This window comes from Bufo bufo, chromosome 5 (assembly GCF_905171765.1).
Source record: "Bufo bufo chromosome 5, aBufBuf1.1, whole genome shotgun sequence".
Lineage (NCBI taxonomy): Eukaryota > Metazoa > Chordata > Amphibia > Anura > Bufonidae > Bufo > Bufo bufo.
This window is the reverse complement of record NC_053393.1, coordinates 450056605-450128693: the sequence shown is the minus strand read 5'-3', so window position 1 is coordinate 450128693 and position 72089 is coordinate 450056605. Positions and strand designations below refer to the sequence as shown.

The window sequence follows — 72089 nt, the reverse complement described above, 5'->3', positions numbered from 1 at the left end:
AGACTTTGTGAGAAAAAAATTAAAAATATCAATTTCCGCTAACTTGTGCCAAAAAAAAAAAAATTCTATGAACTCGCCATGCCCCTCATTGAATACCTTGGGGTGTCTTCTTTCCAAAATGGGGTCACATGTGGGGTATTTATACTGCCCTGGCATTCTAGGGGCCCCAAAGCGTGAGAAGAAGTCTGGTATCCAAATGTCTAAAAATGCCCTCCTAAAAGGAATTTGGGCACCTTTGCGCATCTAGGCTGCAAAAAAGTGTCACACATCTGGTATCGCCGTACTCAGGAGAAGTTGGGGAATGTGTTTTGGGGTGTCATTTTACATATACCCATGCTGGGTGAGAGAAATATCTTGGTCAAATGCCAACTTTGTATAAAAAAATGGGAAAAGTTGTCTTTTGCCAAGATATTTCTCTCACCCAGCAAGGGTATATGTAAAATGACACCCCAAAACACATTCCCCAACTTCTCCTGAATACGGCGATACCACATGTGTGACACTTTTTTGCAGCCTAGGTGGGCAAAGGGGCCCATATTCCAAAGAGCACCTTTAGGATTTCACAGGTCATTTACCTACTTACCACACATTAGGGCCCCTGGAAAATGCCAGGGCAGTATAACTACCCCACAAGTGACCCCATTTTGGAAAGAAGACACCCCAAGGTATTCCGTGAGGGGCATGGCGAGTTCCTAGAATTTTTTATTTTTTGTCACAAGTTAGTGGAAAATGCTGATTTTTTTTTTTTTTTTTTCCATACAAAGTCTCATATTCCACTAACTTGTGACAAAAAATAAAAACTTCCATGAACTCACTATGCCCATCAGCGAATACCTTGGGGTCTCTTCTTTCCAAAATGGGGTCACTTGTGGGGTAGTTATACTGCCCTGGCATTCTAGGGGCCCAAATGTGTGGTAAGGAGTTTGAAATCAAATTCTGTAAAAAATGACCTGTGAAATCCGAAAGGTGCTCTTTGGAATATGGGCCCCTTTGCCCACCTAGGCTGCAAAAAAGTGTCACACATCTGGTATTGCCGTACTCAGGAGAAGGTGGGGAATGTGTTTTGGGGTGTCATTTTACATATACCCATGCTGGGTGAGAGAAATATCTTGGCAAAAGACAACTTTTCCCATTTTTTTATACAAAGTTGGCATTTGACCAAGATATTTCTCTCACCCAGCATGGGTATATGTAAAAAGACACCCCAAAACACATTCCTCAACTTCTCCTGAATACAGAGATACCAGATGTGTGACACTTTTTTGCAGCCTAGGTGGGCAAAGGGGCCCATATTCCAAAGAGCACCTTTCGGATTTCACAGGTCATTTTTTACAGAATTTGATTTCAAACTCCTTACCACACATTTGGGCCCCTAGAATGCCAGGGCAGTATAACTACCCCACAAGTGACCCCATTTTGGAAAGAAGAGACCCCAAGGTATTTCGTGATGGGCATAGTGAGTTCATAGAAGTTTTTATTTTTTGTCACAAGTTAGTGGAATATGAGACTTTGTAAGAAAAAAAAAAAAAGAAAAAAAAATCATCATTTTCCGCTAACTTGTGACAAAAAATAAAAAGTTCTATGAACTCACTATGCCCATCAGCGAATACCTTAGGGTGTGTACTTTCCGAAATGGGGTCATTTGTGGGGTGTTTGTACTGTCTGGCCATTGTAGAACCTCAGGAAACATGACAGGTGCTCAGAAAGTCAGAGCTGCTTCAAAAAGCGGAAATTCACATTTTTGTACCATAGTTTGTAAACGCTATAACTTTTACCCAAACCATTTTTTTTTTACCCAAACATTTTTTTTTTATCAAAGACATGTAGAACAATAAATTTAGAGCAAAATTTATATATGGATCTCGTTTTTTTTGCAAAATTTTACAACTGAAAGTGAAAAATGTCATTTTTTTGCAAAAAAATCGTTAAATTTCGATTAATAACAAAAAAAGTAAAAATGTCAGCAGCAATGAAATACCACCAAATGAAAGCTCTATTAGTGAGAAGAAAAGGAGGTAAAATTCATTTGGGTGGTAAGTTGCATGACCGAGCAATAAACGGTGAAAGTAGTGTAGGTCAGAAGTGTAAAAAGTGGCCTGGTCTTTCAGGGTGTTTAAGCACTGGGGGCTGAAGTGGTTAAGGGTACTTTCACACTAGAGTTTTTGTTTTCCGGTATTGAGTTCCGTCAATATGTGCGTTTCTGAAGCATATCTGTACCAAGATCCACAATTTCTAATTGTGGATTTGGTGCGGGTTTTGTTGCAGATTTCACCCTTCTATTGAAAAGGATGAAAACTGCATCTAAAACCAGAAACATAATTGACATGCTGCGGATTTAGAAATCTGCATGGCAGTTCAATTTCCAAACAGAAAAAATCTGCAATGTGTAATCTCATACACTTTGCTGGTACTATAATACTTTGTAGTTTTTCTGCATGGGAATCTGCACTGAAAAAACGGACGTAATATGTGCAGATGGCCTTTTAGTTGCTGCATCTGTTGCACTTTGTCAAGACCCAGTTTTCCTGTATTTCTCTTTTGTAACTCTTTTCTTTTTTACACCTGTGCATATCTTGCTAAATTCTAACATTTTACATTTTAGTTGCTACAGAGGAATTATGGGGGAGATTTATCAAACTGGTGTAAAGTAGAACTGGCGTAGTTGCCCATAGCAACCAATCAGATTCCACCTTTAATTTTCCAAAGGAGCTCTGGAAAATGTAAGATGGAATCTGATTGGTTGCTATGGGCAACTGAGTCAGTTCTATTTTACACCAGTTTGATAAATGACCCCATATTTGTGTTGTTTTGGATCTATATTTGCTATTTTGGAGGTACTTTATATCATGATGTGTAAATGTAACCATTAGTTGTTACATTTTGTTTCTGTATATCATTCTTAGGGCTCATACACACGACCGTCAGGGCTCAGTGCCAGTAATGCGGACCGTAAACGGTCGGTCCGCAATATAGGGGCACTGGCCGTGTGCACTGTGTGGTGTGGACCTATTAACTTGAATGAGTCCGCAATCCACAAGATACAACCAAAGATAGGACTTCACCTATCTTTTGCAGAGTGGAGGCACGGATCGGAAGCTTTTGGGTCCATGCCTTTGCACCGCAAAACGATAAAACAAGTTCTGTCATTGGATATATGTTGCGGATCATGGACCCGTTCAAGTCAATGGGTCCGCATTTGCAAATGGAGAGCACACAGCCAGCAAAGAGCAGTCCGCAGCACGGGCACTGGGCCATTAGGCTTGTGTGCATGAGCCCTTATAAATGAAGGTCATAAAGAGTGAAAACTTTGTGAAATAATATTGAGAGTGATGGATTTTCTTACTGTAAGATCATTCTATCTTCATTCAGCAGGACCTGCGCGGACGTCACCACGCTCACCACGTACAAAGGTCTGTATTGAGAATGCAATTATTTTCCCTTATAATCATGTTATAAGGGAAAATTATACAGTGAATTTACTTTAATGGGGTCCAGGGTTGCTCATCCCTATCATCTCCTAGCAACCATGCGTGAAAATCGCACCGCATCCGTACTTGCTTGCGATTTTGACGCAGCCCCATTCATTTATATGGGGCCTGCGTTGCATGAAAAACAGAATATAGAACATGCTGCGATTTTCACGCAACGCACAAGTGATGCGTGAAAATCACTGGTCATCTGCACAGCCCCATTGAAGTGAATGGGTCCGGATTCAGTGCAGGTGCAATGCCTTCACCTCACGCAATGCACCCGCGTGGAAAACTCACCCGTTTTTCAGTTTTCTAATTGTCCTAACATTTATATTCAATAACCTTTCTATACTGTTTTGTCATGTAAACTCATTTACATAAACATGGGCATATGGGAAAGACATGCAAACTAGCAGAATCTGCCTTGTTTTTCAGCTGAAACGCTATTTGCATGTCTTTCCCATATGCCCATGTTTATGCAAATGAGTTTACATGACAAAACAGTATAGAATGGTTATTGAATGTTAGGACAAATGACAATTAGAAAACTGAAAAATGTTATGCAGCCCTCCTAAGCAGTGAGAGAAGAGTTAGCTGGCATCCAAAAAAAAAAAAAAGTGCGTCTTATTGGGTGAATACTTTCCATAGTGGAAGCACTCGTTAGTACCGGAGGACCGGGAAGCGGTGAAGACTTTGTACTCAGCGCTTCCTGGTCCTCGGCTGTCGGCTTTGAAGGCTGCGCACAGCGTGACTGCGCTCTGTGACCTCATGCTGTGCGCAGCCTTCACAGCATAGCCGGAAGACAGAGCGCGTTGGAGGAGAGGAGCGGTGGCATCCAGGAGCAGGAGAGGTAAGTGGTTTATTTATTTTATTAAACATGAGGCGCTGGGGGCAATATAAGAGGCAATGGGGGCAATATGAGAGGCAATGGGGGCAACATGAGAGGCAATAGCGGGGCTACATAGGGTTGATATGAGGCAATAGGGGATGCTGGGGGCCAATATGAGAAGCAGTGGGGGCTGCTCGGGGTTGATATGTCTGATTGGGGGTCATTCACATGACTTGTTGGGGTCTTAACATCGGGGGTCTGATTGGGGCTGTTAGAGGTCTGATCTGAGGTGTAATGGAAAATATTTTTTTTAATTGTCCTCCTCTAAAACCTAGGTGCGTCTTATGGGCCGGTGCGTCTTATATGGCGATAAATACGGTAGGTATGGATGATAGATAGCATAATAAGGATTTAAAGTAGCAATATACAATAAGTGAAAAAAGATTATAGGTTTATCTAGTGATAATTTTTTTTTAGAATATTCACTATTATGAAGATATAGCAATATTTTCTAAATCTTCGCAAATTCTCGAGGTGCCGATATTCCGCTCAACACTAGTGATATCCACTTATATTTGGTTAAAGGGGTTTGGAAACAACCCGATCTGCACTTATTTATTTCTACCATTTAACCCTTAGGATACCAGCGCCGTACATGTACGGCGCAGAAATGCAGGACAGAAATCCCAGCGTAGTATAGGTTTGGCGCGCTGATCGGGTGCGTGCAGGAGCTGCACTCGCCCGATCAGATGCAGGGGTCTGGCTGTCACTGATAGCCGGACCCCTGCTATATGCTCCGGCATCGGTGAAAACACTGATACCGGCACATTAACCCTTTCATGGCTGCGGTCATCGCTGACCGCGGCACGTGCGGTCTCCTCATGGGTGCCGGTGTCCATGGGGTCCGCGCGCTGCTAGGATGGGAACCCCATGGCAGGGAAGGCAGCCCGATGCCTTCCTTAGGCATCGTGGCTGCCTTCCGGGAGAGCCTGGGAGATCCAGCCCCCTGAATCTCACAGGAAAGCAGGCTCTAAGCGTATTACAGTGGTAATACACTTACAGCCAATGCATTACAATACAGAAGTATTTTAATGCATTGTAAAGGGGATCAGACCCCCAAAAGTTGAAGTCCCAGAGTAGGACAAAAAAGGAAATTAAAAAAAAAGATACAAAAATTACGTCTGTATCGACCGGCTCTTTAAAAATATCACATGACCTAACCCCTTAGGTGAACATCGTCAAAAAAAAAAAAAAAACTGTGCTAAAAAAGAACATTTTTTGTCACCTTACATCACTAAAAGTGCAACACCAAGCGATCAAAAAGGCGTATGCCCCCCAAAATAGTACCAATCTGACTGACACCAAATCCCGCAAAAAATTAGCCCCTACCTAGGACAATTGCCCAAAAAATAAAAAAAACTATGGCTCTCAGACTATGGAGACACTAAAACATGATTTTTTTTTTGTTTAAAAAATTATATCATTGTGTAAAACTTACATAAACCAAAAAAAAGTATACATATTAGGTATTGCCACGTCCGTAATGACCTGCTCTATAAAAACATCACATGACCTAACCCCTCATGTAAACACCGTAATTTTTAAAAAATAAACACTGTGTCAAAAAAGCCATTTTTTGTCACCTTACATCACAAAAAGTGTAATACCAAGCGATCAAAAAGTCATACGCACCACAAAATAGTACCAATCAAACCATCATCTCATCCCGCAAAAAATGAGACCCTACCTAAGACAATCGCCCAAAAAATTAAAAAAACTATGGCTCTCAGAATATGGAGACACTGAAACATAATTTTTTTAAATTAAAAAATGCTGTTATTGTGTAAAATAATATATTTATATTATTGTTAATATAATATAAATAAATAAAAGTATATATATATTAGGTATCGCCGCATCCGTAAGAACCGGCTGTATAAAAATATCACATGAACTAACCCCTCAGGTGAACAGCATAAAAAAAAAAAAAAACGGTGTTGAAAAAGTCATTTTTTGTCATCTTACATAACAAAAAGTACAATAGCAAACGATCAAAAAGTCATATGCACCCAAAAATAGCAATTAAAGTCACCTCATCCCGCAATAAATGAGACCCTACCTAAGACAATCGCCCAAAAAATTTAAAAAACTATGGCTCTCAGAATATGGAGACACTGAAACATAATTTTTTTAAGAGAAAAAATGCTGTTATTGTGTAAAATAATATATTTATATTATTGTTAATATAATATAAATAAATAAAAGTATATATATATTAGGTATTGCCGCATCCGTAAGAACCGGCTGTATAAAAATATCACATGAACTAACCCCTCAGGTGAACACCATAAAAAAAAAAAAAAAAACGGTGTTGAAAAAGTCATTTTTTGTCATCTTACATAACAAAAAGTGCAATAGCAAACGATCAAAAAGTCATATGCACCCAAAAATAGTAGCAATTAAAGTCACCTCATCCCGCAAAAAATGAGCCCCTACATAAGACAGTCGCCCCAAAAAATAAAAAAATAAACTATGGCTTTCAGAATATGGAGACACAAAAAAATCTTTTTTTTTTTTTAAATGCTTTATTATATAAAACTGAAACAAACAACAAAAAAGTAGTCATATTTGGTGTTGTCACATCCATAACAACCTGCTCTATAAAAAATAGCACATGATCTAACCTGTCAGAGGAATACTGTAAATTACAAAAAATAAAAACGGTGCCAAAACAGCTATTTTTTTGTTACCTTGCCTCACAAAAAGTGTAATATAGAGCAACTAAAAATCATATGTACCCTAAAATAGTACCAACAAAACTGCCACCGTAGTTTCCAAAATGCGGTCATTTTTTTGGAGTTTGTACTCTAGGGGTGCATCAGGGGGTCTTCAAATGTGACATGGCAGCTTAAAATTATCCCAGTGAAATCTGCTTTCCAAAAACCATATGGAATTCCTGTCCTTCTGCGCAATGCCGTCTGCCCATACAGCAGTTTAGGACCACATATGGGGTGTTTCTGTAAACTACAGAATCAGGGCAATAAATATTGAGTTTTGTTTGGCTGTTAACCCTTGCTTTGTTAGTGAAAAAAAATTGATTAACCGCCTCACGTCCGCCCATAGGATATAAACGTCCTATGGGTGGACGTCTATTTCTGACAGCACGTTTTAAAACGTCCTGTCAGAAATCGCAGCTGCACGCTAATCGTGCAGCTGCTGATCGGGTTGCCCGCTGTCAGTGACAGCAGGGCAACCCTAAGACAAGGCAGGGACAGTGCCCAGGTGTCCCTGCCTTCACGATCGCTGCAGACACAGCGCTCACCGAGCGCTGTGTCTGCAGAGCAGGAAGCGCTGTGCGCTTCCTGTTCCGGCCCGGCGGTCATGTGACCGCCGTGACCGGAGTGTGCAGGAGCTGTGTGAGGTCTCTCAGAGACCTCGATCAGCCCTGCTGTGAGGCTGTACAGCGCAGGATTGCTGCTGTACAGCCTCTCTAGGGGTGCATTTGTCCTGTAACTGGGGCTACTATGTCAGCCCCAGTTACAGGAGAAATCAACAGTGTAAAAAAAAAAAAAAGTGAAGTAAATGTCCCCCAGAGGTCTTGTATGACCTTATGGGGGACGAAAAGTGTAAAATAAAATAAAAATAAAATAAAGGGTTAAAAAAATAAAATAAAAAAAAGTTTCACATGTAAAAAAAAAAAAAAATCCCAAGTAAGGAATAAAAAAAAATATTAAAAATAGAAAAAATAAAATAGACATATTTAGTATTGCCGCGTCCGTAAAAACTAGCTCTATAAAAATATCACATGACCTAACCCCTCGGGTGAACACCGTAAAAAAAAATAAAAAAAACTGTGTCAAAACAAGCAATTTTTGTCACCTTGCATCACAAAAGATGCAACACCAAGTGATCAAAAACGAGTATGTCCCACAAAATGGTACCAATAAAACCGTCACCTCATCCCGCAAAAAATGAGCCCCTACATAAGAAAATCTCTCAAAAAATAAAAAAACTATAGCTCTTAGAACATGGAGACACTAAAACATCATTTTTTTGGTTTCAAAAATGCTATTATTGTGTTAAAGTGAAACAAATAAAAAAAAGTATACATATTAGGTATTGCCGCGTCCGTAAAAACCAGCTCTATAAAAATATCACATGACCTAACCCCTCGGGTGAACACTGTAAAAAAAAAAAAAAAAAAACTGTGTCAAAACAAGCAATTTTTGTCACCTTGCATCACAAAAGGTGCAACACCAAGTGATCAAAAACGCGTATGTCCCACAAAATGGTACCAATAAAACCGTCACCTCATCCCGCAAAAAATGAGCCCCTACATAAGAAAATCTCTCAAAAAATAAAAAAACTATAGCTCTTAGAACATGGAGACACTAAAACATCATTTTTTTGGTTTCAAAAATGCTATTATTGTGTTAAAGTGAAACAAATAAAAAAAAGTATACATATTAGGTATTGCCGCGTCCGTAAAAACCAGCTCTATAAAAATATCACATGACCTAACCCCTCGGGTGAACACTGTAAAAAAAAAAAAAAAAAAAACTGTGTCAAAACAAGCAATTTTTGTCACCTTGCATCACAAAAGGTGCAACACCAAGTGATCAAAAACGCGTATGTCCCACAAAATGGTACCAATAAAACCGTCACCTCATCCCGCAAAAAATGAGCCCCTACATAAGAAAATCTCTCAAAAAATAAAAAAACTATAGCTCTTAGAACATGGAGACACTAAAACATCATTTTTTTGGTTTCAAAAATGCTATTATTGTGTTAAAGTGAAACAAATAAAAAAAAGTATACATATTAGGTATTGCCGCGTCCGTAAAAACCAGCTCTATAAAAATATCACATGACCTAACCCCTCGGGTGAACACTGTAAAAAAAAAAAAAACTGTGTCAAAACAAGCAATTTTTGTCACCTTGCATCACAAAAGGTGCAACACCAAGTGATCAAAAACGCGTATGTCCCACAAAATGGTACCAATAAAACCGTCACCTCATCCCGCAAAAAATGAGCCCCTACATAAGAAAATCTCTCAAAAAATAAAAAAACTATAGCTCTCAGAACATGGACACATTAAAACATAATTTTTTGGTTTCAAAAATGCTATTATTGTGTAAAACTTTAATAAATGAGAAAAAGTATACATATTAGGTATCGCCACGTCCGTAACAATCTGCTCTATAAAAATGTCACTTGACTGAACCCCTCAGGTGAACGCTGTAAAAATAAATAAATAGAAACTGTGCTAAAACAACCAATTTTTTGGTCACCTTGCCCCATAAAGTGTTATAATGAATGATCAAAAAATCATATGTACCCAAAAATAGTACTAATAAAACTGGCACCTTATCCCCTAGTTTCCAAAATGGGGTCACTTCTTGGGAGTTTCTACTGTAAGGGTGCATCAGGGGGCTTCAAATGGGACATGGCATCTAAAAACCATGTGGAGTTCCTTTCCTTCTGCGCCCTGCCGTGTGCCCATACAGCAGTTTACGACCACATGTGGGGTGTTTCTGTAAACCGCAGAATCTGGGTAATAAATATTGAGTTTTGTTTGGCTGTTAACCATCGATGTGTTAAAGAAAAAAATTGATTAAAATGGAAAATCTGCCAAAAAAGTGAAATTTAAAAATTTGATCTCCATTTTCCTTTAATTCTTGTGGAACGCCTAAAGGGTTAACAAAGTTTGTAAAATCGGTTTTGAATACCTTGAGGGGTGTAGTTTCTACAATGGGGTCATTTATGGGGGTATCCACTATGTAAGCCCCACAAAGTGACTTCAGACCTGAACTGGTCCTTATAAAGTGGGTTTTGGCAATTTTCTTAAAAATTTGAAGAATTGCTTCTAAACTTCTAAGCCTTCTAACGTCCTAAAAAAATAAAATGACATTTCCAAAATGATGCCAACATAAAGTAGACATATGGGGAATGTTAAATAATAAATATTTTATGAGGTATCACTTTCTGTTTTAAAAGCAGAGAAATTGAAATTTAGAAAATTGTGAATTTTTCAAATTTTTGGGTAAATTTGGGATTTTTTCATAAATAAAGGTGAAATATTTTGACTCAAATTTATGACTATCATGAAGTACAATGTGTCACGAGAAAACAATCTCTGAATGACTTGGATAAATAAAGGCGTTCCAAAGTTATTACCACATAAAGTGAGATATGTCAGTTTTGCAAAATTTGGCCTGGTCAGGAAGGGGGCAAAGGGCCCAGATGGGAAGTGGTTAAAATGGAAAATCTGCCAAAAAAGTGAAATTCTGAAATTTCCTTTACATTTTCTATAAATTTTTGTGGAACACCTAAAGGGTTGACAAATTTTGTAAAACCAGTTTTTAAAACCTTGAGGCGTGTATTTTATAAAATGTGGTCACTTTTTTGGAGTTTCTACTCTAGGGTTGCATCAGGGAGTCTTTAACCACCTCAGCCCCCAGTGCTTAAACACCCTGAAAGACCAGGCCACTTTTTACACTTCTGACCTACACTACTTTCACCGTTTATTGCTCGGTCATGCAACTTACCACCCAAATGAATTTTACCTCCTTTTCTTCTCACTAATAGAGCTTTCATTTGGTGGTATTTCATTGCTGCTGACATTTTTACTTTTTTTGTTATTAATCGAAATTTAACGATTTTTTTGCAAAAAAATGACATTTTTCACTTTCAGTTGTAAAATTTTGCAAAAAAAACGAGATCCATATAGAAATTTTGCTCTAAATTTATAGTTCTACATGTCTTTGATAAAAAAAAAATGTTTGGGTAAAAAAAAAATGGTTTGGGTAAAAGTTATAGCGTTTACAAACTATGGTACAAAAATGTGAATTTCCGCTTTTTGAAGCAGCTCTGACTTTCTGAGCACCTGTCATGTTTCCTGAGGTCCTACAATGCCCAGACAGTACAAACACCCCACAAATGACCCCATTTCGGAAAGCACACACCCTAAGGTATTCGCTGATGGGCATAGTGAGTTCATAGAACTTTTTATTTTTTGTCACAAGTTAGCGGAAAATGATGATTTTTTTTTTTTTTTTTTTTTCTTACAAAGTCTCATATTCCACTAACTTGTGACAAAAAATAAAAACTTCTATGAACTCACTATGCCCATCACGAAATACCTTGGGGTCTCTTCTTTCCAAAATGGGGTCACTTGTGGGGTAGTTATACTGCCCTGGCATTCTAGGGGCCCAAATGTGTGGTAAGGAGTTTGAAATCAAATTCTGTAAAAAATGACGAGTGAAATCCGAAAGGTGCTCTTTGGAATATGGGCCCCTTTGCCCACCTAGGCTGCAAAAAAGTGTCACACATCTGGTATCTCTGTATTCAGGAGAAGTTGAGGAATGTGTTTTGGGGTGTCTTTTTACATATACCCATGCTGGGTGAGATAAATATCTTGGTCAAATGCCAACTTTGTATAAAAAAATGGGAAAAGTTGTCTTTTGCCAAGATATTTCTCTCACCCAGCATGGGTATCTGTAAAAAGACACCCCAAAACACATTCCCCACCTTCTCCTGAGTACGGCAATACCAGATGTGTGACACTTTTTTGCAGCCTAGGTGGGCAAAGGGGCCCATATTCCAAAGAGTACCTTTCGGATTTCACAGGTCATTTTTTACTGAATTTGATTTCAAACTCCTTACCACACATTTGGGCCCCTAGAATGCCAGGGCAGTATAACTACCCCACAAGTGACCCCATTTTGGAAAGAAGACACCCCAAGGTATTTCGTGAGGGGCATGGCAAGTTCCTAGAATTTTTTATTTTTTGTCACAAGTTAGTGGAAAATGATGATTTTTTTTTTTTTTTCATACAAAGTCTCATATTCCACTAACTTGTGACAAAAAATAAAAACTTCCATGAACTCACTATGCCCATCAGCGAATACCTTGGGGTCTCTTCTTTCCAAAATGGGGTCACTTGTGGGGTAGTTATACTGCCCTGGCATTCTAGGGACCCAAATGTGTGGTAAGGAGTTTGAAATCAAATTCTGTAAAAAATGACGAGTGAAATCCGAAAGGTGCTCTTTGGAATATGGGCCCCTTTGCCCACCTAGGCTGCAAAAAAGTGTCACACATCTGGTATCTCTGTATTCAGGAGAAGTTGAGGAATGTGTTTTGGGGTGTCTTTTTACATATACCCATGCTGGGTGAGAGAAATATCTTGGTCAAATGCCAACTTTGTATAAAAAAATGGGAAAAGTTGTCTTTTGCCAAGATATTTCTCTCACCCAGCAGGGGTATATGTAAAATGACACCCCAAAACACATTCCCCACCTTCTCCTGAGTACGGAGATACCAGATGTGTGACACTTTTTTGCAGCCTAGGTGGGCAAAGGGGCCCATATTCCAAAGAGCACCTTTCGGATTTCACAGGTCATTTATTACAGAATTTGATTTCAAACTCCTTACCACACATTTGGGCCACTAGAATGCCAGGGCAGTATAACTACCCCACAAGTGACCCCATTTTGGAAAGAAGACACCCCAAGGTATTCGCTGATGGGCATAGTGAGTTCATGGAAGTTTTTATTTTTTGTCACAAGTTAGTGGAATATGAGACTTTGTATGAAAAAAAAATAAAAAATAAAAATCTGCATTTTCCACTAACTTGTGACAAAAAATAAAAAATTCTAGGAACTTGCCATGCCCCTCACGGAATACCTTGGGGTGTCTTCTTTCCAAAATGGGGTCACTTGTGGGGTAGTTATACTATTTTCCAGGGGCCCTAATGTGTGGTAAGTAGGTAAATGACCTGTGAAATCCTAAAGGTGCTCTTTGGAATATGGGCCCCTTTGCCCACCTAGGCTGCAAAAAAGTGTCACACATGTGGTATCGCCGTATTCAGGAGAAGTTGGGGAATGTGTTTTGGGGTGTCATTTTACATATACCCTTGCTGGGTGAGAGAAATATCTTGGCAAAAGACAACTTTTCCCATTTTTTTATACAAAGTTGGCATTTGACCAAGATATTTCTCTCACCCAGCATGGGTATATGTAAAATGACACCCCAAAACACATTCCCCAACTTCTCCTGAGTATGGCGATACCAGATGTGTGACACTTTTTTGCAGCCTAGATGCGCAAAGGTGCCCAAATTCCTTTTAGGAGGGCATTTTTAGACATTTGGATACCAGACTTCTTCTCACGCTTTGGGGCCCCTAGAATGCCAGGGCAGTATAAATACCCCACATGTGACCCCATTTTGGAAAGAAGACACCCCAAGGTATTCAATGAGGGGCATGGCGAGTTCATAGAAAAAAAAATTTTTGGGCACAAGTTAGCGGAAATTGATATTTTTAATTTTTTTCTCACAAAGTCTCCCGTTCCGCTAACTTGGGACAAAAATTTCAATCTTTCATGGACTCAATATGCCCCTCACGGAATACCTGGGGGTGTCTTCTTTCCGAAATGGGGTCACATGTGGGGTATTTATACTGCCCTGGCATTCTAGGGGCCCTAAAGCGTGAGAAGAAGTCTGGAATATAAATGTCTAAAAAATTTTACGCATTTGGATTCCGTGAGGGGTATGGTGAGTTCATGTGAGATTTTATTTTTTGACACAAGTTAGTGGAATATGAGACTTTGTAAGAAAAAAAAATAATAATTCCGCTAACTTGGGCCAAAAAAATGTCTGAATGGAGCCTTACAGAGGGTGATCAATGACAGGGGGGTGATCAATGACAGGGGGGTGATCAATGACGGGGGGGTGATCAATGACAGGGGGGGTGATCAATGACAGGGGGGTGATCAGGGAGTCTATATGGGATGATAACCACAGTCATTGATCATGCCCCTGTAAGGCTTCATTTAGACGTCCGGATGCGTTTTGCGGATCCGATCCATCTATCAGTGGATCCGTAAAAATCATGCGGACGTCTGAATGGAGCTTTACAGGGGGGTAATCAATGACAGGGGTGTAATCAATGACAGGGGGGTGATCAGGGAGTCTATATGGGGTGATCACCACAGTCATTGATCATGCCCCTGTAAGGCTTCATTCAGACGTCCGGATGCGTTTTGCGGATCCGATCCATCTATCAGTGGATCCGTAAAAATCATGCGGACGTCTGAATGGAGCTTTACAGGGGGGTAATCAATGACAGGGGTGTAATCAATGACAGGGGGGTGATCAGGGAGTCTATATGGGGTGATCACCACAGTCATTGATCACGCCCCTGTAAGGCTTCATTCAGACGTCCGGATGCGTTTTGCGGATCCGATCCATCTATCAGTGGATTCGTAAAAATCATGCGGACGTCTGAATGGAGCTTTACAGGGGGGTAATCAATGACAGGGGTGTAATCAATGACAGGGGGGTGATCAGGGAGTCTATATGGGGTGATCACCACAGTCATTGATCACGCCCCTGTAAGGCTTCATTCAGACGTCCGGATGCGTTTTGCGGATCCGATCCATCTATCAGTGGATCCGTAAAAATCATGCGGACGTCTGAATGGAGCTTTACAGGGGGGTAATCAATGACAGGGGGGTGATCAGGGAGTCTATATGGGGTGATCACCACAGTCATTGATCACGCCCCTGTAAGGCTTCATTCAGACGTCCGGATGCGTTTTGCGGATCCGATCCATCTATCAGTGCATCCGTAAAAATCATGCGGACATCTGAATGGAGCTTTACAGGAGGTTGATCAATGACAGGGGTGTAATCAATGACAGGGGGGTGATCAGGGAGTCTATATGGGGTGATAACCACAGTCATTGATCACGCCCCTGTAAGGCTTCATTCAGACGTCCGGATGCGTTTTGCGGATCGGATCCATCTATCAGTGCATCCGTAAAAATCATGCGGACATCTGAATGGAGCTTTACAGGGGGGTGATCAGGGAGTCTATATGGGGTGATCACCACAGTCATTGATCATGCCCCTGTAAGGCTTCATTCAGACGTCCGGATGCGTTTTGCGGATCGGATCCATCTATCAGTGCATCCGTAAAAATCATGCGGACATCTGAATGGAGCTTTACAGGGGGGTGATCAGGGAGTCTATATGGGGTGATCACCACAGTCATTGATCATGCCCCTGTAAGGCTTCATTCAGACGTCCGGATGCGTTTTGCGGATCGGATCCATCTATCAGTGCATCCGTAAAAATCATGCGGACATCTGAATGGAGCTTTACAGGGGGGTGATCAGGGAGTCTATATGGGGTGATCACCACAGTCATTGATCATGCCCCTGTAAGGCTTCATTCAGACGTCCGGATGCGTTTTGCGGATCCGATCCATCTATCAGTGCATCCGTAAAAATCATGCGGACATCTGAATGGAGCTTTACAGGGGTGTGATCAATGACAGGGGTGTAATCAATGACAGGGGGGTGATCAGGGAGTCTATATGGGGTGATCACCACAGTCATTGATCATGCCCCTGTTAGGCTTCATTCAGACGTCCGGATGCGTTTTGCGGATCGGATCCATCTATCAGTGCATCCGTAAAAATCATGCGGACATCTGAATGGAGCTTTACAGGGGGGTGATCAGGGAGTCTATATGGGGTGATCACCACAGTCATTGATCATGCCCCTGTAAGGCTTCATTCAGACGTCCGGATGCGTTTTGCGGATCCGATCCATCTATCAGTGGATCCGTAAAAATCATGCGGACGTCTGAATGGAGCTTTACAGGGGGGTAATCAATGACAGGGGTGTAATCAATGACAGGGGGGTGATCAGGGAGTCTATATGGGGTGATAACCACAGTCATTGATCACGCCCCTGTAAGGCTTCATTCAGACGTCCGGATGCGTTTTGCGGATCCGATCCATCTATCAGTGGATCCGTAAAAATCATGCGGACGTCTGAATGGAGCTTTACAGGGGGTTGATCAATGACAGGGGGGTAATCAATGACAGGGGGGTGATCAGGGAGTCTATATGGGGTGATCAGGGGTGATCAGGGGCTAATAAGGGGTTAATAAGTGACGGGGGGGGGTGTAGTGTAGTGGTGCTTGGTGGGACTTTACTGAGCTACCTGTGTCCTCTGGTGGTCGATCCAAACAAAGGGGACCACCAGAGGACCAGGTAGCAGGTATATTAGACGCTGTTATCAAAACAGCGTCTAATATACCTGTTAGGGTTAAAAAAAAAACACATCTCCAGCCTGCCAGCGAACGATCGCCGCTGGCAGGCTGGAGATCAACTCTCTTACCTTCCGTTCCTGTGAGCGCGCGCGCCTGTGTGCGCGCGTTCACAGGAAATCTCGCGTCTCGCGAGATGACGCATATATGCGTGACTGTGCGCAGGACTGCCACCTCCGGAACGCGATCCTGCGTTAGGCGGTCCGGAGGTGGTTAAATGTGACATGGCAGCTTAAAATTATCTCAGTGAATTCTGCTTTCCAAAAACCATATGGTGTTCCTTTCCTTCTGCGCAATGCCGTGTGCCCGTAAAACAGTTTAAGACCACATATGGGGTGTTTCTGTAAACTACAGAATCAGGGTAATAAATATTGAGTTTTGTTTGGCTGTTAACCCTTGCTTTGTTAGTGGAAAAAATTTATTAAAATGGAAAATCTGCCATAAAAGTGGAACACCTGAAGGGTTAACGAAGTTTGTAAAATCTGTCTTGAATACCTTGAGGGGTGTAGTTTCTAAAATGGGGTAATTTTTGGGTGGTTTCTATTATGTAAGCCTCACAAAGTGACTTCAGACCTGAACTGGTCCTTAAAAAGTGGGTTTTGGAAATTTTCAAAAAAATTTCAAGATTTGCTTCTAAACTTCTAAGCCTTCTAACACCCCCAAAAAATAAAATGGCATTCACAAAATTATCCAAACATGAAGTAGACATATGGGGAATGTAAAGTAGTAACTATTTTTGGAGTTAGTACTATCTATTATAAGAGTAGAGAAATTGAAATTTGCAAATATTTTTGGTAAATTTGGTATTTTTTATAAATAAAAATTTAATTTTTTTTACTCAATTTTACCACTGCCATGAAGTACAATATGCGACGAGAAAACTATCTCAGAATGGCCTGGATAAGTAAAAGTGTTTTAAAGTTATTACCACATAAAGTGAAACATGTCAGATTTGCAAAAATCGGCCTGGGATTTAACCACCTCAGCCCCAAGTGCTTAAACACCCTGAAAGACCAGACCACTTTTTACACTTCTGACCTACACTACTTTCACCGTTTATTGCTCGGTCATGCAACTTACCACCCAAATGAATTTTACCTCCTTTTCTTCTCACTAATAGAGCTTTCATTTGGTGGTATTTCATTGCTGCTGACATTTTTACTTTTTTTGTTATTAATCGAAATTTAACGATTTTTTTGCAAAAAAATGACATTTTTCACTTTCAGGTGTAAAATTTTGCAAAAAAAACGAGATCCATATAGAAATTTTGCTCTAAATTTATTGTTCTACATGTCTTTGATAAAAAAAAAATGTTTGGGTAAAAAAAAAATGGTTTGGGTAAAAGTTATAGCGTTTACAAACTATGGTACAAAAATGTGAATTTCCGCTTTTTGCAGCAGCTCTGACTTTCTGAGCACCTGTCATGTTTCCTGAGGTTCTACAATGCCCAGACAGTACAAACACCCCACAAATGACCCCATTTCGGAAAGTACACACCCTAAGGTATTCGCTGATGGGCATAGTGAGTTCATAGAACTTTTTATTTTTTGTCACAAGTTAGCGGAAAATGATGATTTTTTTTCTTTTTTTTTTTTTTCTTACAAAGTCTCATATTCCACTAACTTGTGACAAAAAATAACAAGTTCTATGAACTCACTATGCCCATCACGAAATACCTTGGGGTCTCTTCTTTCCAAAATGGGGTCACTTGTGGGGTAGTTATACTGCCCTGGCATTCTAGGGGCCCAAATGTGTGGTAAGGAGTTTGAAATCAAATTCTGTAAAAAATGACCTGTGAAATCCGAAAGGTGCTCTTTGGAATATGGGCCCCTTTGCCCACCTAGGCTGCAAAAAAGTGTCACACATCTGGTATCTCTGTATTCAGGAGAAGTTGAGGAATGTGTTTTGGGGTGTCTTTTTACATATACCCATGCTGGGTGAGATAAATATCTTGGTCAAATGCCAACTTTGTATAAAAAAATGGGAAAAGTTGTCTTTTGCCAAGATATTTCTCTCACCCAGCATGGGTATATGTAAAATGACACCCCAAAACACATTCCCCACCTTCTCCTGAGTACGGAGATACCAGATGTGTGACACTTTTTTGCAGCCTAGGTGGGCAAAGGGGCCCATATTCCAAAGAGCACCTTTAGGATTTCACAGGTCATTTTTTACAGAATTTGATTTCAAACTCCTTACCACACATTTGGGCCCCTAGAATGCCAGGGCAGTATAACTACCCCACAAGTGACCCCATTTTGGAAAGAAGACACCCCAAGGTATTCCGTGAGGGGCATGGCGAGTTCCTAGAATTTTTTATTTTTTGTCACAAGTTAGTGGAAAATGATGATTTATTTTATTTTATTTTTTTTCATACAAAGTCTCATATTCCACTAACTTGTGACAAAAAATAAAAACTTCCATGAACTCACTATGCCCATCAACGAATACCTTGGGGTCTCTTCTTTCCAAAATGGGGTCACTTGTGGGGTAGTTATACTGCCCTGGCATTCTAGGGGCCCAAATGTGTGGTAAGGAGTTTGAAATCAAATTCTGTAAAAAATGACCTGTGAAATCCGAAAGGTGCTCTTTGGAATGTGGGCCCCTTTGCCCACCTAGGCTGCAAAAAAGTGTCACACATCTGGTATCTCTGTATTCAGGAGAAGTTGAGGAATGTGTTTTGGGGTGTCTTTTTACATATACCCATGCTGGGTGAGATAAATATCTTGGTCAAATGCCAACTTTGTATAAAAAAATGGGAAAAGTTGTCTTTTGCCAAGATATTTCTCTCACCCAGCATGGGTATATGTAAAATGACACCCCAAAACACATTGCCCAACTTCTCCTGAATACGGAGATACCACATGTATGACACTTTTTTGCAGCCTAGGTGGGCAAAGGGGCCCATATTCCAAAGAGCACCTTTCGGATTTCACTGGTCATTTTTTACAGAATTTGATTTCAAACTCCTTACCACACATTTGGGCCCCTAGAATGCCAGGGCAGTATAACTACCCCACAAGTGACCCCATTTTGGAAAGAAGAGACCCCAAGGTATTCGCTGATGGGCATAGTGAGTTCATGGAAGTTTTTATTTTTTGTCACAAGTTAGTGGAATATGAGACTTTGTATGAAAAAAAAAAAAAAAAAAAAATCATCATTTTCCACTAACTTGTGACAAAAAATAAAAAATTCTAGGAACTCGCCATGCCCCTCACGGAATACCTTGGGGTGTCTTCTTTCCAAAATGGGGTCACTTGTGGGGTAGTTATACTGCCCTGGCATTTTCCAGGGGCCCTAATGTGTGGTAAGTAGGTAAATGACCTGTGAAATCCTAAAGGTGCTCTTTGGAATGTGGGCCCCTTTGCCCACCTAGGCTGCAAAAAAGTGTCACACATGTGGTATCGCCGTACTCAGGAGACGTTGGGGAATGTGTTTTGGGGTGTCTTTTTACATATACCCATGCTGGGTGAAAGAAATATCTCGGCAAAAGACAACTTTTCCCATTTTTTTATACAAAGTTGGCATTTGACCAAGATATTTATCTCACCCAGCATGGGTATATGTAAAATGACACCCCAAAACACATTCCCCAACTTCTCCTGAGTACGGCGATACCACATGTGTGACACTTTTTTGCAGCCTAGATGCGCAAAGGGGCCCACATTCATTTTATGAGGGCATTTTTAGACATTTGGATCCCAGACTTCTTCTCACGCTTTAGGACCCCTAGAATGCCAGGGCAGTATAAATACCCCACATGTGAACCCATTTTGGAAAGAAGACACCCCAAGGTATTCAATGAGGGGCATGACGAGTTCATAGAAATTTTATTTTTTTTGGCACAAGTTAGCAGAAATTGATTTTTTTTTTTTTTCTCACAAAGTCTCCCTTTCCGCTAACTTGGGACAAAAATTTCAATCTTTCATGGACTCAATATGCCCCTCACGGAATACCTGGGGGTGTCTTCTTTCCGAAATGGGGTCACATGTGGGGTATTTATACTGCCCTGGCATTCTAGGGGCCCTAAAGCGTGAGAAGAAGTCTGGAATATAAATGTCTAAAAAATTTTACGCATTTGGATTTCGTGAGGGGTATGGTGAGTTCATGTGAGATTTTATTTTTTGACACAAGTTAGTGGAATATAAGACTTTGTAAGAAAAAAAAAAAAAATTCCGCTAACTTGGGCCAAAAAAATGTCTGAATGGAGCCTTACAGAGGGGTGATCAATGACAGGGGGGGTGATTAATGACAGGGGGGTGATCAGAGAGTCTTTATGGGGTGATCACCCCCCTGTCATTGATCACCCCCCTGTAAGGCTCCATTCAGATGTCCGTATGTGTTTTGCGGATCCGATCCATGTATCCGTGGATCCGTAAAAATCATACGGACATCTGAATGCAGCATGACAGGGGGGGGTGATCAATGACAGGGGGGGGGGGGATCAATGACAGGGGGGTGATCAGAGAGTCTTTATGGGGTGATCACCCCCCTGTCATTGATCACCCCCCTGTAAGGCTCCATTCAGATGTCCGTATGTGTTTTGCGGATCCGATCCATGTATCCGTAAAAATCATACGGACATCTGAATGCAGCATGACAGGGGGGGGGTGATCAATGACAGGGGGGGGTGATCAATGACAGGGGGATGATCAGGGAGTCTATATGGGGTGATCACCACAGTCATTGATCATGCCCCTGTAAGGCTTCATTCAGACGTCCGGATGCGTTTTGCGGATCCGATCCATCTATCAGTGCATCCGTAAAAATCATGCGGACATCTGAATGGAGCTTTACAGGGGGGTAATCAATGACAGGGGGGTGATCAGGGAGTCTATATGGGGTGATAACCACAGTCATTGATCATGCCCCTGTAAGGCTTCATTCAGACGTCCGGATGCGTTTTGCGGATCCGATCCATCTATCAGTGCATCCGTAAAAATCATGCGGACATCTGAATGGAGCTTTACAGGGGGGTAATCAATGACAGGGGGGTAATCAATGACAGGGGGGTGATCAGGGAGTCTATATGGAGTGATCACCACAGTCATTGATCACGCCCCTGTAAGGCTTCATTCAGACGTCCGTATGCGTTTTGCGGATCCGATCCATCTATCAGTGCATCCGTAAAAATCATGCGGACATCTGAATGGAGCTTTACAGGGGGGTGATCAGGGAGTCTATATGGGGTGATCACCACAGTCATTGATCATGCCCCTGTAAGGCTTCATTCAGACGTCCGTATGCGTTTTGCGGATCCGATCCATCTATCAGTGGATCCGTAAAAATCATGCGGACATCTGAATGGAGCTTTACAGGGGGTTGATCAATGACAGGGGTGTAATCAATGACAGGGGGGTGATCAGGGAGTCTATATGGGGTGATAACCACAGTCATTGATCACGCCCCTGTAAGGCTTCATTCAGACGCCCATATGCGTTTTGCGGATCCGATCCATCTATCAGTGGATCCGTAAAAATCATGCGGACATCTGAATGGAGCTTTACAGGGGGTTGATCAATGACAGGGGGGTAATCAATGACAGGGGGGTGATCAGGGAGTCTATATGGGGTGATAACCACAGTCATTGATCACGCCCCTGTAAGGCTTCATTCAGACGCCCGTATGCGTTTTGCGGATCCGATCCATCTATCAGTGGATCCGTAAAAATCATGCGGACATCTGAATGGAGCTTTACAGGGGGTTGATCAATGACAGGGGTGTAATCAATGACAGGGGGGTGATCAGGGAGTCTATATGGGGTGATCAGGGGCTAATAAGGGGTTAATAAGTGACGGGGGGGTGTAGTGTAGTGTAGTGGTGCTTGGTGGGACTTTACTGAGCTACCTGTGTCCTCTGGTGGTCGATCCAAACAAAGGGGACCACCAGAGGACCAGGTAGCAGGTATATTAGACGCTGTTATCAAAACAGCGTCTAATATACCTGTTAGGGGTTAAAAAAAACACATCTCCAGCCTGCCAGCGAACGATCGCCGCTGGCAGGCTGGAGATCAACTCTCTTACCTTCCGTTCCTGTGAGTGCGCGCGCCTGTGTGCGCGCGTTCACAGGAAATCTCGCGTCTCGCGAGAGGACGCGCCGGCGCGTCCACCCAGAAGAGCAGGGCCGCCGCAAAGACGCAATCCTGCGTATGGCGGTCCTGAGGAGGTTAAGGTGAAACGTGGCTCTGTAGTGAAGGGGTTAATATTAATGGCTGTATTTGTGTTATCATATCATTACCTTGTTATGTAATGCTGCCACCCTGCGGTCATTCTTGTTATAGGTTTCCTGAATGTATTATGTAAATCCCATCGCCTTTGCTCTCTGTCTACTGCTCCCTTTCGGTGACATCACATCCTGTTCTCTCTGTGTCTTTCTTTTCTGCAGCAGACTCAGAGCTGGTGAGAGCATTTCGTTTTGACCTCTAATGCCCTCTATATGTCTTTGCTCAAGGTAAACTCAATAAATTACCAAAGCATCTCCATTGTATCTTCCTCACTGGATCTTCACATACATCGGGTACCACAACCTCAGGGATATTAGTGAGTTCAGCTGTCTACCATTGTTTGCACAGAGATTACCACTCACAACCAGTCAGAGACTTCTCGAACGTACATCTGTTGCAGAAGCCTCCCCCTAGCTTACCCATAGAGAGCCCAGTACGTCACCGGATCTCAAGAAAATTCCCTTGCGAGCAAGGTGGAGCATCGGAGTGTGAAAAGCGCCGATGCTCCACTCATTTATAGTGAATGAGTGCAGGTTAGGTCGTGTCCAGGCAGTGCAGTTTCTAGGTAAAATTTCTCTCGGGGCGAGTGTCAAAAAAACTCCCCCCCCCCCCCATCAAAACTGCTCGATGAAATCATATCAGAAGAGTACTTGCAACCGTCTCACCATATATATATTTTTTTTTTATGCTTAACACAAGATTTATTGAGAGCAAAAGAAAATCATAAATTACTGCTTAAACTGCTAAAAGTAGCAGGCAGAGTGGTACAGGAGAACTGCAGTATAAAGGAAGGCAATACCCTTAGAAGAGTAGTCATGAAATACAATCATCAATAATGTGCAAAACCAAAAAACTGTCATGTTAGCATTTAATAACTAACTAAAATCCAATCACAGCAGGTCTCAACTAGCACACGCAAGTAAATGTACAAAAACCAAGTAACATATAAAACCAGATTCAAAGCATAGATGGCAAGGCTCATATGGAAGAATGCAGGGAATGCTTCCAAACCGACTGAATTTTGAGAAACCAATGATGCACACCTCTTGCCTGATAAAGTGCTTTGTGATACAGGAGAATGGCATTAACCAACCAGATCCAGTGTTTCTCAGTCAGGACCAACAGCTGAGTCCAGAATTTGGTATAGAGCTTTCATGCAATGTTTAGGGATACAAGGAGGAACACCCTAGTACTTTTGCTAGTGATGGTTTCAGGGATAATGTTTACAAGACAAATCTTGGGATCTACTGAAATGGGACAGCCCATACGATTGTGCAGAAAGGGCATTATTTGAGACCATTATGTACTGGCCTCAGGACAGAGCCACATGATATAGAAAAATGAAACTCTCTCTAAAACACATTTAGGACAAAGGTCTGATTAACCTTGGCGGTATTTAGCGAGAAGTACCAGAGTGAGATGGGCTCTATGGTGGGTGTAAAGGGCAAGAAGCCCATCACACAAGTGTGGCGAGACCTGGGCTAACTTACAATTACTTGGCTTGGACCTTGGGGATCTCGGACACCACTTCGGCTGGGGGGGCAACGTCTAAGAACATGCCGTCCACTGGGCAGTATGGTTTTTTGGTTCTTCCTCTTCGGACTCTGTACATAAGGTAACAAGGGGTAATATAACTAAGGGGTATCAGGGTACATTATTATACAGGGGTAATATAACTGAGGAGGGCTATCAGGGGACATTATACAGGGGTAATATAAGTTACCGTATATTACCCTTGTATAATGTCCCCTGATAGGCCTCCTGAGTTATATTACCCCTGTATAATAATGTACCCTGATACCACTTAGTTATATTACCCCGACCTGTATAATTTACCCAGATACCCCTCAGTTATATTATATAACTGAGTGGTATCAGTTATACAGGGGTAATATAACTGAGGAGGGCTATCACGGGACATTATATAGGGGTAATCTAAGTTATATTACCCCTGTATAATGTCCCCTGATAGCCCTCCTGAGTTATATTACCCCTGTATAATAATGTACCCTGATACCCCTTAGTTATATTACCCCAGGGTAATATAACTAAGGGGTATCAGGGTACATTATTATACAGGGGTAATATAACTCAAGACTAGGCCTATCAGACATTATACAGTTATAATGACACCCACAGCAGCCTCCATTCTAAATAATGTCCATAGTGATCCTTATTAAAAATAATGTCCCCCACAGTGGCCCCCATTTTCATGTCCCCCACAGTGGCCCCCATTTTCATGTCCCACTGTCCCCACAGTGGCCCCCATTTTTATGTCCCCCGCATCGGCCCCAGCGCCCCATTGTAATTAATGCCCCCCCACAGTGTCTCAGCAGTGCTCCGGGCGGGCGGTAACAGGCAGGCAGTGCAGGTGGCGGCGCTCACTCACTGTACGTCCCGCGCCTGCGCCGCCTAGTGGGAGGAGCAGGCGCGTGACGTCAGTGAGCGGCGCCCGCACGTACCGGAGCTGAGTGACTGGTGAGGTACGGACACGGTAATTAAGAGAGGAGCGCAGGTCGCAGGGCAGGAGAGATCCGAGGGAGGGAGCCAGGGCGCAGGAGAGTCACAGAGGAACGGCGCCCCCAGCAACAAGAGGGCGCTCTACACGGTGGCCCTGCCGGCGCCCCCCTTCTGACAGCGCCCCGGGCGGCCACCCAGCCCGCCCAGTCCAAGAAACGGCCCTGTGTCCAGGTTCAGCTCTAAACCCAGACAACCCTTTTACACATATTAGCAGCCACTCTTAGGCCTCTTTCACACGGGCGTTGCAGGAAAATGTGCGGGTGCGTTACGGGAACACCCGCGATTTTTCCGCGCGAGTGCAAAACATTGTAATGCGTTTTGCACTCGCGTGAGAAAAATCGCACATGTTTGGTACCCAAACCCGAACTTCTTCACAGAAGTTCGGGCTTGGGATTGGTGTTCTGTAGATTGTATTATTTTCCCTTATAACATGGTTATAAGGGAAAATAATAGCATTCTGAATACAGAATGCATTGTAAAACAGCGCTGGAGGGGTTAAAAAAATAAATAATAATAATAATAAGTTAACTCACCTTAGTCCACTTGATCGCGATGCCGGCATCTCCTTCTGTCTCCTTTGCTGAACAGGACCTGTGGTGAGCGTCCATTACAGGTCAAGGACCTTTGATGACGTCACTCCGGTCATCACATGATCCATCACCATGGTAAAAGATCATGTGATGACCGGAGTGACGTCATCAAAGGTCCCGTTCCTGTATTTAATGCTCACCACAGGTCCTATTCAACAAAGGAGACAGAAGCAGATGTTGGGCTACGCGATCAAGTGGACTAAGGTGAGTTAAAAAATGTTTTATTTTTTTTTAACCCCTCCAGCGCTAGTTTACTATGCATTCTGTATTCATAATGCTATTATTCTCCCTTATAACCATAAAAGGGAAAATAATAATGATCGGGTCTCCATCCCGATCGTCTCCTAGCAAACGTGCGTGAAAATCGCAACGCATCCGCACTTGCTTGCGGATGCTTGCGATTTTCACGCAACCCCATTCATTTCTATGGGGCCTGCGTTACGTGAAAAAAGCACAAAGAGGAGCATGCTGCGATTTTCACGCAACGCACAAGTGATGCGTGAAAATCACCGCTCATGTGAACAGCCCCATAGAAATGAATGGGTCAGTATTCAGTGCGGGTGCAATGCGTTCACCTCCCGCATCGCATCCGCGCGACATACTCGCTCGTGTGAAAGGGGCCTTAGATCTCTCTCATACAAGCAAGTTTTCCGTCCAGATGTGGTGCGTAGTGAACGCACAGCATCCTGACCCGTTTATTTCAATGGATCTGTGCACATTGACCTGGTTTTTACGCATCATCTTTGTGTTCAGGAAAAATGACAGCATGTTTTACAGTATATCGCAGCTCTGACTCCATAGAAGTGAATTTTGCATGAAAAACGGAAGGTACCCGGTTGCAATGCACTCTTCTCTGATGATGGCCAGAAGATGTAGAATGTTAGGCCCCCTGCACACGACCGGGTTTTTTCCCCGTTTACTGGCCGTTTTTTGCGTTCCGTATACGGAACCATTCATTTCAATGGTTCCGCAAAAAAAACCGGAATGTTCTCCGTATGCATTCCATTTCCGTATTTCCGTTCCGTTTAAAGATAGAACATGTCGTATTATTGCCCGCAAATCACGTTCCGTGGCTCCATTCAAGTCAATGGGTCCGCAAAAAAAAGGGAACACATCCGGAAATGCATCCGTATCTCTTCCGTTTCCGTTCCGTTTTTTGCGGAACCATCTATTGAAAATGTTATGCCCAGCCCAATTTTATCTATGTAATTACTGTATACTGTATATGCCATACGGAAAAACAGAACAGAAACCAGGGATCTCAAGTCTCCCTGAAGTTCAGGGAGTCTCCCTCTATTAGATAGCGGCTCCCTGACATGCATGTAAGACAATATCTCCCGGAAAGGTTTACTGATAGCAGAGCAGAGAGATAAGAGAAGTGACAGGACAGAGTTTACATTACAGCTTGAATTAACCCTTTAGGGTCAAATTGGCTTCTCAAGGAGATATATATGTTAAAGGCATCTTCTTCTGTCTCATTCAGTAGCTATAGAACTATTGAGAGAGATGTATTTTTTTTTAAATACATTTACACATTTAACCCTCCATTTTAATTATATATTATTTACCCCAGTGTTAAATCCCCCCCCAACCCCCCGGATGCTTGTTTTTTTTCCTACAGTGGGGTAGATAATTACACACAGGGTTCACTTGCTTCTTGTCAGCTCAGCGAATGAACCGAAGATTCGATTCATGAATCGGTTCATTTGAATGAACTGATTCAAATGAACCGATTCATGTGAAAGATCCGAACTTCCCATCTCTAGTTTACTCACAGTAAATCTTTCCGACAACCTGTAGCAGTGTCCCCTTCTCGGCGCGTGCGCACAGTGCAAGAAGAAGCCGATGCCAGCAGTCCGCAACGGCGCATCAGGCTGAGCCTGTGCGCACGCGCGGGATCTCAAAGCGGGAGGAGGGGGAGGGAGGCAGAGGCGGCACTGAAGAGTAGAAGGCGGCGCTGGGCACGAACGGCGATGCGTGCGGCAAGACACCATGCATCCACAGACCTCCCCTGCTTGGGCACCTTAATTCAATGATTGACAGGTTAGTAAAACCTGTTTTTCCGCAGAATAAAAGCCACAAATAGCTTTTATAAGGCCACCTTAGAAATCAGAATGCTGCCCTGGACATGAGCAGATGTATAGCTCCCAGGACTTATAGGTGGTGACAGAATCCCTTTAATCATATACATAAATATGATAATTTGGGGCAGGGTAATGAGCCCCGTCCTCCACACCATAGAGCAAAGTGTGCAGAAACTGCATGTGTATGGAAAATGTAATAAAAAGTTCGTGAAAGAAAAAAGAAAAGAAACCCTCCCTGAAATGAGAAGTGCACCTCCCTGAAATGAGTTTTTGCAGGTTGGGATGTCTGAGAAACGGAAACAAAAAACGGAACGGATCCGTGAAAAACGGACCGCAAAACACTGAAAAAGCCATACGGTCGTGTGCAGGAGGCCTTATTCTTCAATTCTTTTTCACATTTGTGATCAAAATCCAATGGCGTCCGTGCGGAAAAACGCAACACTGAACATAATTGCAAACAAAACTGGTTGAACCTTATGGGAGCACTCTGGTCCTGTAAGTGGCGACACTGCCCATTATGGCGACAAGGTATTAAAGAGCAGTACTTGCTGCAAAACCAAAAAGCGGTAAAAAATTATCTATAATGCAGAAGCATTATTATTCACTATGGACAAAACAGCTAATGCAACTAAACCCATCATGTAAATAATAAATCACCCATGAAAGGGCAGATATGTATTATTGTATCCTGAGCTATGCATTACAAGCCATGAAATGGGCCTAATTATAAAATCCATAAATCACCCTGAATAGCAGCATCAGACGACGCTGACTGACGGCCATACATCTCAATATCAACCTTCCTCTCAGAATCCCCCAGCTATATACTGACGGGAAAGAGTGGAGGCACTGGGAGGGGCCTAGAGATGGACCAATCACGCGCTACAATGCATACAAGGCGGTACGGATCAGCCAATAGCGGGCTAGCTTCCATACAGACCCAGGAAGAGTGTCTCCTCTCTGGATGTGCTCTTGTCATTGTTTAGCGAGTAGTTGAGTCAGAAGGAGCAGCGTCCACACAGCAATGGCACAGCCCGGGCACCCAAGGCCAGTGTGACGGCTACACCCAGGGGCCCACTGCCGGAGAGCCCGACCGCTGGTAAGACTTCTCCATTGGTGCCTGATCCAGCCACATCGTTTATTCCTTGTTTTACAGCTGTTTGCATCTTAACTAGAGAATTAGTTGACATCAGGTCTAGTGTTCCAGAATAATGGAAAGTAAGTGCAGTCAGCATATAGTGTCACTGAGCACAAGTGGTACTTGTAGTGCTCCAGCCTTAGAATATACAGGGCATGTAGTGCTCCAGCCTTAGAATATACAGGGCATGTAGTGCTCCAGCCTTAGAATATACAGGGCATGTAGTGCTCCAGCCTTAGAATATACAGGGCATGTAGTGCTCCAGCCTTAGAATATACAGGGCATGTAGTGCTCCAGCCTTAGAATATACAGGGCATGTAGTGCTCCAGCCTTAGAATATACAGGGCATGTAGTGCTCCAGCCTTAGAATATACAGGGCATGTAGTGCTCCAGCCTTAGAATATACAGGGCATGTAGTGCTCCAGCCTTAGAATATACAGGGCATGTAGTGCTCCAGCCTTAGAATATACAGGGCATGTAGTGCTCCAGCCTTAGAATATACAGGGCATGTAGTGCTCCAGCCTTAGAATATACAGGGCATGTAGTGCTCCAGCCTTAGAATATACAGGGCATGTAGTGCTCCAGCCTTAGTATATACAGGGCATGTAGTGCTCCAGCCTTAGAATATACAGGGCATGTAGTGCTCCAGCCTTAGAATATACAGGGCATGTAGTGCTCCAGCCTTAGAATATACAGGGCCTGTAGTGCTCCAGCCTTAGAATATACAGGGCATGTAGCGCTCCAGCCTCCTGGTATACACTGCATGCCAGCGCCATGTGTGTATATATATATATATATATATATATATATATATATATATTACACAATCGGCATTGATGGTTGATGTTGCTTATCATTGTTATAAGTGATATGATGAGTCATAAATGTGGTGCAGTTTAGGGAGAGATACTGCCGGACAGGTGCCGAGAGCCTCTCAGCGTGCTATATTAGGGCAGACTGGCAGAGGAGGCAGCTTGGATTACTCCTAACCTTTACTTATTAGGGTACTTTCACACTAGTGTTTTTGTTTTACGGTATTGAGTTCCGTCACAGGAGCTCAATACCAGAAAAAAACTGATCAGTTTTATCCTAATGCATTCTCAATAGAGAGCATTCCGTTCAGGATGCATCAGTTCAGTCCCTCTTAGGGCTCTTTCACACTTGCGTTGTTGGGATCCGGCGTGCACTTCCGTTGCCGGAGGTGCCCGCCGGATCCGGAAAAACGCAAGTGTACTGAAAGCATTTGAAGACGGAACCGTCTTCCAAATGCTTTCAGTGTTACTATGGCACCCAGGATGCTATTAAAGTCCTGGTTGCCATAGTAGGAGCGGGGGAGCGGTATACTTACCGTCCGTGCGGCTCCCCGGGCGCTCCAGAATGACGTCAGAGCGCCCCATGCGCATGGATGACGTGATCCATGCGATCACGTGATCCATGCGCTTGGGGCGCCCTGACGTCACTCTGGAGCGCCCGGGGAGCCGCACGGACGGTAAGTATACTGCTCCCCCGCTCCCCACTACACTTTACCATGGCTGCCAGGACTTTAGCGTCCCGGCAGCCATGGTAACCACTCTGAAAAAGCTAAATGTTGGCTCCGGCAATGCGCCGAAACGACGTTTAGCTTAAGGCCGGATCCGGATCAATGCCTTCCAATGGGCATTAATTCCGGATCCGGCCTTGCGGCAAGTGTTCCGGATTTTTGGTCGGAGCAAAAAGCGCAGCATGCTGCGGTATTTTCTCCGGCCAAAAAACGTTCCGTTCCGGAACTGAAGACATCCTGATGCATCCTGAACGGATTTCTCTCCATTCAGAATGCATTAGGATAATCCTGATCAGGATTCTTCCGGCATAGAGCCCCGACGACGGAACTCTATGCCGGAAGACAAGAACGCAGGTGTGAAAGAGCCCTAACGTTTCTTTGCCGGAGAAAATACCGCAGCATGCCGCAGTTTTCTCTCAGGCCAAAAATCCTGAACACTTGCCGGAATGTCGGATCTGGCATTAATTTCCATTGAAATGCATTGATGCCGGCCCCAAGTGTTCTGGCAAAATGGATCCGGTTTTGCGTTCTGTGTATGCGCAGACCTTTAAAAATGAGGAAAATAAATACCGGATCCGTTTTTCCGGATGACAACCGGAAAGACTGATCCGGTAATGCAATGCATTTGTGAGACAGATCCGGATCCGTCTTACAAATGCATCCGTTTGCGTCTGGATTGCCGGATCCGGCAGGCAGTTCCGGCGACGGAACTGCCTGCCGGAATCCTCTGCCGCAAGTGTGAAAGTACCCTTAGTCCCCTTTCACACGGGCGAGTATTCTGCACGGATGCGATGCGTGAGTTGAACGCATTGCACCCGCACTGAATACCGACCCGTTCATTTCTATGGGGCCGTTCACATGAGCGATGATTTTCATGCATCACTTGTGCGTTGCGTGAAAATCGCAGCATGCTCTATATTCTGCGTTTTTCACGCAACGCAGGCCCCATAGAAGTGAATGGGGTTGCATGAAAATCGCAAGCATCCGCAAACAAGTGCGGATGCGGTGCGATTTTCACGCACGGTTGCTAGGAGACGATCGGGATAAAGACCCGATCATTATTATTTTCCCTTATAACTTGATCGTGGCCCGGCATCTCCTTCTGTCTCCTTTGCTGAACAGGACCTGTGGTGAGCATTAATTACAGGTAAAGGACCTTTGGTGACGTCACTCCGGTCATCACATGATCCATCTCATGATCTTTTACCATGGTGATGGATCATGTGATGACCGGAGTGACGTCACCAAAGGTCCTTTAACCCCTCCAGCGCTAGTTTACTATGCAGTCTGTATTCAGAATGTTATTATTTTCCCTTATAAGGCTACTTTCACACATGCGTTTTTCTTTTCCAGCACTGAGTTCCGTCACAGGGGCTCTATACCGGAAAAGAACTGATCAGTTTTATCCCCATGCATTCTGAACGGAGAGTAATCCGTTCAGTTTGCATCAGGATGTCTTCAGTTCAGTCGTTTTGACTGATCAGGCAAAAGAGAAAACCGCAGCATGCTACGGTTTTCTCTCCGGCGAAAAAAACTGAAGACTTGCCTGAATGCCGGATCCGGCATTTTTTCCCATATGAATGTATTAGTGCCGGATCCGGCATTCAGAATGCCGGATCCGGCATTCAGAATGCAGGATCCGTCCTTCCGGCCTGCGCATGCGCAGACCGATAAAAATGTGAAAAAATGTACAAGACGGATCCGTCTGTCCGCATGACAAGCGGAGGGACAGATCCGTCCTTGCAATGCATTTGTGAGACGGATCCGCATCCGGATCCGTCTCTCAAATGCTTTCAGTCAGCGGCAGATCAGCGGATCCGGCGGGCAGTTCCGACGATGGAACTGCCCGCCGGATCACACTGCCGCAAGTGTGAAAGTAGCCTAACTATGTTATAAGGGGAAATAACACAATCTACAGAACACCGATCCCAAGCCCGAACTTCTGTGAAGAAGTTCGGGTTTGGGTACCAAACATGTGCGATTTTTCTCACGCGAGTGCAAAACGCATTACAATGTTTTGCACTCGCGCGGAAAAATCGCGGGTGTTCCCCGCAGTCAATCACTGTGTGGCAGTGTGTCGAGAAAATAAGTGGAGGACCTAGAAAGTGTCGGAATGCGAGTGGCATGGAATCGGCGTACTATTGTTTCCTTATTTATTTATTTTTTAACCCATAATGACCTTTTTGAAAAATATTTTACCTGCTGGACAGCCCCTTTAATAGTAACTCACTATTATGTATTGAGGCCTGTCACAGTAAGGCTACTTTCCCACTAGCGCTCGGGGCTCCGCTTGTGAGTTCCGTTTGAAGGCTCTCACAAGCGGCCCCGAACGGATCCGTCCAGCCCCAATGCATTCTGAGTGGATGCGGATCCGCTCAGAATGCATCAGTTTGGCACCGTTTGGCCTCCGCTCCGCTCAGCAGGCGGACACCCGAACGCAGCTTGCAGCGTTTTCGTGTCCGCCTGGCCGTGCGGAGCCAAACGGATCCGTCCAGACTTACAATGCAAGTCAATGGAGACGGATCCGTTTGACATTGACACAATATGGTGCAATTTCAAACGGATCCGTCCCCCATTGACTTTCAATGTAAAGTCAGGAGTCTCTATTAATATACCATCAGATCGGAGTTTTCTCCAATCCGATGGTATATTTTAACTTGAAGCGTCCCCATCACCGTGAAACTCAGATCCGACAGTATATTCTAACACAGAGGCGTTCCCATGGTGATGGGGACGCTTCAAGTTAGAATATACTGAGAACTGTGTACATGACTGCCCCCTGCTGCCTGGCAGATGCCAGGCAGCAGGGGGCAGACCCCCCCCCCCCTCCATTTAACTTATTGGTGGCCAGTGCGGCCCCCCCCTCCCTCCCCAGTATTAATTGTAACCAATGCGGCCCCCCTCCCTATATATACATCGGTGGCCAGTGCGGATTCCCAGTATTAAATATGACCAGTGCGGCCTCCCCCTCCCTCCCTCCCCAGTATTAAATATGACCAGTGCGGCCTCCCCCTCCCTCCCTCCCCAGTATTAAATATGACCAGTGCGGCCTCCCCCTCCCTCTATATTCATTGGTGGCCCGGCCAGTGCAGATTCCAAGTATTGTGACCAGTGCGGCCTCCCCTCTTCCCCCCCCCCCCCACTAATTAAAATCACCCCCCCCATTATTGGTGGCAGCGGAGAGTACCGATCGGAGTCCCAGTTTAAATCTCTGGGGCTCCGATCGGTTGCCATGGCAGCCAAGACGCTATTGCAGTCTTGGCTGCCATGGTTACTTAGCAACAAATACAAGCATTATACTTACCTGAAGAGCTGCGATGTCTGTGTCCGGCCGGGAGCTCCTCCTACTGGTAAGTGAAAGGTCTGTGCTATAGGCAATGCACCGCACAGACCTTTCACTTACCAGTAGGAGGAGCTCCCAGCCGGACACAGACATCGCAGCTCTTCAGGTAAGTATAATGCTTGTATTTGTTGCTAAGTAACCATGGCAGCCAAGACTGCAATAGCGTCTTGGCTGCCATGGTAACCGATCGGAGCCCCAGCGATTTAAACTGGGACTCTGATCGGTACTCTCCGCTGCCACCAATGATTGGGGGGGGTGATTTTAATTAAGGGGGGGGGGGAAGAGGGGAGGCCGCACTGGTCACAATACTTGGAATCCGCACTGGCCGGGCCACCAATGAATATAGAGGGAGGGGGAGGCCGCACTGGTCATATTTAATACTGGGGAGGGAGGGAGGGGGAGGCCGCACTGGTCATATTTAATACTGGGGAGGGAGGGAGGGGGAGGCCGCACTGGTCATATTTAATACTGGGGAGGGAGGGAGGGGGAGGCCGCACTGGTCATATTTAATACTGGGGAGGGAGGGAGGGGGAGGCCGCACTGGTCATATTTAATACTGGGAATCCGCACTGGCCACCGATGTGTGTGTGTGTGTATATATATATATATATATATATATATATATATATATATATGTATATGAGGGGGGCCACACTGGTTACAATTGATACTGGGGAGGGAGAGGGGGGGCGCACTGGCCACCAATAAGTTAAATACAGGAGGGGGGGGTCTGCCCCCTGCTGCCTGGCAGCATCTGCCAGGCAGCAGGGGGCAGTCATGTACACAGTTCTCAGTATATTCTAACTTGAAGCGTCCCCATCACCATGGGAACGCTTCTGTGTTTAGAATATACTGTCGGATCTGAGTTTTCCGAAGTGAAAAATCAGATCTGAAATAAACAGTTATGCAAACGGATCCGTTCTGAACGGATGCAAGCGTTTGCATTATAGGAGCGGATCCGTCTGTGCAGACACCAGACTGTGAAAGTAGCCTAATGCATGTTCACACTGTGTTTTGTACTCCATTAGGGTGCCTGCACACAATGCGGATTATGTGCGTTTTTTCCATGCGAATTTTCATGCGGAAAAACCACTGCGTAGTACAGTACTAGCGAAGTGTATAAGATGAAACAAATCTCATGTACACTTTGCTTTTTTCCTTAGGTCCAGAAATTGACCTGCTGTGCGGATTTAGAAATCTGTAGTATGTCAATTGTGTGGATCTCACCCTTTTCCGGTGGGCAAATGAGTTCTGCGGAAAATCTGCGCCAAAAACTGCACAAAAAATGTATGGATTTCATGTGGGTTTTCTGCACATAAATCTTCACCATGTGCAGCCATTCTTAGACCTCATGCACACGGCTGTTGTGCGGCCTGCAAACGGCGGGTCGGCAATCCACGGCCACTGGCCGTGTGCACACCGCATCACGGATGCGGACCCGCTCACTTGAATGGGTCCGCAATTCCGGAGATGCAGAACAGAGTCACGGAACTGAACACCGGAAGCACTATGGAGTGCTTCCGTGGTGTTTCTTTCCGTTGTTCCGCACCGCCCAAAAAATATGACGTCATTTTTTTTGTGGTGCGGACGGACCACGGACCCATTCAAGTTGAATGGGTCCGGCCCAAAAATCTAAATCTATTTTACATGAAAGAAAAAAAAAAAAAACTGATGAGCACATTGCAAATTAATGATGTCCCAGTGGGACTAGTACCTGGTCATTATAGGTAAAACTGTAGTATAAATTACTCCAAAAATGCCTTTTTGAAGAGAAGTAAGCTGTTTCTTCATTTATGTAGCAGGACGTTTCTTAATATCCCTTTTATAAACGTTTAGTTGGCTCCCTCCCAGAGCTGTAATATATTGAAAGTCCGTTCCCTGTAGGTAAGTGAAGAAATGTGTAAGGACAAAAGGACTTTGAGGCCCCCTAACCTAACGGAGGCGAGTGGATAGGAATAAAGGCTTTATAGCAGAGATTATGGTTGTCCGTTCAGCAGTTAAATCATTAAACAAGCTTTACTTCTTTCAGCACAAATCCAGCCGTCACCATAAATGGAACAGAATGTGAGAGCACAACTGTAGGTGACATAATAAAGATTATTTGATCAAATTACGCTTTAGTTCTGCTCATGGCACATTGAGAAAAATGCCCATTTTCAGTTCAATGTGCCCTGCAGTGACCAAGTTTGGTCAAAACCATAGTTATGAATGTCACTCTACAAATATTAAGGGTGTATTATATCATATGATGCAAATATTAATGGTGTATCACATTCTGTGATGCAAATTTTATTGAGATAGCTATTGAATATTCATTGTCATATCGTACAACACTTGAATATCCGAGCATTTTATACCTATTTTTTTTTAGTCTTTTATCATTATTATTTTATCTGTATGTACAATAAATTTTGTGATTTGAACCCATCCATTATGTTCCATATGTTGTGTGCCAGTCTTCTAGTACTGGATATTATATGCATTTTTTGAAGCGTGAATCAACATAGATCTGAGCACCTCTCCGTGATTGTGAGGAAGTGAGCTATTTCCCTGGTATTTTCACTTAGTTATGAATGTGTTTTCTCAGGCATAATAAGTTTTAAACAGGCTCTGTCATTTTCGACAAAATTTGAATAAATCAATAGTACAAGTGAATATAAGAAACTTTGTAATATATCTTATCAAAGAAAAAGTCCTGTTTATAAGCCTCTCCTTGTCCTCCCCACACCTCCAGCAATGATCGCTCTCTTTCACTGTAAACATTTGTCTTGAGAGACAAGACAGACTGTCAGCTCACTGAAGGATCAGGTTATGTGCTGCCCATATAAATCTAAAAAGTGAGAAGGGGATGGATGAGGGGCGTGAACTGCTGGAGGGAGACAGAGACGTGGATACACAGAAGCTGCTTCTGGCTCTAGTAATCCATCTCACCCCTGTGCTGGATTAACAGCTACACTGGTCATTTCTGCTGTATAATGTCCTTCATGCGGATGCTGCTTTCAAAGGTGTGCTAAGAGAGATAGAAAACATGACCTCTTGTTCGCTGTGTATGGGAGGCATCATAGCAGCTAGTCTCTACCCCTCTGGAGTGGAGCTCAGGGTGATAATTAGAGATTGAACCTGCAGAGTTTAAAACTTGTGATAAATGCAGAATATAGGTCATATAATGGCCCGAAATAGTGCTATTGCTCATGTACACAGACATGATGACTTATGCTGATGGCACCTGACATGACAGGTGCACTTTAAGGTGACCATATTCCAGGGCTTGACAAATTTCCTTGGAATCTAGGAGCCGGCTAAAAAAGTTAGGAGCCAGGCGGAGCCGCATCATAAAATCTATATTGCGATATAATTTTAAGCCTGTGCGATATGCGATATATATCGCGATATATTGTTTTCTATATTTGGGGGGGGTGTTTAAACTTTTTTTTTTTTTTTACTTTTTATTTAATAACTATTAGCCTCCTTAACGGCTAGAACCCTTGTCATAGTCACCCTAATAGAGCTCTATTAGGGTGAATAGGACTTTACACTCTCCCTGCTGCCCTGTGCTTTGTGCACACAACAGCAGGGAGCTGACCATGGCAGCAGCCTCTCATGTGCCCCTCCAGCCTCTGATCGGCCCCTCCAGCCTCTCCCTATTATCAGCCCCCTCAGGTAACAAACCCACCCCCCCTCCCTCCCCAGTATTAATCATTGGTGGCAGTGGCCTCAGGGTCTCCCCCCCCCCCCCCCCCATCATTGGTGGCAGTGGGCAAATTCCGATCGGAGTCCCAGCAGTGTAATGCTGGGGCTCCGATCGGTTACCATGGCAGCCAGGACGCTACTGAAGTCCTGGCTGCGATGGTATGTTAGTGAGCAGCATTATACTCACGTGAGCCGTGATCGCCGGGAGATCCTTCTTCTCATAGGACTGTGCGGCGCATTGCTAATGCTATAAGCATTAGCAATGAGCCGCACAGACAGAAGATGGAGCGCCCGGATGACTCCTGGATGCCATGGTAACCGATCGGAGCCCCAGCATTACACTGCTAACTGCCCACTGCCACCAATGCAGACAAACATTCCCAGCACCCGACATCTGACAGGACGCTGTGATCCGCGCGATTAACCCCTCCTCCTCCTACTCTGTTCTCATTGGTGGTCAGCGGCAGCCGCGCACAGTGGGGAGGGAGGGACTCCTCTCCTTCTCCACTGTGCCAGCTCAAGAAACCATGGTGCGCGCCGAGAGCGCATCTTTGAAAATGGGCTGACAAATACCCAAGCGCCAGGACCAAATTCCTGGTCGCCATGGCGACCTGGCGCCTGGGATTTGTCGAGCCCTGCCATATTCTAAGAGCTTCCATTATTCATTTATACTCATTTATAGTCGGTATTGTACCACTTTTGTCTAGAATGACCCCCATTTCTTAGCTCTTGTTTGTATATATAATGGTGTGCAGCCATTTTGTTATTTGTAATTATGTTTGCTTCATGGATATGCACCTGTGATTCTGAAGGTTTTAGTCTAAATTTTCTTGAAATATATTGGGGGTGGCACCCCTTTTGGACTGAACACAGCCATCTACCTGGGACTTCTGAGCAGAGTACGTTTGTAGCTGGTTCCTACACTGCCCTGAATATTGTATTCTTAAATAAGTACAAAGTGAGGCAGTATATTTAGTGATAGGGACCTAACTGCGGAAGCCACCTTGACGCCTGGTAGATGGGCCCGATGCGCTAAGAGCTTCCATTATTCATTTATACTCATTTATAGTCGGTATTGTACCACTTTTATCTAGAATGACCCCCATTTCTTAGCTCTATTGTTTGTATATATAATGGTGTGCAGCCATTTTGTTTTTTGTACATATTCTTTAACCACCTCCGGACCGCCTAACGCAGGATCGCGTTCCGGAGGTGGCAGCGCTGCGCAGAGTCACGCATATACGCGTCATCTCGCGAGACGCGAGATTTCCTGTGAACGCGCGCGCGCTCACAGGAACGGAAGGTAAGAGAGTTGATCTCCAGCCTGCCAGCGGCGATCGTTCGCTGGCAGGCTGGAGATGTGTTTTTTTTAACCCCTAACAGGTATATTAGACGCTGTTTTGATAACCGCGTCTAATATACCTGCTACCTGGTCCTCTGGTGGTCCCCTTTGTTTGGATCGACCACCAGAGGACACAGGTAGCTCAGTAAAGTAGCACCAAGCACCACTACACTACACTACACCCACCCCCGTCACTTATTAACCCCTGATCACCCCTGATCACCCTATATAGACTCCCTGATCACCCCCCTGTCATTGATTACACCCCTGTCATTGATCAACCCCCTGTAAAGCTCCATTCAGATGTCCGCATGATTTTTACGGATCCACTGATAGATGGATCGGATACGCAAAACGCATACGGACGTCTGAATGAAGCCTTACAGGGGCGTGATCAATGACTGTGGTTATCACCCCATATAGACTCCCTGATCACCCCCCCTGTCATTGATCACCCCCCCCTGTCATTGATCACCCCCCCCCCTGTCATTGATCACCCCCCCCCCTGTCATTGATCACCCCCCCTGTCATTGATCACCCCCCCTGTCACCATATCCCTCACGGAATCCAAATGCGTAAAATTTTTTAGACATTTATATTCCAGACTTCTTCTCACGCTTTAGGGCCCCTAGAATGCCAGGGCAGTATAAATACCCCACATGTGACCCCATTTCGGAAAGAAGACACCCCCAGGTATTCCGTGAGGGGCATATTGAGTCCATGAAAGATGAAAATTTTTGTCCCAAGTTAGCGGAAAGGGAGACTTTGTGAGAAAAAAATTAAAAAAATCAATTTCCGCTAACTTGTGCCAAAAAAAAAAAAAATAATTCTATGAACTCGCCATGCCCCTCATTGAATACCTTGGGGTGTCTTCTTTCCAAAATGGGGTCACATGTGGGGTATTTATACTGCCCTGGCATTCTAGGGGCCCCAAAGCGTGAGAAGAAGTCTGGTATCCAAATGTCTAAAAATGCCCTCCTAAAAGGAATTTGGGCACCTTTGCGCATCTAGGCTGCAAAAAAGTGTCACACATCTGGTATCGCCGTACTCAGGAGAAGTTGGGGAATGTGTTTTGGGGTGTCTTTTTACATATACCCATGCTGGGTGAGATAAATATCTTGGTCAAATGCCAACTTTGTATAAAAAAATGGGAAAAGTTGTCTTTTGCCAAGATATTTCTCTCACCCAGCATGGGCATATGTAAAAAGACACCCTAAAACACATTCCTCAACTTCTCCTGAATACAGAGATACCAGATGTGTGGCACTTTTTTGCAGCCTAGGTGGGCAAAGGGGCCCATATTCCAAAGAGCACCTTTCGGATTTCACTGGTCATTTTTTACAGAATTTGATTTCAAACTCCTTACCACACATTTGGGCCCTTAGAATGCCAGGGCAGTATAACTACCCCACAAGTGATCCCATTTTGGAAAGAAGACACCCCAAGGTATTTCGTGATGGGCATAGTGAGTTCATAGAACTTTTTATTTTTTGTCACAAGTTAGTGGAATATGAGACTTTGTAAGAAAAAAAAAAAAAAGAAAAAAATCATCATTTTCCGCTAACTTGTGACAAAAAATAAAAAGTTCTATGAACTCACTATGCCCATCAGCGAATACCTTAGGGTGTATACTTTCCGAAATGGGGTCATTTGTGGGGTGTTTGTATTGTCTGGGCATTGTAGAACCTCAGGAAACATGACAGGTGCTCAGAAAGTCAGAGCTGCTTCAAAAAGCGGAAATTCACATTTTTGTACCATAGTTTGTAAACGCTATAACTTTTACCCAAACCATTTTTTTTTTTACCCAAACATTTTTTTTTTATCAAAGACATGTAGAACAATAAATTTAGAGCAAAATTTATATATGGATCTCGTTTTTTTTGCAAAATTTTACAACTGAAAGTGAAAAATGTTTTGTTTTTTTTTTTGCAAAAAAATCGTTAAATTTCTATTAATAACAAAAAAAGTAAAAATGTCAGCAGCAATGAAATACCACCAAATGAAAGCTCTATTAGTGAGAAGAAAAGGAGGTAAAATTCATTTGGGTGGTAAGTTGCATGACCGAGCAATAAACGGTGAAAGTAGTGTAGGTCAGAAGTGTAAAAAGTGGCCTGGTCTTTCAGGGTGTTTAAGCACTGGGGGCTGAGGTGGTTAAACAGCTATTCTTCCCAATCACTCCCCTAGCCTACCTGGTCAGCAATATATATTACTGGATAACCCCTTTTGTGGTGAATGTTGTGCACTTTTGCATATAGTACTGCAGATGTAGTTATTGGACCCTAAGGGGGACTAAAATGAAGATAGTTTTGTGATACTTACCTTTTTGGTGGCTTAATGTTAGGCCTATTAGTGATTTCATTGTTGTACATAGCACCACCACATACAGATTAAGAACTAAGTGTGGTGAATTTTCTCTTGCACATAGACAGCGTATACACTAGACCAGCAAATGCACTTGCATGTGCTAAGAGTGGTACGCCTATGTGTGGTTCAGTGAACTTCCACTGAGCGAGTGCGCATGCATCTGTTGTGGCGCTCCCGGATTAGGTCATACCAGATTAGTGCAGATCATTAACAAGGTTTGACATTACCTTGCTTTGAGTATTGGGGCACATAATGAATTGAACCAATGCAGTTGTTGGAATAACACAACCTGACATGCGCAATAAAGGGGTTGTCGCAACTCGCCGTTACTAAGGCCAGATGAGACTAAGTGCCAACCACCAGGTGGCCAGTAAACAGCGGAGCGCCAAACCTCCTATGCACTCCAGGGTCTCCCTTGTGGGGGTTAAAATGTCGCTACTGTACCATGGGTGAATAAAGCCATTCTTATTTGGTGAATTTCTGGAGTGTGCTTTTATACCAGTTTTTCCCTTGCTACATGCAACACTATTTCTCTCATCAAATCTGACTGAATTGCCTACGGAGTATCCATATTGACCTAGTAACTGTGAAAATATATCATAGGTCAGTACAGAGGTCCAAGGAGGCATCCACCGTACCAATAGGAAAGCATTTCAGCATTAATATGCAAGAAGTTACTTTACTAAGGCTGAGTTCACATTGGAGTTCTCTGTTTTCATTGTTCTGCAGCAGTGCTGGATCTGGCAGCTAACGGAAACTAACAGACTGACCCCACTGATTATAATGGGTCCCGTCAGGTTTCCACTAGTGAGTCTCATACAAAATAGTCCTGCACGAAGGCTTAATTTGTACACCATTTTTTTTCAGAATCTACAACAGAGCCTCCGATGCAGAGGTGAGCAAGAGGCTACTTTCTCCACATGGTTGTAGTGGCCAGAGGCCACCTCACCGGGCCGGATGGGGACTAGGGGACCTGTATTATGGGGATGTGGATCTGCATCTAGCAGACATTTCGGGTAGTTTCACATACAGAGTTTTGTGGAAGCGTTCCACTGCAGTTTTTGATGCAATGTTTTGAGTGAAAGTCAGAAGTGGAACCAGCAAGAAGGAGACCTATACTTCCTTCCTTTATCTTCCCCATTCTTTTTGAATTGACTTGGTCTAATAAAAAAGTGCATCAAAAACTCTAGTGGTGTTTAGCGTACGCCTAGAAGTATAAATTATTTAGGGACAAACTTTTTAATATATATTACTTATTTAGATTTTTTTTCTGGGTTGTGATCCTGTGAACCCTTTTCTTCAGAAACATTCTTACGTTCTTTTTTTGTCTTTCAGATGCGACTTGATTTTTGAGGAAGAGAAAGTCATTAAAATGAATTGTACAAGTGACTGTGTCCACTCCAGTTTTCTTTATTGCGTGTAACGCCTTGAAAAGAAGTACATTTCTAGTGCAAGCTGAACAGAGGTTGAAATAACATGTATTTAACATTCTCCAGAAAGTCAGTATCTCAGAAACTGAGTATTTTACTACTTGCCTTTGGATTCATTTGGGGACTCATGTTGCTACGATACACCATTCAGTATCCCAGACACCAGAGCAGCACTGAGCTCCGAGAACAGATCTTAGACCTCAGCAGAAGATACGTGAAAGCCTTGGCTGAAGAAAATAAAAACCTTGTCAATGGAGGGAGCGGAGGCTCCATGGCAGGATATGGTAAGTTGTGCAGAAGATGAAAACATTCCTGTTTTATTTTTTTTATTCGCTTACATTTGGTAATACTTTCTATAGCTTGATTTAAGCAGAGATATTGACATACTGTATATAATTTGAAAGTATGGAAATAGCTTGCAGATTTTTCTCCGCAGGTGCTCTAGTACAATGCAAACAGAGTAAAGTCTAGCACTCCTTTATGACCGGTTAAAATATCACCACTGAAATTTGCGTTACAAATTTCAGACTACAGGTGACAAATCGTATATATAATTTATAGGGCATCTGTCAGCAGATTTATACCTATGATACTGGCTGACCTGCTGCATGTGCGCTTGGCAGCTGAAAGCATCTGTATTGGTGCCATGTTCATATGGCTGAGAAAAATGATGCCTATGCTGAGAAAAATTAAGTTTTAATATAAATTAATATATATACAAATGAGTCTCTAGGAGCAACGGGGGCGTTGCTGTTACACCTAGAGGCTCAGCTCTCTCAGAAACTGCTACTCTCTCTGCACTGTGACAGGGCCAGGAAGGCATAATGACGTTTACACTGTGTCAAAGTGCAGAGGTTGAGGCAGTTGCAGAGAGAGCAGAGCCTCTAGGTGTAACGGCAATGCCCACATTGCACCTAGATACTCATTTTCATTTATTAAGACTTAATCTCAGCAATGAGGGAAAATGTGAAGGTGGGACCAACACAGATGCCTTCAGCTGCCATGAGCGCATGCAGCAAGTAAGATGTCCTTTAAGAACTTCTAGTGCATAAGAGGAATTCAGTGGAAGTGATTGTACGATGCCTTGAAGTTTTAACAGATCAGGATGGAGTGCTGGAGTCCGTTTACCCTGAATTATAATTTCATTTGGCAAGAGCGATTCTCATTTTACCCTTACTGTGCATATGGTGAACGATGTACAATAAGAGAAAGCAGCAGTGCCCAGCTCTCAGGTGGAGAGGTCATTTGACCAATTTAGCACGGATGTGGGTGGTATTCAAACCCTGCAGTAATTCCCGAAACGGACTTAGGATCCAGCAAATAAATAAATAAAAATGTCTTTATTTCTTCCATAAAAGCATGTACAAAGGTCCCTCCTGTACATGAGATCTTATAATTACTGCGTGGTAATTATAACATCTCATGTACAAGAGGGACCTTTGTACATGCTTTTAAAGGGAGTCTTTCACCTAAACTGACCAATATAGAACACTAACACCATGATCTGCATTATAGTCCCCATATTGGAATGCTACTTACTATATAGCTGTCTGTTGCTTATTTTCGCTAAAAAACACTTTTTTATTCAATATGTTAATTAGGTTCTGAAGGTGCCCAGGGGCGGCGTTCAAGCGACCGGTGCCCAGGCCCCTCGTCGCTTTTCATATGAAACCCCTCCCCTTCCACCCCTCTGGCCCACCCTAGGCTCTAAAGAAATCCAGCGCCGTTCACAAGATTCGCTGCGCCTGCGCACTTCATTGCCCATTATGGGCAGAGGCACAAGGCCGACTAGATGTACGGGCCGCCACATGCGCTTTAAACGCTCTTGTGCCTCTGCCCATAATGGAGAATAAAGTGCGCAGGTGCGGCGAATATTGAAGAAACTAGGGCGGGCCAGAGGGGTGAAAGGGGATGTGTTTCATATGAAAAGCGACGAGGGGCCTGGCACTGGCCGCTTTAACACTGCCCCTGGGCACCTTCAGAACCTAATTAACATATTGAATAAAAGTGTTTTTTAGCGAAAATAAACGACTGACAGCTATACGGTAAGTAGCATTCAAATATGGGGACTATAATGCAGAACATGGTGTTAGTGTTCTATAATGGTCAGTTTAGGTGGAAGAAACAAAGTACTATGTACAATGCATTTTATAAAGTCTTCAGAAGCTCCCTTTTTTTTCACCATTTATGTTGCAGCCCTGTGCTAATGTAAAAAAAAACCCCCCCCCCCCCCCCCCCCATCATTCTGCACTCAATACCCGGTAATGACAAAGTGAAAACAAAGGGGGTCATTTATCAAACTGGTGTACCGTACAACTGGCTTAGTTGCCCATAGCAACCAATCAGATCCCTCTTTTTATTGTCCAAAATGAAATGTGGAATCCGATTGGTTGCTATGGACAACTAAGCCAGATCTACTTTAAACCAGTTTGATAAATGACCCCCAAAATGTTTGAAATCTATGCTAATTTATTGAAAAGGAAAAACTAAAATATTGCATTGACATAAGTATTCAGACCCTTTACTCAGGACTTAGTTGAAGCACCTTTGGCAGTAATTACAGCAGAGGGGTGTTCAATTAAGGTAAAGTAAAAGCTCTGGCTGGGCCACTCAAGGACATTCACAGAGTTGTCCCTAAGCCGCTCCTGTATTGTCTGCGCTGTGTCCTTCTGTGTCTTGTTGGAAGTTGAACCCTCGGTCCGGTCTTGGGTCCAGAGCATTCTGGGTCAGGTTTACATTAGGAATACCTCTGTACTTTGCTCCATTTAGCTTTTCTCTCAACAATGACCAGTCTTCCTGTCCCAGCCGCTGAAAAACACCCTCACAGAACAATGCTGCCACACCCATACTTCACCGTAGGGATGGTATTGGGCACTACCTTGTTTCCTACAAACATGATGCTTAAAATTGAGGTAGAAAATTTCAATCTTAGTTTGATCAGACCAGAGAATCTTGTTTTTCGGTCTTGAGTCTTTTAGGTGCTTATTTGCAGATGGGCTTTCATGTGCTTTATTACTGAGGAGAGGCTTGTTTCTGGACAGTTTGCCATAAAGCCCATAGTGGTGGAGTGCTGCAGTGATCTTTTGTAAGTTTCTCCTATCTGCACACAGGATCTTTGGAGCTCAGAGTGACGTTGGGTTCTTGGTCACCTCTGTTAACAAGGCCCTTCTTCCCCGATTAATTCGTTTGCTGGGGAGGCTAGCTCTAGACCAGAGGTGGGCAAACTTTTTGACTCGTGGGCCACAATGGGTTCATATATTGGACCAAGAGTAGATGGATGGGGCGTTTGTGTGAATTAATATAATTTAAATTTAAATTTCGTAGCATTAAAGTTTAGTTTAATTCAAGGTAGAAAAGCATAAAAAGGCATCAAAGTCTGGAGTTAGCTTTGTTGTTGCAATTCGCAGAATAGATACTGTACCAGTATATAGGTCCCCCATAGTGCCCCCCATAATGTGCCAGTATATAGGGCCCCCATAGTGCTTACCCTCTTCTCCATAGTGCCCCCCCATATTGTGCCACTAAATAGGGCCCCCATAGTGCTTCCCCTCTTCTCCATAGTGCCCCCCCATATTGTGCCAGTATATGTGGCCCCCATAGTGCCCCCCCCATATTTTGGCAGTATATAGGGCCCCCATAGTGCTTCCCCTCTTCTCCAGTTTGCCCATCACTGCTCTAGACTTATGGAGGCCATTTTGCTCTTTGGAAATTTTGCCCCATAAGACGCATTTTGTTCCCCCCAAAAGGGAATGAAGTCTGATTTGATGGTAAATGGGAAGGGGCAGAAGAAGCCAGTTGCCAGTCCCCGAAGAGCATGGCTTCCGACTTAGTGCAGTTGACTTTGGCCCCTGAAGCTTGTCCGAACTCCTCGCAGGTCTGAACGAGTGCATTAACCGAACGCTGATCAGCGCAGAAGACTGTCATGTCGTCCATGTACAGTGAGCACTTGACCTCGTAGTGTCCTGGTGCGGTGATTGATCTGATCTCTCCATTCTGCCGGATAGACTCTGCAACGAGTTCTATAACGCACACAAAGAGGTTAAAAAGGGCGGCCTTGTCTGACCCCAGAGAGTACAGGGTAGGGGTCAGTCTTCCAGCCGTTCACCAGCACCGTGCTGCAAATGTCAAGGTACATCAGGTTAACAAACGAACAGAACCTCCTGCCTAGACCCAGCTTGCGCAAAGCCTTGCCCATGAATTCATGAGACACTCGGTCAAAGCCTTCTCCTGATCGAGGCTGACCAGGGCCGCGTGTACATGGCGGTCTTTGTATTGTACCGTGTCTCTCATGAGACCTAGGCTGTCTGCAATCCAGCGGCCAGGAATGCCGCAGGTCTCATCCGGGTGGACGATTCTGCCGATGGCAACCTTCAACCGGTTGGCTAGCACCTTGGCGAGGATCTTGTAGTCCATGTTCAGGAGAGAGATGGGATGCAAGTTTTTTAAGTCACATCTCTTCCCCCTTACGCTTATACAAGATCGTGATAATTCCTTCCATCAACGATGGGGGCATTCTACCCTCCACCACCATCTCCTCATAGAGTTCCAGCAGGTCCGGGCAGATCAGATCCCCCAGCGCTACATAGAGCTCCGTTGGCAGACTCACTACCTGGGGTCCTGCCAGACCTAAAGGATCTACCGGCAGAGAGCACCTCCCCCATCGTCAGAGGGTCATCCATTGCCGCCGCACCTGCAGGGTCAAGATGGTTAGTGATACCTGACAGGAATTTATCGGCGGCTTTCGGGTCTGTGTTCTTCAGGGAGTAGAGGTTGCTGTAGTAGTCTGTGACAACTCCCATCACTTCCTCCTTCCCTGATCTTATGTTGCCATCCTTGTCTCGAAGTTCGTTCGGGGGCGTGTGGCTGGTGTGGAGTTTCCTGAAAATGAACGAGTTACACTTCTCACCCTTCTCCAGGTTCTCCACTTTGGAGCACGGGAGCGTTGCCAGGGGCAGTTGTCTGCTTACCTTCCTGGTCACCGCCGGAGTTGAGGCTGGGGTTCCCACTGGCCGGAGCTCTGGCATCGACGACTGCCCAGGTGCGTTCCCTCCTCGGGCAGCCCTTGTAGACGTGGGAGGCCAGACCGCACAGATTGCATACCGTCTTCTTGGTGCAGTCCTTGAAGTCGTGCCCTGCCACATGACAAATCCTGCAGGTGTCCTCCTTGCAGTCCTTCATCTGGTGGACCTTCTTGCTGCATTTCCTGCAGACCTGCGGCATATCTGGGTAGTAGATGAAGGCCGAAGAGTTGCCCAAGGAGAATGACTGACTGTGGCAGGTGCTGTACGCCATCCAGGTCTGAAGGGTCTTTGTTGAGGCGGACGATGACAGACCACTTGTCGGCCCAGAAGCAGTTTCCGTCCAAGATGTGGGTGGGATCCCTCACCACTGTGCAGAATCGCTTCAGGAAGGTGACTATGTCCTTGCCTGTGATTTGTGGATTCCGCATAGAGATGATCACTCTCCTTTCTTCCCTCTGTATTGGGCAGATGCACAAAGCGCCTGAAAGGGGATTCCTGTCTCGCTGCTTTGACTATCTCCCAGTACCTTTTGCAGATGGCCACAGAACATCCCTGCAAAGAACGAACGGATGCTCACCACTTCTGGCTTTGGAGTCAAAATCAAGGAGTCCCCAGTCAAAAGGTTATATAAATTAGAAACATCTGTCCATGAAGGAGCAAGGACCATACATGACCACCACACATGAAGCATGGTACCCGGCACTGGACCACATCTCCAACAAAGGCTGTATTCCTCTGTAAAGGAGATCTGCAGCTCTTTTGCCCATTTCACAAAAGCTGGTTTATTAGACTCCCGTTCTCAACAATTGCCCCTCAACAAACATAAATGAGTGAGATCCATTGGGTGGGAACAATTAACGAAAAGCACAGCTTTTCAAATTGAGTGAGCATGGACCGTGCAAAGGACCCAGAAGGAAGAGATGTTAAGAAGCTCCTTAACTGAAAGTATCGGAGCAATGCTCCTGGTGTAGTATTCTTGCCAGAGAGAAAATCAGGTAGAGGTCTAAGACTACCATCCTTTTAAAACCTTTCGTAATCTAGCTATAGAGTCAGTTGAAGAAGAGCTTCGACAAGGTGGCTGTAAAAAGCGGGTTACCCACTAAAGGCAAGAGAGGTCCTGGAGTGGAACTAAGGTTGGATTGCAAGGCAAAACCTCTCCATGCAGAATACAGCGATTCCAGCAGCGTAGACAAAGTGATATTTGTCCGAGAAGCCTCCCTCAGCACCCAAAAGATCACCTGGGCTTGGACCGTGTCCTCAGTGTGTTCCATCTGGACCTAGAGTTTTAGTCTTATGGTATAAGATATCAATATGCATTTGCTTATAGTGCCCCTGTAAGATGTACGCATTGCACCCGCACTGAATCCAGACCCATTCATTTCTATGGGGCTGTGCACATGAACGGTGATTTTTCACGCATCACTTGTGCGTTGCATGAAAATCGCAGCATGCTTTATAGTGTGCGTTTTTCACGCAACACAGGCCACATAGAAGTGAATGGGGCGGCGTGAAAATCGCAAGCAAGTGCGGATGCAGGTCGATTTTTACTCATGGTTTCTAGGTGACTATCGGGATGGGGACCCGATCTTTATTTTTTTCTCTTATAACAGAGGAGAAGGTTAATTAATAACAGAGGAGAAGGTTAATTAATATAAAAAATAAGTCAGACGTCATATAGAAGATGACAATCTCTTTCTAAAAAAGCTAAAAACAGCCCTGTCCCTCACATGGATCCAGCGATCTCCCCATTAATTTTTCCAATTACTCTGCTAGATTTATTTTCAAGAGGACCACTCGCCACTCCTGACATGCCTGTTTTAAAGGGGAATTCCCATCTCTGACAATGGGGGCATATTGCTAGTATAAGTCCCCATTGTCTGATAAGTGTGGGTCCCACCTCTGGGACCTGCATCTATCTCGTAAACTGAGTCGGCAAAGTGCTCTGCTATTTTTGGCAGCCCCATAGAAATGAATGGAGGGTGGCCGTGCGTGTGCGGTGTGCCCTCCTTCACTTTGCCGGCTCAGTTTACCAGATAGGTGTGGGTCCCACATCTGAGACCCGCACCTATCAGACAATGGGAGCTTATACTAGTGATATGCCCCTATTGTCTGAGATGAGACAACCCCTTTTAATAGCTGCATCCATTCCCCATGTAATAACGATTCTGGATCATCTATTCTTATGTCTATGTTGTGCTGTTCCTTTGCTATTTCTACTAGAAGTTTTGAATTAATTGCTAGAAGTCTGCAGTTAGGCCCCTTTCACACAAGCGATTTTCCCGCACGAATGCAATGCGGAATGTGAAAGCATAGCACCCGCACTGAATCCTGACCCATTCATTTCACTGGGTCTGTGCACATGAGCATTTTTTTTCCACACATCAGTTCTGCGTTGCGTTAAAAACGCGGCATGTTCTATATTGTGTTTTTCACGCAGGTGCGGATGTAGTGCGTTTTTCACTGATGGTTGCTAAGAGATGTTGTTTGTAAACCTTCAGTTTTTTTAATCACGTGTGTGAAAAACGCATTGCATCTGCGCGGAAAAAACTGAACGCAATCGAGGACAAATCTGACTGAACTTGCTTGCAAAATGGTGCGATTTCACTGAACGCATCTGCACCTAATCCGTATCGTTCATGTGAAAAAGGCCTAAGGGTACAGAGGGGAGGTAACCAGTCTCACTCTATCCAGTCAGTGCTGCCATTGTCAGACTGTGCAGGTACACATGCCCAAACTGGGGTTTTGTACCTGAAAATGTTTAGGCCTCTTTCACATGGGCGTTGCAGGAAAATGTGCGGGTGCGTTGCGGGAACACCCGTGATTTTTCCGCGCGAGTGCAAAACATTGTAATGCGTTTTGCACTCGTGTGAGAAAAATCGTGCGTGTTTGGTACCCGAACTTCTTCACAGAAGTTCGGGCTTGGGATCGGTGTTCTGTAAATAGTATTATTTTCCCTTATAACATGGTTATAAGGGAAAATAATAGCATTCTGAATACAGAATGCTTAGTAGGTGATCAATTGAGGGTTAAAAAAAAATAAAAAAATTAACTCACCTTCTCCTCTTGTTCGCGTAGTTCCTGATGAGCTGTGGGCTAAAGGACCTTTGGTGACGTCAGATCACATGTTACATCACCGTGGTGATGGACCATGTGATTGGAGCATGTGATCTGACGTCACCACAGGTCCTAGCCGATAGTTCATCTTTTGAGAAGTAAAGAAGAGACCGGGAACTTCGCGAACAAGAGAAGAAGGTGAGTTAATTTTTTTATTTTTTTTTTAACCCCTCCAGCGCTAGTTTACTATGCATTCTGTATTCAGAATGCTATTATTTCCCCTTATAACCATGTTATAAGGGAAAATAATACAGTGTATAGACTGTCGCCTAGCAACCATGCGGGAAAATCGCACCGCATCCGCACTTGCTTGCGGATGCTTGCGATTTTCACGCAACCCCATTCACTTCTATGGGGCCTGCGTTGCGTGAAAAACGCAGAATATAGAGCATGCTGCGATTTTCACGCAACACATAAGTGATGCGTGAAAATCACCGCTCATCTGAACAGCCCCATAGAAATGAATGGGTCGGTATTCAGTGCGGGTGCAATGCGTTCACCTCACGCATCGCATCCGCGCGGAATACTCGCCCGTATGAAAGGGGCCTTAGAGTTTTCCTAAAGGAGAGACAGAGTCCTGTCAGTTAGAATTTTCAAATCGGTCCGCATTACGGAGATGGTTCGCAGCAAGGTCATGAGGACGATATTCTGGCACTTTAGAAATTCATAGCTATCAGCCAAGAACATATCATAATCCTTGCAGATAAAATCCTTTCATTTCGAAGTTGCTTTTTCTTTCTTCTGAACCTCTGTCTCCAGGAACTGCTGAAGAAATCAAAGACCATAATTTAATAAGAAATTTATACCAAGAAAGGAAAATGCATACAACCATGTGCAAGCTGTTTGCCAGGAAGCGCTAAGCCCAGTTTAAAGGGGTTCTCTCGGAATAATTTTAAAATGACTGTCAGCAACCTGTCCTAGAATGTGAGCAGTACCAGTTGCCACCATTTGCAGAGCTGTCTGGGGGAGGGGAGGGGGGCACGGGTTAGGGTCATGGCCTCACTACAATGCTCTACAATAGATGGTAATGATGCGATCCCGCCTGTGATATGTTATATGGTATCTGTCTGACAGGAAAACTCGCCAATATGTGGTATATGCAAGTGCCAAAGCGTATTGTGTAATGAGGCCCTGCCCCCTAGGCAGGTCAGCGAGTGGAGGCAACCAGTGCTGCTCGCATTTTAGGACGGGTTGCCAGAGGCCATTTTAAATAATTCCCAAAGAACCCCTTTAAATGGTGTGAAGCTTCACCTGAAACATGCCCACCTAAGGAACTTAGACTAAAAGGTGTCTTTTTAATAGACTCCCTCTTCTTATAATATTGATCTACTCAGGAAAATACTTAACTAAAAAGCCCTTTACATGGGCCGAAAATCTTAAAGATAGTCGCTAACGAGTGTTCATAGGAACGCTCGTTAGCGATTATCTGCCGGTGTACACATGTACCGTTGATTACCCGATGAATCCAATCATTTTGTGCGTACACAAAAATCGCTGTTTGCGCGCACCAGATCGTGCTGTGTAAACACAATCCACTGCCGGCAAAAGAGTCAGTATGGGTACAAGCGATGGTGTTAGCGATCGCCCCTCCCCATACTCTGGAGGAGATCTGTCTGCAAATGCAATGGTCTCCTCCACCAGTGATCAGCAGATTGTCGGGAAGGAACACCTCCTTCCCGATAATCTGCTGCTCTGTCGTCCTGTGTAAAGGGACCTTCAGAAACGCTGAAAAAGAAATGCGCCTCTGGTCCTCCAACATGTGTTATGGATGCTATGTCAGAGTCCCAAAAGGGGAGGAAGGGAAAAGTGCATTAGTGCAAACAAACTAAACACACAATAGCAGGCTGCAGCAGCTTCAAAGGTTCACAAACTAGTACATGTTAATGCATGCACTACAAGGCAATCAAAGAGGTCCAGCATAAAGAATAGAGAACAGAAACCTTACAAGAAGCAAAGCAGAAGTCTACACAGGGCACGAAAAGACACGGGGAAGGAGGGGCTAGGTTTCCTCAAATTACCTATTGTTTACATCATGTTTTTTATGTTTAACACCTTTTTTAAAGAATTTTTTTTAATTTTTCATGTCAATATCTAGATTTACACAAAACCCATAAAATCCTTCAGTTTTTGCACTGGCCCCCAAGTCTAATAAGTGCCACTTCTTGGTCTGTATAGATTACTTTACTGCAGTAATATATTATTCTAATGCTGCCTGTAATGGTATCATCTCTGTGTATAGATAAGACAGGATCCTCCATTCACAATAGGTAATTGTCAGAGCTCATCTATTCTTTCCTTGTACTTTGCACAGGTCACAGAACATGCCTAGAAAACTGTCCCATAGAAGTCACTGAGGTCCCCTCCTGACCAATGTGTCTATGGACCATGGGCTGCCGTAAAGCAATATTCTTAATGCTTTCTAAATGCTATTAAGAACAGCTCAGCCAAGATGGCTGCCTCTGTAATCATGTTCAGGAAATAAAATAGTTTTTTTTCTGATTTGAAAATATTGTTGATTAGAAAAAAGGATGTGTTGATATCTGGTTTAAACTGTCGGGTATCATTTTTGGTGACACATTTCTTATAAGACGTATTTGCTCTTCAGAATGTGCTTTATTAACGGTTCACAGCAGAACGCGTTGCGGCATGTCAGCCTTCCTCAACTGCAGTTGAGGAAGGCTGACATGCCGCAACGCGTTGTGCTGTGAACCGTTAATAAAGCACATTCTGAAGAGCAAATACGTCTGCTGGGATTATTTCTTATGCATCTTATGGGGATTGCTCCTTTCCCGTGCAGACATTGAAAAGGTCGTGAGCTGTCTTGTTTGGAATTTCTACATTTCCTATAAGGACCTTTTACAATGGTTGGAGTATACTGTTGTCGGGAAGGAAGTGTCATTGGAGGTGACTGCTGTATGTACATGCAGTAAAATACTCCACTTTGCGTTTGTACAAACATTCATTAGTGATAATCTGCCTGAATATTGGTTGTGTAAAGGGGCCTTTAAATACGCTAAGGGGTCTCTATTTAAATAGTGATTCATTTGATTCATTAAAAATTCCGTCTGTCCTACTAGTACACAGGGACAAAAATACCCCATTATTGTCCTATGGTTAGGACCTAGGGGGACTTAAAGTTTTAAAGGGGTTGTGCCAAGTTTTCAGGATATCCGCCTATTATTTATTATTAAAGCGCCATTCATTTCATAGCGTTGTACATATGAGAAGAGGTATACATACATAATGCAGACAATTGCACTAATCATAAACAAGACGAGTTACAAACTGGTACAGAAAGAGAGAGGGCCCTGCCCGTGAGGGCTTACAATCTACATGGTATGGGAGAAGGACACAGTAGGTGCGGGTGAAGTTGGTCATGGCGGTATAGAGGCAGCAGGGTCACTGGTTGTAGGCTTGTCTGAAGAGGCGGGTTTTCAGGTTTCTTTTGAAGGATTCCACTGTAGGTGAGAGTCTGATATGTTGGGGTAGCGAGTTCTAGAGTATGGGGGATGCGCGGGAGAAATCTTGGAGGCGATTGTGGGAAGAGGTGATAAGAGAAGGAGGTCTTGTGAGGTTTGGAGATTGCGTGTGGGGATGTATCGTGAAAGTAGCTCAGAGATGTAGGGAGGGGACAGGTTATGAATGGCCTTGTATGTATTATTTTTTTTTTTAAATCAGATATTTTTATTTGATTTTCACAAGCATATTAAGAACAGAAAAAAACCCAACCTGTCCTCCCCCATCCCTCCCCTTCCCAGAATCTCGTGACCAATTAAGTCCAGAGTCCACGGATCATGCAATATGTCCAGCAGTAGATCCTCATACGTATGCCATGCATATATCGTTTTCCATATTCCAGGTCATACATCACATGTCCTTCTCATACTCATGTATATCCCGACAGCATTTATCATCCAAACACATCATACTCATATCGTCCTTGCTAGTAGTATCTAGAAGCATCCAGACAATACTTTGCAATATATCTGACCTATGTGCTAAATACCCCACTTACGCATTACGCTGCATCCAGGAAAACCACACCGTCTCAAACTTTTTTATGGACCCTCTCTTCTGATAGACGTACTTCTCCATTCGAACCAAATTGTGTACCCTAGCCTCCAGTTCCCTCACAGTCAGTGGCAATATATCTATCCAGTGAAGAGCTATGCTTTTTCTAGCTTGATATAGGACCCGTCCAATAGCCAGCTTCTTTTTTGCCATGCCCGGCAATATTTCAAAGTGTCCCAATACACATATCAAGGGTGTAGCGTCAACTTCAAACACAGTGTTTATTGTTTCAATGACCCCTGTCCAATACCGCCTCAGTCTTGGACAATTCCACATGAGATGAATCAAGTCTGCATTGGATATGTCACATCTTGGGCAACGGTCATTGTCCCTATATCTAATTTTTTTCAAGACCACTGGCGTTCTGTAAACCCTATGTAGTAAGTACAATTGGGAGACTCTCTGTGCTTCACTAACAGCTAGCGACGGGCAGTCCTCGAACACTTTTTCCCACTGTTCCTCAGTGAGGTCCGATATGTCCGACTTCCATTTGGCAAATAATTGTAAAGGTGTATTTTTGATTTGCATATCAATAAATGCACTGTAGTGAAGTGAAATAACACCATTAGTGGTACCACTTGTCGCTGTGAGGTCTATAATACTGTGCTTTGGAGCAGGGGCAACCTTTTCAGACTTGTCCTGTGTTTTAATGGCGTGTCGGAGCTGCAGGTATAAATGAAAGAATTTCTTAGGAATATTAAATTCCTGTTGTAGCTGTGCGAATTCTTTCAATATACCCTCCGAGTACAACTGGGTCATTCTATTCAGGTGATACGGATTCCACACCCGTAATTCCGCAAGTTTGTCCAACTCTTTATACATATAGTTAGGCCAAATTGGGGTATACGCCGTATACCCAGTGATCTTTGTAACCTCCCTGGCCTTCCACCACACCTTGTGAATGGTGCTCAGTACTCCATATCGTTCCCCTTTAATACGAAAGGTACCATCCTCTAGTGCAGACATCAAACATGTCCGTCCTACAAGAAATCTTACCACTTTCCCTACCGTGTTCACTTTCTCTAGATCTCCCCATCCCCTAAGATGTTGTAACTGACTCGCCAAATAGTATAGCCACGGGTCCGGAAGGGCCAGACCTCCATTTGTTTTTGGTCGCCGTAAAGTGTCAAGTTTAATACGGGGAACCCCTTTCTTCCAAATTAATTCCCTAAACAGGGCATTTACTTTATAGAAAAATCGAATCGGAATCCAGCAAGGAGCATTATGTAGGAGATACAGTAACTGGGGCATCAAGATAATTTTTATAAGGTTGGTCCTTCCTACCATGGAAAGCGGCAGCTTGATCCACGTGCTCACTTTATTTTTGAATCTGTTTAGTAACGGTGTCAGGTTTAGGCTTTCGTAATCCCTAGTATCAGGGGTTATTTGGACACCTAAATACTTAAAGGAAGTTACTATCGTTAGGCCCATGGCGTCTTCCGGGTTTGGGACATCTCCTTTAGCTAATGGCATTACTACAGACTTCGTCCAGTTAATACTGAGACCAGACAGTGCCCCATAATCATTAATAACCTTCATGGCTTCCTTAAGGGAATTTCTCCAATCCTCCATGAACAGTAATAGATCGTCAGCATAAAGAGCGACTTTTTCAGTCAATTCCCCATACTGAAAACCCTTCACCGAACTTGCCTGTCTTAAAGCCTCCGCCAAGGGCTCCACCGCCACCGCAAACAATAGCGGGGACAAGGGACACCCCTGTCTCATCCCTCTATATAATTCAAAGGGATCTGACAAGGCCCCATTGATTCGTAGCACAGCCTTTGGGGTTGCATACAAGAGTTGTACCCATTCAATGTATTGGCGTCCAAAGCCCATCCTCTCCAGTACTAGCCATAAATATCGCCATTCCACACTGTCGAATGCCTTGGCCGCATCAAGAGATGCGACCGCCGCACACGAGGTGTGGACCTGACTCGCCTGGATATTCATGAAAAGTCTTCTGACATTAACAGCAGTCGAGGCATTTGGCATAAAGCCCGCTTGATCTGTATGAATAAGCATTGCAATGACCTGATTTAATCTATTCGCCATCACTTTCGCCAACAGTTTCACGTCAGTCTGCAGGAGCGAGATAGGTCTGTAGGAATCAGCTTCTTTGTCATCTTTACCGGGTTTCGGGATAAGCAAAATGACAGCCTCATTCATTGAGGCAGGTAGGCGCCCCATTTCCTTCGCTTCCTTACAGACTTCCAGCAACTGCGGCAAAAGTATGGCCGAGAACCGTTTATACAGTTCAGGTGGCAACCCATCTCTCCCTGGCGCTTTATTATTAGACATGGATCCCAAGGCCTCCTCCAGTTCCCTAATGGTTATTGGGGCATCTAACATGTCTCTATGTTCACCCGGCAGGGTACGCAGTGGCAACTGTTGTAGAAACTCACAGATTTCTGCATCCGAGGCAGTTATCTTAGATTCATACAATGAGGAATAGAAGGATTGCATAATATGAACTATCATGTCAGGGTCGTCCCTTAGTATTCCCTTTGAGTCCCTAAGTGTCGCTATATATGAAGTCTGCTGTTGGGCTTTAGAGATTAAGGCCAGCAATCTTCCTGCCTTTTCGCCCTCTTCGTAGTAGGTGCTTTTGAAAGAATCTCTTATTCTTTGCATTTTGCATTAATTTCTCATTCAATTTTTCCTGAGCCTCTTTCCACTGCGCCTCAGTGTCCGTTGTTGGAGCAGCAACATGTGCTGCCTCCAAGAGCTCCACCGCGGTAGTCAGTTTTTGTACTGTTAGTTTAGTTTCGGTCTTTTTAGCATTGATATCCCCTATTAGTAGCCCTCTGAGATAAGCCTTCATGGCGTCCCATACCACTAATTTTGGTGCCGATGGAAGATTAATGTCAAAGTATTCCTTCAGTTTATCCCCTATTCCCCCCATATCTGGTAACACAGATAGCCAGTGTGGGTTCAACTTCCATATCATATTTCTCCGTATCCTGCTGGGCCGAAAGTCAGCGACCGCCAGAACTGCAGAATGGTCCGATAAGTTACGAGGTAGGTATTTGACATCTCGTATATAGTGCCCCATGCTATCATTTCCCAATATGAGGTCTATTCTCGATAGGGAGTCATAGGTAGAGGAGACACATGAATATTCTTGTATGTATTTGTTAGTACTTTGAAGTGAATTCGCTGGGCAATGGGGAGCCAGTGAAGGGATTGGCAGAGGGGAGAGGCAGAGAAGTAATAGGGTGAGAGGTGAATTAGTCGGGCAGCAGAGTTGAGGATAGATTGGAGGGGTGCGAGATGGAAGGACACAGAGGAGAGTGTTGCAGTACTCTAGGCGAGAGATAATGAGGGCATGTACAAGCATTTTCGCAGATTCAAAGTTAAGGAAAGCGCGGATGCGGGAGATGTTTTTGAGTTGGAGGCGGCAGGTGGTGGAAAGGGCTTGGATTCTGCCCTTTCCTTCCGACCGCACATCCAAGGCAGCCTATCCACAGGACAGGAGATAACTAACTGACCAGTGGTGGTCCAACCACTGGGACCCCACTGATTCCGTGTACCGGGATCCTATTTTCCCATCCTGATGGAGCGGCAGGTTGAACTTGCGCCCTGCCGCTCCATTCTTTCCCTGTGGGACTGCCAGAAATAGCTGAATGCTGTTCTGGGCTGTCACCAGCAGTCCCATACAGAAAAATGTTGGGAAAGTTGACGGGTTCTCTTTAAAGGCTATGTACACCTTTTTGGAGGCAATTTTTGTTTGATTGCATTTGACAGATTTTTGGTTAAAAATCATATTTTCTATTGGCCTTTATTAAAAATATTGAGCCATTCTGTCACAAAGGGCTGATTTTCTAACTGTGTGACTGGTACTCTCAATTTGGCAGTAATCTAATAAACCATCTCTCTAAACCAGGCATCCTCAAACTGCGGCCCTCCAGCTGTTGCAAAACTACATCTCCCAGCATGCCCAAACAGCCTACAGCAGGGCATTGTGGGAGTTGTAGTTTTACAACAGCTGGAGGGCCGCAGTTTGAGGATGCCTGCTCTAAACTACTAGGAGGTCATTAAACACTTAAGCCACATTAAGTAAGATAAGAACTGAGCTAAGAGTGTTTATAATAATTTATAGAAGGCTAATCCAGAGGCAGCTACTACAGCATCTCACCTATGTACACAAAAAGAGATTCCATATTTTTAGTAAAGACCAATAGAAAATATTATTTTTAGCTCAAAATAAGTACAATGCAATAATAAAAAAAATTGCCCCCAAAGGTGTACATAGCCTTTAAGTTAGAATGTTAGAAATGAGCACTATGCGGTCCTATGATTGCTGGATCATTGCAGTCTTGTGGTAGTAATATATATTATATAGCAAAAAATATGTGGACAGACCATAATTAGTCTGTTTATCACTAACTGCTACACCCACTACTGAAAGATGCATGAATTCAAGCGTACAATTTCCATAGACAAACATTAGCAGTAAGAAGAGACACACTCAAAATGCAGTGACTTTCATCGTGGTATTGTCATGGGCTGCAAACTTTTCAACAAGTCAGATATTCATATGTCTGCCTGCTAGAGCTGGTCTAGTCTGTAATGTGGGAAAGTCTAGGGAACTGGTGCCTCTTGAAGCATCATTAGCACAGGAATAATTTGTGGGAAGCTTTGTGGATTCGATCACCATAGCAAAGCGACGCACAAAAGCCTGAAATCGCTCTGTACAAAGCCAGTTTTCAGCTAGCGTGATATAAAGCGTACCACAATCCTTCTACATTGAATTAAGGATGGGCTTCAGGTCAAGTTTCACATTCTGTGCTTTACAGACAATTGTAATTTGGGAGCTGCATCTTTTTCACACCCTCTTGATTATTACTTTTCCTCATTTAAGCCAGATGGCTTTTTCGATTTATTTTTTTATATTGTGAAATATTAATAAATGTGACATTTGTTCAATTTAAATCATAGTTTGGGGTAGGCTTAGTTTTAAAGGTTTGGCCCAAGAATGACAACTTGTCACTTATGGATAGGATAGTGTCTGATCACTTGGGGTCCCACCGCTCAGACCCCCACCACTCATGTGAATTAGGGTCCCGTCTCCCCTGTGTGAATAGAATGGTGGTGTGAATGGGCTACAGGTCACACATGCTCTCCTCCACTCTGTTCACACAGGGTACTTGAGGACCTCTGTTTTTGTAAACGTGAGTGTCCCTGAGGTTAGACCCCAGGGATCTTAGATTTATCACCTATCATGTGGATAGGTGATAAATGTTATTAATGGAAATCCCCTCTTATAAATCCAAATTTAAGGTAAGTAAACCATGTGACAAAAATAAATGTCTGTTCTTTTTCAGCATGTGCCTCAATTTTGTTACACGTATATTATTTAGTCACTGGGGGAGATTTATCAAACCTTTCATTTTCCAAAGGAGCTGTGAAAGGTAGAATCTGATTGCTATGGGCAACTAAGCCGGTTCCACTTTACACCAGTTTGATAAATCTCCCCCACTGAGTTTTCAGAAAAAAAACGGAATTAGTCTTACCGGTAATTCTGTTTCCATGAGATCATCACGACGGCATACAAGGAGATTGACCCCTGACCTCTGTAGGGGCAGGAACAGAGAAAGGTTAAATACCCTCCTCCCACCACCAACACCAGTGTTTCCAAAATCACACAGAGCAACCCGGTGGTGGAAAACAGTGAAAAAAAGGTATTACTCCATACCTTCTAGAGACCTACTAGGTCAAAAACGATCTAAATCATAGGGAGGGAATAACGTGCCGTCGTGATGATCTCATGGAAACAGAATTACCGGTAAGACTAATTCCGGTTTTTCCATAGCATCATCACGACGGCATACAAGGAGATATAAAAAATATATCAGTTAAGGGGGGGCTACAGCCTGGAGGACTTTCCGCCCGAAGGACAGATCAGAAGATCTGGAAAGATCCAGGCGATAGTGCTTTATAAATGTATGAATGCTGGACCAAGTGGCAGCACGACAGATTTCCTCCAGAGAAGCCCCAGCTCTCTCTGCCTGAGAGGAAGACATGGCCCGAGTGGAATGGGCCCTAATGTTGACTGGACATGTAAGATTTTGTATTTGGTAACAAAGACTAATGGCTTCTTTGAGCCATCTAGCTATAGAGGACCGGGAGGCTTTTTGGCCCTTAAATCTTCCTCCAAAAAGGACTAGTAGATTTTCAGATTTCCTAAACTTTCCCGTCACCGTGATATAGTTTAGGACTGCCCGTCTAACGTCCAGAGAGTGAAACGCTGATTCTTTGTCATTAGAGGGGTGCTGGCAAAAAGAAGGTAGGGTAACTTCCTGGCTCCGATGAAAATTGGATACGACTTTGGGGAGAAATCCAGGATCCAGACGGAGAATAATTCTATCATCTAGAATACGGAGGTAGGGTTCCCTGATTGATAGGGCTTGTAATTCCCCTACTCTGCGGGCCGAAGTTATCGCAATTAAGAAGGCCGTTTTCAAGGACCATAATTTTATTGGACAGTCAGACATGGGTTCAAAGGGTGGTAAAGTAAGGCCTGTAAGAACGATGTTCAGATCCCAGGAAGGGACACGGGCGGTGATCGTTGGGCGGAGCCTCGTCGCTGCCTTAATGAATCTTTTGATCCAACGATGGCCGGCTATATCTTGGTCAAAGAAACAACCTAGGGCTGAGATTTGGACCTTCAAGGTAGAGGGTCTAAGTCCCAGGTCCAGACCTTGCTGTAGGAAATCCACTATTCTTTGGATGTTGGGTTTACGCAAATGTGGCGATTCGTCCCCACTCCAGGAACAAAAACGTTTCCAGATCTTAAGGTAAATTGCTGACGTTACCTTCTTTCTGGAGGCTTTCAAAGTAGCAATAACTTCGTCTGACAGGCCCTGAAGCTTCAGGGTTTGGGACTCAGGATCCAAGCCGCCAATTTCAGAAACTGCGGGTTTGGGTGTAGAACTGGACCCTGCTGGAGTAGATCCCCCCCCCGCACAGGAAGGAGCCATGGATCTTGTAGGGAAATTTTTTGGAGAGATGAGAACCAGCTTCTCTTTGGCCATAGGGGAGCGATCACAATCACCGTGGCCTTGTCCTGGAGAATTTTTTGTACCACCTTCGGAATTAGAGGAAGTGGAGGGAAGGCATAGCACAGATTCCAATGCCAACGAATGGCGAAGGCGTCTAAGGCATGAGGTCTGTCCCTGGGGTTTAGGGAACAGAATGTTTCCACCTTTGAGTTTGTCCTGGTGGCAAACAGATCCACGTCGGGCATCCCCCATTTCCTTACTACTAGCCCGAATATTTCTGGACTTGGAGACCATTCTGTATGGTCGATTTTGTGGCGTCTGAGAAAATCCGCTTCCTGATTTAGTATTCCCTTCAGATGAACTGCCGATATAGAGGCCACATTCTGTTCCGCCCAAGCAAAGATTTTTGTTGACAATGCTTGTAGGGTTACGGACCGTGTTCCCCCTTGATGGGAGAGGTAGGCAATGGCCGTAGTGTTGTCCGACAGCACTTTTATGTGATGATGACACAACATTTCCTCTGCTACCTTTAACACCTCCCAGACTGCTTTCAGTTCCCTGAAGTTTGATGACTGGGATCTGATCGAATCTGGCCAAGTGCCCTGGAACATACGATCCCCCACCTTTGCGCCTCAGCCGGACAGACTTGCGTCTGTTATTACCTGAACCTGGGGAGTCTTCTGCCAGGGATTTCCCCGCGATAAGTTTCCGTGGTCTTTCCGCCAATTTAGGGACAGCAGAATCCGAGTTGGTGGACTTACTTGATCTAGAGAGGATTGGCACTTGTTCCAGACACTCAGTATCCAGGACTGAAGGGGTCTGAAGTGTATTTGACACCAGGGAACTGCCGGAATACAAGATGTTAGCAGGCCCAGCAGACTCATCGCCTCTCTGATAGAGCAAGATCTTCTTTTCTGAAAGGACCTGATCTTTTATTGAACTGATATTTTGTCTCGAGGTAGTAATACCGCTTGCTTTCGGGAGTCTAGGATCATCCCTAAGAATCGAACTTCCCTTGAGGGGGTGAGGACGGACTTTCCTTTGTTCACGATCCACCCCAGGTCGTCTAGGATGGAGAGAAAAAACCTCAGGTTCGAATTGATTTGGCTGAGACTTTCGCTGACTAGAAGGAAATCGTCCAAATAAGGGATTATCATAAGTCCCTGTCTTCGGGCAAAGGCGACCATCTCTACCACTACTTTGGTAAATATTCTTGGCGCAGATGAAATCCCGAAGGGAAGGGCCCTGAACTGGTAGTGATGGACGTTCCCTGATATATCCTGGATTGCAAACAGGAGAAACCTCTGTGAGTCGGTGTGAATGGGAATGTGGTAATAAGCGTCTTGTAGGTCTATTGTGCACATGAAGACGTCTTTGCTTAGCAGAGGGATTGTAGATGCTAGGGTCTCCATCCTGAATTTCTGATAACGGATGAACCTGTTTAGTGGTTTCAGGTTTATGATAGTCCGAAAAGTGCCTTCTTTCTTCCTGATTAGAAATAGAGTTGAATAGAAACCCCTGCCTCATTCTGGAGGTGGGACCGGTGAGATTACATTCATTAGGTGAAGTTTCTGGACTCCTTGCCAAAGGTTCATTTGGAACAGTGTCAGTGAAAATTTGTTTGGGGGTCTTGAAGACCACGCTATTTGGTAGCCTGCCCCGACTACCTTGGAAATCCAGGGGTTCTGGGAGATGGATTCCCATGACCCCAGGAATCTTGAGTCTTCCCCCCCCCCCACCCCGACGTCATTGCTTATCGGAGGATTTTGGGTGGGAGAAGGATTGGCCTCTTCCTCTTCCCCCTTTTGGATAGCTCTAACGTCCTGATTTCCCTTTCCCCCTGTAGCTTTTTTTCTTGACCCGAGGAGGTGCGAAAAGGATACCGGCGTTTGGAGGGGCGATCTTCCGGAAACCCCTTCTTTCTGTCCGCGGCCTTCTCTAGAATTTTATCTAGCACCGGGCCAAACACATATTCTCCAGAAAAGGGTATGGAACAAAGCTTTAATTTAGACGTCTTGTCCCCCGACCAGCACTTCATCCAGAGGGCTCTTCTGGCTGCATTGGAAAGTGCCGCGTCTCTGGCAGAGAATCGGACTGATTCGGCAGAGGCATCCGCCAGGATGGCCGTGGCGGATTTTAAGAGGGAGAGAACTAAGAATTTGTTCCCTAGATGTTCTATCTTTAATATGAGTTTCTAATTCTCCCAACCAAAGATACATGGATCGGGCGACTGAGGTAGCCGCAATATTGGTTTTAATGTTTAACATGGACGCCTCCCAGGATTTCCTGAGAAGACTGTCCGCTTTACGATCCATTGAATCTTTAAGTTGGGAGGTATCTTCAAATGGGAGAGATGTTTTCTTGTTCACTTTGGCCACCTGTACATCGATCTTGGGAATTTCATTGAAAATTTTAGATTCCTCTGGATCAAATAGCAACCTATTTTTGAACGCAGCCGGGACTCCCAGTCATCTTTCTGAATCTGCCCACTCATCAAGGACCATATCCCTAATACTCTCGTTAATGGGGAACACACGAGTTTTCTTGACTCTTAGGCCCCGAAACATTTCTTCTTGTACTGAATGGGTACGTTGCACTTCCTCCACGCCCATGGTCGACCTTACTGCCTTTAATAGGTCGGACATTTATTCTGTAGAAAAGTAATATCTATGACCGTCATCCACTGAGTCTGTATCAGAGACTCTCTCCCCCTCTTCCCATGACCTAACGGAGTGGGCACTTTCATCCGCCATAACTTCTAGGTCCGAAGGGAATGGAGACCTAGCCCGCTTCCTCTTAGGTTGCGGCAAGTCGGGGGGATTAGTGGACAGGTGGGCCAGGGATGAACGGATCTCTTCCTGAATCATGGTTTTTAATTCCTCTTTTAAAGAGGGTGCTTCATCCCGTACAATATTAGAAATACAAAGCTTGCACAACTTTTTGGGGTAGTAGTCAGGAAGTCTGCTATTGCAGGAGATACATTTGAGTGTTTTTTTTTTTTTTTTTTCGGGGCTTCTTTAGCCTAAAAGAGAGGAGAAGGCAGGGCATCGGGGTATGACCACTAGAGAGAGAGAGAGCAACAGGGGGTCAGCAGAAGCGAGCTAGCTGCCAGCTGGAAATAACTTTCTCTCTCTCTTTCTCCCCTTCCCCCTATTACAGCAGGAGAGGGGGATCAACAGACCCCCTGACCTGCACATATAATACCCCCGAAGGGGACTCACAGTTGGTAGCAGCGCCGGTGGCTCAGCTCTAGGGGATCGCTCAGATGCCGACATCGTCCTTTCTGCAGGCAAGGGTTCCGCACCAGTGGGGACCGATCCTGGGAGCGTTTAGACACGGGCGGTAATCAGCGTTTATGCCCCGGTTTTAAGCTGGGCTCCACGCTGCCGCCGCGACGTCACTTCCGGGTCGCCGGCCGTGACGTCATAAACATGCGCTCCATGCGCCGGCGCGCACCCAGCTGTCGCCTGAGTAGGCTAGGAGGAAGTCTGCGCCAGGGAACAGGCCCCGGAATAACCAGGACGAGATAGCCCTGTACCCCCTGCCCAGCATTAGTACTTGGACCGCGGGAGGGCAGGGGGACGCCATGCTGGATGCCGGCGTTTTTCCAAAGGTAACGGAAAAAATAAAAAATAAACAGATTCCGTTTCCTTAGCTTCATCTCCCTGCATACAGGGAGACCTTTCTCTGCCCTGTCCTCTGTAGGGACAGGAAACACTGGTGTTGGTGGTGGGAGGAGGGTATTTAACCTTTCTCTGTTCCTGCCCCTACAGAGGTCAGGGGTCAATCTCCTTGTATGCCGTCGTGATGATGCTATGGAAAGTTTGATATGTCATAGAGACTCCTACCGATTGCTAGAATGAGGAGAGAGAATTGCTTGCATATTGCGCTGTCTCTTTGCTGCAGGAGACATAATCAAGATGAGTTCATAGTGCAGTGACCCAGTGGATTACTGCTAAAGTGTTAATACCCTAGTGGGTTTAAGGTGGTTGAAGTTGTTTTTTTTTTTGTACTCTGTAAATCCCAAATTGTTGTTGTCGTCTATAGGCAGCAAATTTTTATAACTGGCAGACTTATTGCAGTTGCCTGGGTGATTGGCTGATTCCGCCCTCAGGTTAAGGTCTTTGCTGAGCAGGCCTAGAGAGAGAATGTTTACATGTGAGCTTCTGAGAGCTAGACCTAGCCCAGGGAGCCTGCATTCCCGAGACTGAAAGCTGCCAGAGAAGCAACTAAACTTAGAGAAAGAGGGAGGACATTTATGAATGGTTGAGAACCACTTTAAGACGGTGCTGAAAAAGTAAGGTAAACGCTCTTTATGGGCAAAGACATTACTACATGCGGAAAGAATTAATTGCCTCAGGGACCCACCACAATTCTGAGATGGATTAGCCACCTGAGTCTAAGATCTGCTCCCTGCAGACCCGGCATTGCAGAAAGTGTTAATGACAACAGAATTGCATGTCTGTGGTTAAGGAAGATTGCAAAGTGTACCTAGAGAGAGACTGCCTATACACAACCATTAGGATAAGCATACTCTATAATGTACTTCAGATCTATGCATGTTGTTGCTATATTTACTACAACTCCTATCATCTGCTCAATAAAAGAAGATGCTTTATTTGTATTCGGGTCGGCTTATGACTAGTATACCTACCTACCTACCTACCCACTTCTCCTTAAGCAGTAGGGGTATGCTGAGACTGCTGTACGGAGGGTAGGCTAAAGGGGCCAGAAACCACAAACATGGCTTAAGGCAATAGTGTTTATTGACAAGAATTACAAGACCAGATTCCTGAAAGCATTGAACATTTCACACTGCGGATTTGGTATATATCGTGCATAACAAGCTGACGGAAGCCGCACCAATGCGAAATGAATGCCCCGTGATGGAACTGGGGTTAATACCAACATTCCTTTAATAATATGCAGATAAATTTGAGAAAATTCTGACAACTCAAAGGCGCGGTACCCAGCTTAAGCAGAGGAGCCTCCCCCGAGGTTGTTTAAATAAAGCGCCTCCACTCCTGTAATGCCACAACTGGGCACCATTTATTACCAGTGGGGAAGTAGCTAACCTCTGTCAGTTGACCCGCTCGGGCCGTCTTTGTAGATGTTAACCCCTTAGGGACGTATCGGTACTGCATGGTTCCCGAGTCCTTAAGGACCCATGACGTACCGGTACGTCATGTGGTGTTCCGATCACCGGCGGGCGGTGATCGGAACAAGGTGCCTGCTCAAATCGGTAATGAATGATGTGAACGACACAAAATAAGTCTTGAAGGGTCCAATGTAGGGGCCTGGCAAACTGATCAAAAATCCATGGGCTGGATTTTGAACCAACGGTCAATTTATTGGCAAAGTAATATTTGTTTAACCATTTAAGCTCGTGCCATTGCCACAGCTCAGGTTGGATTCACAGCAGCTTAAGAGTCTGTGATGTCTGCTTTAGACAGCCAAGCCCCCTGACCCAACCTCAGTATCACCTGAATGGCTTCATCGATAGAAGTGTATTTCATTGAGAATTCTTCTGAAGGGAGTAGAGAATTGAGGCTAGGTATAGGTAATGAATGTGGGGCTGACAGGTCGTATATCAATCTTTTTTTATTGCTGAATTTCCCAGTCACTACACCAACCGAGTTATCCTCCAGCAATCAAAGGGGGGGGGGGGGGGGGTATTCGAATGGCCCGATGAGGTACCCCTTGTCCAACTCAGCCTGAACTTACAGATTTTTTCGAGAAATAGACCTTAATTTCTCATCTATGTAGAAAACTACTGTGTGCGCATGTCTGATGTCTTTAACTGATGTTTTTATTTTGTCTGCCCACAGCTGATCTGAAGAGGACGATAGCAGTTCTGTTAGACGACATCCTGTTGCGCCTAGGAAAACTAGAGAACAAAATTGACTATATTGTAGTGAATGGATCATCCAGTAACAGCACTAACAGCACCACCGGGAATCTGGTTCCACTAACTACAAGTAAACGTGTCAATACCTCTGGAAAGCGATGATAAGAAAGAAATCGCGGCCCTAAGCTTAGAGAGACACCCTCCCCCCGGCTCAAGGAAAAGTTGTCTGGAGAATTAACATGAGGATTTACTGCTGTAATGTCAAGTGTTAGACACTTGTCAAGAATTGTAGGCCATATTTTTTTTCTTTTTTCTTAAATGAAAGGACATGTTTTTCTACGTGTGTGAATTTTATTAGTTGGTTCTAGATTATAATATTTAGTAATAAAAAAAGAAATATTTTGAATCTGTTGTAAAAAAGTAAAAACCTATACTTGTATATTATATTTTGCTACACAGAAATGTTATGTTTTAAGCGAAGGTTTTTGAATGTGTGACCCAAAGAATGTATTTATTTGCACTGTTAAAGCATAGCATAACCATAGATGACTCTTATTGTCTTATTCATGTAAGCTCACCAATGACAAATAAAAAGATTAGGAACTGTGCATTATTTTAAAATATTTCTGGAAAGTTCCAATTTTGGTAATAAGTTCGCTATTATTAATGAATACAAACAGATATGTTTCCTTCAATCTTTTAGAAGAAATAGCTGTACCTGTTACAAACTTGATATTAGTTGTAGGACAGCTGTATTTGAGACATTTCAGTCATGGTTTAACAGACCTTTGTCAAAGCTAAACTGCTGCTGTTTAGAAAGCAAGTAAGGCTACATGCACACGAACGTTGTTTGTTTCCGTGTCCGTTCCTTTTTTTGGCGGATAGGATGCTGACCCATTCATTTCAATGGGTCGGCAAAAAATGCGGACAGCACACTGTGTGCTGTCCACATCAGTATGTCCGTTCCGTAGCTCTGCAAAAAAAAGTTTGTCCTATTTTTTTTTTCTAGTTTGCGGACAAGTATAGACATTATTACAATGGATCCGCAAAAAAAACGGATGCCATACGGACGGCATTCGTTTTTGTTTTTTGCGGACCACAAAACACATACGGTCGTGTGCATGTAGCCTAATTCTTTACTCCTGTGAGGTCGCTCATCATTGTGCCAGTTATACAGAACTAGTGCATTTGCCTTGTGAAGGAGGCTGGTGCAAAGCGATGACTCCTTACATCCTAAATCTTTTCACAATTCTTAGGCTACTTTCACACTTGCGTTGTTGTACAAGCTGCGATTTTTGTGTCCGGTCATAAAAGCAGAAAAACACAAATCCGTCACTGAAAAAAATGTAAGTCAATGGTGATGGATCAGTTTTTTTTAGGAACCTAAAAAAACTGATCCGTTACCCATTGACTTTCAATGTATCTAGTGACGTATCCGTTTTTTTTTTTCCATTTTGATTTCACACAACCGCACCCTAACGGAACATATGAATCCTGATGCGAAAAAATCTAAACTAATCTGTTTAATTCCGATATTGAGATCCTCTGCCGAATCTCAATCCTGGAATTAACAACGCAAGTGTGAAAGTAGCCTTACCAAGCACTAATTGGAATTTCACAAAAGTGTGTTAAACTATAAATAAAATGTTAAGGATACCATTGCCGTACAATAAACTAAGTTTGAAAATATCTCTTTGGTGTGCAGAGTTTTTTTTTAAGATATCACTTGGATTGGGATTCTACCTTTTTGTATCCAAATACAGTGTGCTGTAGAGCTTTATAGATACTTACACTGGTGCAACAAAAAGTTATGATAATTGCTGATTAGTCCTCCACATTGGCTTGGAGGAATTACACTCCCCTAAAGAATTATTAGGAACACCTGTTCTATTTCTCATTAATGCAATTATCTAGTCAACCAATCACATGGCAGTTGCTTCAATGCATTTAGGGGTGTGGTTCTGGTCAAGACAATCTCCTGAACTCCAAACTGAATGTCAGAATGGGAAAGAAAGGTGATTTAAGCAATTTTGAGCGTGGCATGGTTGTTGGTGCCAGACGGGCCGGTCTGAGTATTTCACAATCTGCTCAGTTACTGGGATTTTCACGCACAACCATTTCTAGGGTTTACAAAGAATGGTGTGAAAAGGGAAAAACATCCAGTATGCGGCAGTCCTGTGGGCAAAAATGCCTTGTGGATGGTAGAGGTCAGAGGAGAATGGGCCGACTGATTCAAGCTGATAGAAGAGCAACGTTGACTGAAATAACCACTCGTTACAACCGAGGTATGCAGCAAAGCATTTGTGAAGCCACAACACGCACAACCTTGAGGCGGATGGGCTACAACAGCAGAAGACCCCACCGGGTACCACTCATCTCCACTACAAATAGGAAAAAGAGGCTACAATTTGCACGAGCTCACCAAAATTGGACTGTTGAAGACTGGAAAAATGTTGCCTGGTCTGAGTCTCGATTTCTGTTGAGACATTCAAATGGTAGAGTCCGAATTTGGCGTAAACAGAATGAGAACATGTATCCATCCTCTGATGGCTACTTCCAGCAGGATAATGCACCATGTCACAAAGCTCGAATCATTTCAAATTGGTTTCTTGAACATGATAATGAGTTCACTGTACTAAATCTCAACCCAATAGAGCATCTTTGGGATGTGGTGGAACGGGAGCTTCGTGCCCTGGATGTGCATCCCTCAAATCTCCAACTGCAAGATGCTATCCTATCAATATGGGCCAACATTTCTGAAGAATGCTGTCAGCACCTTGTTGAAACAATGCCACGTAGAATTAAGGCAGTTCTGAAGGCAAAAGGGGGTCCAACACTGTATTAGTATGGTGTTCCTAATAATTCTTTAGGTGAGTGTATATCCCATTCCTCCTTAAAAAAAAAAAAATGCTTCAACTTTGTCGGCAGATTTCCTCCTATAAACTGTTAGCTTTAGGTCCTTCTACAACATTTCTGTTGGATTGAGTTCAGGACTTTGACTTGGCCATTCCAAAACTTTAATTGCATTCTTCTTTAACCATTCTTTGGTAGAACGACTTGTGTGCGTAGGGTTGTTGATGTACCGCATCACCCACATTTTCTTGATTAATTACTCATTAACATTAGCTAATGTAAGAAAAACCTGTAGTTGCTTAGAGGTTACCTTGGGTTCATTTGGGACCTTGCAGACTATTACATGGTGTTCGCCGGTTGACCACTCCTGCGGAGTGAGGCTTTACACTATACACAAACTGGTAACTCTGACTATGCCGCAAGATACAAGGAATTGGAATATTGATTGAAAATTGATCCTGAAACTATCAAGGAGAAACTGGTCCTGTTGATGTTTTGGCAGCTTCGGGCTAATCGTTCTTTTATTTACATGCTCACATTCACCACATATCCACACAATAAACACAATTCTCATTCTGTTATAGTGGGTGGACTCTCCTACCTACCTTGTGTTAGGACCTCTTAAGCCATACTGCATGGTTTCCATATCTTACTCTTATAAAGCTAACAAACCCAAATAGTATGGAAACTGAAACAAATGGCTCTGTACATGTTAAGCATTATCCGTTGTACACCAGTGGATCTGGATGTACAGTTGACCACAAGGGACAGACAGGATCTGTTTGCATTTCTACAGCCATTATCCCATAATGAAAATAAATTGTTCTTGTGTGGCTATGTGATAGAAGTGAGCACATTAATACCTCATGTTTTGAGAAGGCCTTAAGTTCCATTATGCTATGAATAACCTTTATTTGCTAAAACATTATACCCTTTAATGTGCTTTCTTCATTAAAGGTGTTGCCGGGGGGGGGGGGGGGGGGGGGGGGGGGGCAGAGCCTGCACGCACATGGAAAAGGCAGCTTCGACCGGAGCTCCTCTCTCACTTGGCGCTTTGCCCGGCTCTATCTTTAGCTAATATCAGCCAAAATGGGGAAGATTGGTAGGGACAGAATTAGGTAGACGCCTGAAACTCAGAAACCTCTGAAACAGCAAGCGGAGATGGAGAAATACCTGAAAAAGACCACGCTGCAGGCGCTATGGCCTCCAAGATGGCGCTGGCATCGGACGTGCTTGACTCTGGAGCAGCGGAGGACTCGGATGCAGACAGCTTGGTCAGAGGTATGAAAGACTCGGAGCCAATTACTTGTGCTTTCCTTAAGGGAACCTGTCACCTCCAACAAACATCCCAAGCTGGCAGCATGTTTGTAATGATCATTTTCATCCTGCAGGCAGATGAAGCAAAAGCTGTAAAAACTATCTTTACTCCCCTGCCTGCGCGCTTTTCTAGTCAGGCTTGAAGTCACGGAGGCAGCGGCCTCCTTGCTTCAAGTCACGGTAA

The 72089-nt window shown here is 44.1% G+C and overlaps 1 protein-coding gene across 1 annotated transcript; it reads left to right on the top strand.

Annotated features, from left to right (window-relative positions):
- Positions 1 to 28813: 28813 nt before the first annotated feature.
- On the top strand, positions 28814 to 68343 carry CCDC126 (coiled-coil domain containing 126). Its single transcript, XM_040433653.1, has 3 exons — positions 28814 to 28932; positions 42586 to 42964; positions 67716 to 68343. Exons 2-3 carry the CDS (start codon positions 42727 to 42729, stop codon positions 67895 to 67897), a joined length of 420 nt encoding a protein of 139 aa, XP_040289587.1. The 5' UTR covers positions 28814 to 28932; positions 42586 to 42726; the 3' UTR covers positions 67898 to 68343.
- The last annotated feature ends 3746 nt before the right edge of the window (positions 68344 to 72089 follow it).

Excerpts from the sequence above, each read along its gene's own strand:
- CCDC126 (XM_040433653.1), top strand. The coding sequence starts at position 42,727 with ATGTATTTAACATTCTCCAGAAAGTCAGTATCTCAGAAACTGAGTATT. Across the intron at positions 42,965-67,715 it reads AGGCTCCATGGCAGGATATG|CTGATCTGAAGAGGACGATA; the intron begins GTAAGTTGTGCA and ends GTCTGCCCACAG.